General features: G+C 42.5%; 4 protein-coding genes across 5 annotated transcripts; 3 read left to right on the plus strand and 1 right to left on the minus strand.

Annotated features, from left to right (window-relative positions):
* Positions 1 to 5,453: 5,453 nt before the first annotated feature.
* On the plus strand, positions 5,454 to 13,069 carry LOC128468331 (uncharacterized). Its single transcript, XM_053450019.1, has 11 exons — positions 5,454 to 5,562; positions 5,871 to 6,070; positions 7,987 to 8,035; positions 8,353 to 8,417; positions 8,862 to 8,980; positions 9,135 to 9,266; positions 10,105 to 10,168; positions 10,416 to 10,478; positions 11,747 to 11,806; positions 12,340 to 12,417; positions 12,875 to 13,069. Exons 1-11 carry the CDS (start codon positions 5,454 to 5,456, stop codon positions 13,067 to 13,069), a joined length of 1,134 nt encoding a protein of 377 aa, XP_053305994.1.
* A 358-nt stretch (positions 13,070 to 13,427) lies between these two features.
* On the plus strand, positions 13,428 to 18,362 carry LOC128468618 (pleckstrin homology domain-containing family S member 1-like). Its single transcript, XM_053450367.1, has 7 exons — positions 13,428 to 13,525; positions 14,402 to 14,493; positions 15,174 to 15,251; positions 15,623 to 15,721; positions 17,012 to 17,113; positions 17,631 to 17,766; positions 18,283 to 18,362. Exons 2-7 carry the CDS (start codon positions 14,483 to 14,485, stop codon positions 18,355 to 18,357), a joined length of 501 nt encoding a protein of 166 aa, XP_053306342.1. The 5' UTR covers positions 13,428 to 13,525; positions 14,402 to 14,482; the 3' UTR covers positions 18,358 to 18,362.
* A 1,977-nt stretch (positions 18,363 to 20,339) lies between these two features.
* DCLRE1A (DNA cross-link repair 1A) lies at positions 20,340 to 29,056 on the minus strand. 2 transcript variants are annotated; one of them, XM_053451078.1, is made up of 10 exons: positions 28,957 to 29,056; positions 28,054 to 28,489; positions 25,986 to 27,287; positions 24,842 to 24,975; positions 23,909 to 24,027; positions 23,554 to 23,697; positions 23,183 to 23,328; positions 22,708 to 22,850; positions 21,876 to 22,017; positions 20,340 to 20,884 (listed from the first exon to the last, which is right to left on the minus strand). In XM_053451078.1, the coding sequence occupies exons 2-10, from the start codon at positions 28,478 to 28,480 to the stop codon at positions 20,703 to 20,705; spliced, it is 2,739 nt and encodes a 912-aa protein (XP_053307053.1). In that variant the 5' UTR covers positions 28,481 to 28,489; positions 28,957 to 29,056; the 3' UTR covers positions 20,340 to 20,702. The 2 variants fall into 2 exon arrangements, with proteins under 2 accessions (XP_053307053.1, XP_053307052.1); XM_053451077.1 differs by having other exon boundaries at positions 22,696 to 22,850.
* Positions 29,057 to 29,552: 496 nt separating this feature from the next.
* On the plus strand, positions 29,553 to 44,656 carry NHLRC2 (NHL repeat containing 2). Its single transcript, XM_053451163.1, has 11 exons — positions 29,553 to 29,728; positions 31,157 to 31,309; positions 32,191 to 32,646; positions 33,145 to 33,266; positions 33,688 to 33,817; positions 34,710 to 34,803; positions 36,227 to 36,458; positions 38,028 to 38,150; positions 41,311 to 41,520; positions 43,705 to 43,912; positions 44,294 to 44,656. The coding sequence occupies exons 1-11, from the start codon at positions 29,566 to 29,568 to the stop codon at positions 44,548 to 44,550; spliced, it is 2,148 nt and encodes a 715-aa protein (XP_053307138.1). The 5' UTR covers positions 29,553 to 29,565; the 3' UTR covers positions 44,551 to 44,656.
* Positions 44,657 to 71,252: the final 26,596 nt, after the last annotated feature.

Consider the following 71,252-nt stretch of genomic DNA (forward strand, 5'->3'; position numbering starts at 1 on the left):
TGTATACAGCGCTGGGGGGTTATATTACTGTATACAGTGCTGGGGGTTATATTACTGTATACAGTGCTGGGGGTTATTACTGTATACAGCGCTGGGGGTTATATTACTGTATACAGAGCTGGGGGTTATATTACTGTATACAGCACTGGGGGTTATATTACTGTATACAGCGCTGGGGGGGATATATTACTGTATACAACACTGGGGGTTATATTACTGTATATAGCGCTGGGGGTTATATTACTGTATACAGCGCTGGGGGTTATATTACTGTATACAGCGCTGGGGGGTTATATTACTGTATACAGCGCTGGGGGTTATATTACTGTATACAGCGCTGGGGGTTATATTACTGTATACAGCGCTGGGGGTTATATTACTGTATACAGCGCTGGGGGGTTATATTACTGTATACAGCGCTGGGGGTTATATTACTGTATACAGTGCTGGGGGTTATATTACTGTATACAGTGCTGGGGGTTATATTACTGTATACAGCGCTGGGGGTTATATTACTGTATACAGTGCTGGGGGTTATATTACTGTATACAGCGCTGGGGGGTTATATTACTGTATACAGCACTGAGGGTTATATTACTGTACACAGCGCTGGGGGTTATATTACTGTATACAGCGCTGGGGGTTTTATTACTGTATACAGTGCAGGGGGTTATATTACTGTATACAGCGCTGGGGGGTTATATTACTGTATACAGCGCTGGGGGTTATATTACTGTATACAGCGCTGGGGGGGTTATATTACTGTATACAGCGCTGGGGGTTATATTACTGTATACAGCGCTGGGGTTATATCACTGTGTACAGTGCGGGGGGGTTATATTACTGTATACAGCGCGGGGGGTTATATTACTGTATACAGCGCTGGGGGGTTATATTACTGTATACAGTGGTGGGGGTTATATTACTGTATACAGTGCTGGGGGTTATATTACTGTATACAGCGGTGGGGGGTTATATTACTGTATACAGCGCTGGGGGTTATATTACTGTACACAGCGCTGAGGGGGGTTATATTACTGTATACAGCGCTGGGGGTTATATTACTGTATACAGCACTGGGGGTTATATTACTGTATACAGTGCTGGGGGTTATATTACTGTATACAGGGCTGGGGGTTATATTACTGTATACAGCGCTGGGGGTTATATTACTGTATACAGCGCTGGGGGTTATATTACTGTATACAGTGCTGGGGGTTATATTACTGTATACAGGGCTGGGGGTTATATTACTGTATACAGCGCTGGGGTTATATCACTGTGTACAGTGCGGGGGGGTTATATTACTGTATACAGCGCGGGGGGTTATATTACTGTATACAGCGCTGGGGGGTTATATTACTGTATACAGTGGTGGGGGTTATATTACTGTATACAGTGCTGGGGGTTATATTACTGTATACAGCGGTGGGGGGGTTATATTACTGTATACAGCGCTGGGGGTTATATTACTGTACACAGCGCTGAGGGGGGTTATATTACTGTATACAGCGCTGGGGGTTATATTACTGTATACAGCACTGGGGGTTATATTACTGTATACAGTGCTGGGGGTTATATTACTGTATACAGGGCTGGGGGTTATATTACTGTATACAGCGCTGGGGGTTATATTACTGTATACAGCGCTGGGGGTTATATTACTGTATACAGCGCTGGGGGTTATATTACTGTATACAGCGCTGGGGGGTTATATTACTGTATACAGCGCTGGGGGGTTATATTACTGTATACAGCGCTGGGGGTTATTACTTTTGAGTCGTCTCCTTTAAAAAAATATTTTAGGTGCTGGTCTGGCGGGTATAAAACTTAAAGGCTACTACAAGCTTCTACTCCTCACTCTACGGGAAATGAAGGGTAGTCTTGCCGGTCCTTGTATGTAGGAAGGGGTTAAAGTCACACAATGACTAATGACAGAAACAATAAGATGTTTACCTGCCCATAATGTGGGAAGCAGAAGCACCGGCATGGCTTCACCAACACTCTTTTATCCTCAGGAGATGGGTTCCCTGCCGCTCTGTATGGAAATCTCTGTACATCGCACGTGCAAATAAAGCTTTATTCACAAACAGGATATTTACAGCGGCGCAACTTAACCTGCGAGGGGCCTTCACAGAAGTCTGGTTCTATTAACTATACATCATACGGGGCTGACCCCGCAGGCCCCTCCGAGGCCGACACTGCTCAGTCAGTCAAGCTGAAAATATTTAGTAAATAAACTCAGAGATTCAACGATTTACAGACGGACAACAAGAAGAACCAAAAAAATAGGTTACCAACCAGGAAAAACCGAAAGAAAATCTTCCTGACGTCATTTTTTAAACTAATCTCTGAAAAGTGATATCGCGGCTCGGCAGAGAGCTACAGAAAAGAGAGCCGTCAATAACGCGAAACCAGCCGCGCGTTTATTACTTTACTACAAGGGATGAGCTGGCCCTCTATAGCATATATATATATATATCAGTGAGAGGGGCCCTGTATGATGTATTGTTACATAATTGAGATTTTACTGTAAATTACATAAGGCTGGAAAAATATCCTCACAATAACTATACATTATATAGGGGCCGGTCACTGATTTATCTATACATTATACAGGGGGCCGGTCACTGATTTATCTATACATTATATAGGGGCCGGTCACTGATTTATCTATACATTATACAGGGACCGGTCACTGATTTATCTATACATTATATAGGGGCCGGTCACTGATTTATCTATACATTATACAGGGGGCCGGTCACTGATTTATCTATACATTATACAGGGGGCCGGTCACTGATTTATCTATACATTATACAGGGGGCCGGTCACTGATTTATCTATACATTATACAGGGGCCGGTCACTGATTTATCTATACATTATACAGGGGGCCGGTCACTGATTTATCTATACATTATATAAGGTCCGGTCACTGATTTATCTATACATTATACAGGGGGCCGGTCACTGATTTATCTATACATTATACAGGGGCCGGTCACTGATTTATCTATACATTATACAGGGGGCCGGTCACTGATTTATCTATACATTATATAGGGGCCGGTCACTGATTTATCTATACATTATACAGGGGGCCGGTCACTGATTTATCTATACATTATACAGGGGGCCGGTCACTGATTTATCTATACATTATACAGGGGCCGGTCACTGATTTATCTATACATTATACAAGGTCCGGTCACTGATTTATCTATACATTATACAGGGGGGCGGTCACTGATTTATCTATACATTATACAGGGGCCGGTCACTGATTTATCTATACATTATACAGGGGCCGGTCACTGATTTATTTATACATTACACAGGGGGCCGGTCACTGATTTATCTATACATTACACAGGGGGCAGGTCACTGATTTATCTATACATTATACAGGGGGCCGGTCACTGATTTATCTATACATTATACAGGGGGCCGGTCACTGATTTATCTATACATTATACAGGGGGCCGGTCACTGATTTATCTATACATTATACAGGGGGCCGGTCACTGATTTATCTATACATTATACAAGGTCCGGTCACTGATTTATCTATACATTATACAGGGGGCCGGTCACTGATTTATCTATACATTATACAGGGGCCGGTCACTGATTTATCTATACATTATACAGGGGCCGGTCACTGATTTATTTATACATTACACAGGGGGCCGGTCACTGATTTATCTATACATTATACAGGGGCCGGTCACTGATTTATCTATACATTATACAGGGGCCGGTCACTGATTTATCTATACATTATACAGGGGCCGGTCACTGATTTATCTATACATTATACAGGGGCCGGTCACTGATTTATCTATACATTATACAGGGGCCGGCTCGCTGATTTATCTATACATTATACAGGGGCCGGTCACTAATATAACTATACATTATACAGGGGGCCGGTCACTGATTTATCTATACATTATACAGGGGCCGGCTCGCTGATTTATCTATACATTATACAGGGGCCGGTCACTAATATAACTATACATTATACAGGGGGCCGGTCACTGATTTATCGATACATTATACAGGGGGCCGGTCACTGATTTATCTATACGTTATACAGGGGGCCGGTCACTGATTTATCTATACATTATACAGGGGCGGCCCAGCCTTTCCTGCAGGAGCGGTTCCTGGGGTTACTCTGTTATATTACGCTCTGAAGTCCGGGGGTCACAATATTAAAGTCACCAGCAAACTCCCACCTATGTGAATAAACCTCTCCGGACTCCATGAGCAATGATAAAGCATTCAGCAAATTCAGCAGGAATGGAGCCCAAACGTTATATAAGTCGGTAAAGCTGAACGGATACTTTTTACTTTTTGTTTTCCTGGAAGGATTTCCTCGTTAAGAAAGCGAAAAGAAATCTCAGCCGCCTCAGCCTTTCACAGGATCATCGATTCGAAATCCTTATCTTTATTATCAAACGAGAAGATAAGAGATATGAAAATAAACGTTAAAACGTGTTTTTAATCGAACTCATAATCTATTAAAATGCCTCCAATGAATCTTCTCTGATTGTTACGAGCGGTTATTTCTCTTCCATAATAACCCAAAAACAAAGACTGGAAGCCGTCCAAGGTCTGAGTGTCAATAAAATAAAAAGGTTTCTCTAATCTATTATTCCTCCCGTCCCTCGAAGTCGAATCATCTCGTTATTGATGTGAAATTGAGGAATTTAATTAACTTTGCGGAATTAACGAGGAATTTAATTAGCTCTATAGACAGGATTCTACAGGGTGGAGGAGATATTTTTTATATTATATATATTATATATTTGTTTTATTTTGGATCTCGCGGGGGGTTGTTGGGAACAGGAACGTGGGTTATTGTTGCGCAGGTTGAAACCGCAAATAAACTCCGGGAGGCCGAGCTGGAAATGGCCTTAGGAGGTTTTCTCAGCCAAACGTTTATCTGCAAGTGGAGACTTTGCCAAGAAAAACTTGGTGCCGGTTATTAGAGCTCCTCTGCTGCAATAACTGAAGACTTCGGCGGTCAGAACCCCTCCATCTCTTGGTCAGCGTCGTTACCGATCAATTCTCGTTACAATGTAATCTTTGCCCACAAGACAATAATATGAATTATTAGTTGGTAAGCAGAAAACGCCAAACTTTTTGTATCAAACATGGGTTATTAATAAAGAAGTTGCGGTTTTACGTTGAATGACTCTTAGATCTGGTTCAGGGGGGCTTTGAGCATCGGCTCAATGACCCCGTAGTTTGTTGGCAAATCAAACATCGGGCACGCACAGGACTGTGTTAGCAATACTCCCGATTCTACCCCAAAAAATGCTGGAATAGGCTTTGTAGAAAGCCAAAAGAACCAGTCCAGGCAAACACCTGGTGGGCCGCTGGGCGGCAGCCCCACATACACGATCTGCCACTCCGGTGGGAGTAAGGATATGCCCGGTCGCCATGAGCATAAACGCGAGGCGTGGGTCCGCAGGCAATCCAGCCGCCGGCTGCCCTTCCATCAACAGGCGGCAGTCGGCCTTAAAGCGACAGGGTCACTCGGTCGTCGTCAGTCCGGCCCTCAGCAGAACACAAAAATACTCTGCGATATCCACATCGTTGAAACCATAGAAGGGTTACAAAAAAAAACAAAGAAATGCTAATAAAACTGGCAAAAGGTTACTCACCGGGCACGCTTCTATGCTGCATCATTTATGCCAAAGACACAAAAAACGAATAAAACGATTTGTAACACTCGAAACTGAAAGGGTTAAGTTTGTGTCAGTAAACAGCGAGCTACGGCAGGTGGAAGAAACCGGAGCAGATTTTGAGATTCTTCCAAAAACAACATTTTAGACCCGTTCTGTTTTGTCTCCAAAGGTTTTTCCCCTTCTGCCCGCTACCTGCACAAAATTCCCCTGGCCGTGAAAGGTGCGCAGCGCAGGGAAATTCCTGAAAGATCAGATTTCACGAGGCGCTCGCTACAAATAAGCAGCCGGCGCACGCTCAGCGTGTATTCCGCACGGGACTTCGAGCCGCCAGCAGCCTCTCGGAGCGCGTTACAAAACGGCCATTTACTGGTGAGTAACTAAAAAAATAATACAAAAAAAAAGACATTTTATGACGGCGGGTCCCTCGCCAATCGCAAGCAGTCTGAAAATCAAAAGGTGTGCAGCACAATGCATGGATCAAAAGCACCAAAGGGTTAATAAAAAAGAAGAAATAAAATAATTCAGCCAAATTATTGGAGAATGTGCAACAGATGGTGTTTTTTACAATAATACAATGTAGCGGATCTTTTCTTCTTATAATTTAATATTATTGTTCTTATATATATATTATTATTATTATTATTTTTTTTTTATTTTTTTTTGTTATACTGTTGTTATTATTATTCTTATTAATAATATTCTTATTGTTATATATAGTATTCCTGTTGTTGTTATTATTGTTTTTGTTGTTATGATAATAATAATTATTATTATTACTGTTATTATTATTGATAGTAATTATTATTATTATTATGGTTATTATTGTTAATATTATTGTATGTTGGTTGTGTAGTTGTGATCGCGCTGTTGTATTATTGAGGCTGGCAGTGATTTTTTTCGCATGCGTCCCCTTTAGAGGTAGTGGATACAGTGCAGAGAAGCAGCGGCTGCTGGATGCAGTTTCGATGCATTTTGGAGTTTTGAAGCAATGTTTTTTTTCAGTTATTGTTTTATATTTAATTATTTCTATGAATTCTTCCATTTCAGAGGCAGATTGTTTGGAGAAAGCAGTTTATCTTTGATAGGAAAGATGCAAATGATTGTAAATAAATAATAATAACGTAACAAGTTTACCGATCTGATCAGACCGCACCTAGAGTTTTAGAGTTCAGGAGAGAGTGCAGAGGAGGCGACTAAAATGGGAAAAAAATAATCGGGAAAGACGAGGGGTCTCAGTATGTCCGAGAGAGAGGGCATTAAAATACATAAAGGGATTTAACAAAGTACAGGAGGGAAGCTTATTTCCGACATTACACTAACACCAAAAATAAATCTAACACTAGAGGGTCAGAGGCTTAGATGGATGAACATTAGATAAGTGGAACAGACACCCAGCAGAGGTGGTAGAGGGTAATACAGTGAGGGTATTAAACATGCATGGGATAGACATACGGCTCTTGAATCTAAGACGAGACCAACGACTCGGGGGCCGAATGGGGGCCGATCTGCCGGCAGGTTCTGGGTTTTTTGTTTTTTTTGATTCATAGACTGAAATCTTCTTATTTTTATTATTATTTATCTTTTTAGAGGTAAATATAGCAATTCTCTGATACTATAAAGAGATTCCTTCCAGTGAAATCAGTGCGGTTTAGTAAATTCACCCCAATGACTCGAACCCCATCTTTTCATTTTATTCCCCAACGCGTCAGGTAAATATGTGAACCCGGGGCAAGCTCTTAACGCACAAATGACATAAATTACCTAAATGACCAAAAATCACAAAACTCAATTATCTTCGCCTAAAACACTTCGAGAAAGAAACTCGTTAGGCGGCATTCCGGAAAGTCAGGAGAAAACTTCTAATGAAAGAGACATCTGTGCATCGAGACAATAAATCGCGGTTAATAAATACTCTGACACGGAATCGTTCTCTTCCAAAGGTCTCCTTATAATCTCACATAAGATTTCTGCCCTCAAATATTAACCATTTACTGTCTTTACGGAAAACCCTTGAATTAACCCTTTCTCTGCCTGTATCTCGTATGCAGAGGAAAGAATGTCGGGTTTCTTTTATTTACAGACATTTGGAATATTCCTGTTTTGTCTTATTTTTAACTTGCAACTTTGTTTCCTGGTATGACATCATAGCGTAACTCAAATGGATAACATTACTAATCCGCCAATAGAAGGTTTTTTAAACAGCAGGGAATGCGCCTAAATATCTTGTAATAAACATAACGCATCACCGCGCGATATAATAATCGTTTGTATTTCTCATTCCGCAGAAGCCGCTCGGCAGGAAAATGTTTGTAAAGAAACGGAATTCCCTCTCAGGTGCGGATTTATTCAGCTTTGGCTCATTAAAACTTAATTAATAGAATTCATTAATATTACCCTCTACCACTTCTGCTGGGAGGCTGTTCCACTTATCCACCCCCCTCTCAGTATTGTAAAAACATAAGTAGTTTTAGGCCAGCAGGAAGTAGATAGTGCATAGAGATATATATCCAAATCTATAAATATGTTTTACATTTTCAGTTACCTAACATATGTATTTATATCCGCTTTTAACAAATAGTATATTTTAGTAAAGGTTTTAAACACTTTTTTCTCCACTTATTAAAAATGTGTATTTTTTCCCCCATTTTCAGATGCAAATGAAATTAAGAGGGGATCCCTGATTAAGTCTCCTCCGTCCTACATCTTTAACAATCGGGTAATTGAATGAAATTATTTACGTCGTAAATTATCAGTCACCTGATATTCTGAATCTGAGACAATATTATTAAACATTTTTTATTGTTTTTTGTAAAAATATTTCTATACCACGGGAGCAGCCGTCCCCGGGATCTGCAGGATTATTCCTCCCCACGACGTTATCACTCCCTTGTTAAGTTGCTGATTGCTGCTGATTGGTTCTGGCAGAATTTGTAATGATGGGGGAGGGGAGAACTTTAGAAAAGGAAATTGATTAAAAATGCTGGCTCTGCCACAGGCTGCCACCGATCTCAGCTCTCCTGGGGTAAAACAGTCTCTTATTTATCAACAAAATACCTCCAAAACTTTTATACGAATTGACAAAAAAGCACAAGCTTTAAATGCTTTAAAAAAATGTATATTTAACCTAAATTCCTTTTTTTCTATCTGTTTTTCTTTTTAGTCTTCGTGGAAAGTGCGTCTCTTTAAACTTTTTCAAACTAGGGATAATAAGTTCATCCTCTCCTACTACGAGCCCGACGGCGTGTCAGAAAAAATGAAAGGCACCATTAAAATCCGCAAGTATGTACCTCATCAAAGAAGCATTTTTATGTTTCCAAAACATTGAGAGCTCACAATCCATTCTGGGGTAGAACAGCAGATTTTTAGTTGATTTTCTATTCATTTATCACTTTTATCAAACCAGACAGTTTTATTTATTTCTTTTCTCTCTCAGTATCAAAAGCATTAAGAAGGAATACAATTCGGAGAACGTGTCGGCCATCTTGAGAAGTTTTAATATTTCTCATCACAAAGTAATCCACGTCAAAACCGAGGATCGGGACTTTTACCTCTGCGATGAGATAGAGTGAGTTCACAAATATGTTTGAAATAACGGAATTTATGTAAATAGCTTACAACTTCCTGCTCGGGCTGACGGGAGAGAACAGGAAGTGGCTTCCAACTTCCTGCTCAGGCTGATGTACGAAGAGAACAGGAAGGGGCTTCCAACTTCCTGCTCAGGCTGACGGGAGAGAACCGGAAGTGGCTTCCAACTTCCTGCTCAGGCTGATGTAGGGAGGGAACAGGAAGCGACTTACAACTTCCTGCTCGGGCTGATGGAGGGAGAGAACAGGAAGCGACTTACAACTTCCCGCTCAGGCTGATGTAGGGAGAGAACAGGAAGCGGCTTACAACTTCCTGCTCAGGCTGGCGGGAGGATTCCAATGCCGCCTGCACTGAGGGATCATGGGAAACGGAGAGGAATTTGCATAAAATGTCTCAATAAACAAAATATAAAAGTGGATTTCATTTCTGGATTTATTTTTAAAAAAATATAAGTATGTAAAATTAATGATAAAAAGGGAAATCGGGGAAGTTTTAAGGATTTATCTCCAAAAAATGGATAGTTATATTAGCCCAGAAAAAAACGGTGTCAAAATTGATACCTATTTTTTGAGCTGACATAGACAAAAAAATTCACATTACACAAGATTTTGGTTTTTTTTTGGAAAGTACAAAATACATTAAAATCTTGATATTAATTTTAATTATAGCATAATATAATAAATACAAATATTGTAGAAACAGCACCCAAACAATTCGAATTCTGGGACCTCAGAGGTCTCTATTTCTATTCCATCTAAAGAAGAGACCTCTGAGGCCTCGAAAGCTTAAAAAATGTTTTCCTCTTTTTAATTTTGCAGGGAAGAACTTGATGATTGGTACGAGTGCCTCACAAACGCATGGATCAAAGAGAACACAAGCATGGTAAGAGTTATAATAAAATGGGTTAACGCATGATATGGGGGAATATTGCACAAGGCCCTTTATCGTGTGTTATGCCGCGGGGGTCTCATTAAATTATATGAAATATATGATTTATCTCTAACAATGCGCCAGAATCCTGAGGAAGCAGCGTATAATACGCCAGTTACAGGCTGTTTTCTTTAATCCTCCACCGTGGCGTTCAGAGGTTTCCCTCGGCATAAAATTCATCCTTTTTTTTTGTTTATAGGATATAAGCGGACCAAAGATTTTACACCCAAAGCCTCCCAGCGCCTCGTCTGAAACATTAAACGTAAGGAGACAACCAATCGAATTCAGCCTTGTATGAAAATGTGAAAGGGGGTAAAACTGAGGGGTTTTTAAGAGTGAGATCGGGTACCGATTTTTTTTTTTTGGCACCTTGGAGGCTTCTCAGATCCAATCAAATAAAGGCTGGGGTTATATTACTGTATACAGCGCTGGGGGTTATATTACTGTATACAGCGCTGGGGGTTATATTACTGTATACAGCGCTGGGGGTTATATTACTGTATACAGCGCTGGGGGTTATATTACTGTATACAGCGCTGAGGGGTTATATTATTGTATACAGTGCTGGGGGGGTTATATTACTGTATACAGTGCTGGGGGTTATATTACTGTATACAGCACTGGGGTTATATTACTGTATACAGCGCTGGGGGGTTATATTACTGTATACAGTGCTGGGGGTTATATTACTGTATACAGCGCTGGGGGTTATATTACTGTATACAGCGCTGGGGGTTATATTACTGTATACAGCACTGGGGGGTTATATTACTGTATACAGCGCTGGGGGGTTATATTACTGTATACAGCACTGGGGGTTATATTACTGTATACAGCGCTGGGGGTTATATTACTGTATACAGCGCTGGGGGTTATATTACTGTATACAGCGCTGGGGGTTATATTACTGTATACAGCGCTGAGGGGTTATATTATTGTATACAGTGCTGGGGGGGTTATATTACTGTATACAGTGCTGGGGGTTATATTACTGTATACAGCACTGGGGTTATATTACTGTATACAGCGCTGGGGGGTTATATTACTGTATACAGTGCTGGGGGTTATATTACTGTATACAGCGCTGGGGGTTATATTACTGTATACAGCGCTGGGGGTTATATTACTGTATACAGCACTGGGGGGTTATATTACTGTATACAGCGCTGGGGGGTTATATTACTGTATACAGCACTGGGGGTTATATTACTGTATACAGCGCTGGGGGTTATATTACTGTATACAGCGCTGGGGGGTTATATTACTGTATACAGCGCTGGGGGTTATATTACTGTATACAGCGCTGGGGGTTATATTACTGTATACAGCGCTGGGGGTTATATTACTGTATACAGAGCTGGGGGTTATATTACTGTATACAGCGCTGGGGGGTTATATTACTGTATACAGCGCTGGGGGTTATATTACTGTATACAGCGCTGGGGGTTATATTACTGTATACAGTGATGTATTACAGCAGTTTTATTACTTTTTTGTTTTATTTTGTTACTTTTTTTGTTTTATTGTCAGGATGATCGACCCAAATCATATCCTGAAAACTATCCAAAAAGTGGAAATCAATTGGCTGAAGTAAGTGAAACGACATACAGTATATATTATAAGATGAATTATCACGGGACACGCCAAAAAGAACCATATCAGATAATGTCTGCCCCCAACAAGAGGCCAGAATCTAACACTAGAGGGTCAGAAGAACGGTAATACAGTGAGGGTATTTAAACATGCAAAGGATAGACATATGGCTCCTTAATATAGGTAGGGTAGTAGATAAGTGGAGCTGCCTCCCAGCAGAGGTGGTAGAGGGTAATACAGTGAGGGTATTAAACGTGCATGGGATAGACATACGGCTCCTGAATCTAAGACGAGACCAACGACTGATTAAGGTTTGAGTCTTTACAGCAGGAGAAACGGGCGACTAGACGGGGGCCGCCAGGGGCCAATCTGCCGGCAGGTTCTAGAGAGAAACTGATCCCTGTTTTTATGATTCTCACCTTCCATAAATCATTATTATTAATATCATTTATTGATTTATATAGCGCCATCATACTCCGTGGCGCTGTACAATGGGTCCTGATGAATGCCGCACTGCTTTTTTTTTACAGGCAAACGAGAGGGAGAGATCTCACACAGACCCAGGTGTGATCTGTAAACCGTCGCCAACAGCAAGTCAGCAACAAAAGGTGAGGCGGCCTATCCCGGCTCTTCGATCACATTCCGCGTCTTCTAAACGAGGGGAAGCCTCGCGTGCTCTCCACTCGCCTGACACTTCCACGGCTTTATTAAGAAAAGAAAATAATGGATACCATTAAAGGGGATCTAAAATCAAAAACAATGGATATATATTAGAACCCCCCTTATGTATTTCCCATGGAAGCGGCCATCTTAACTTCCTGCAGGATTATTCCTCCCCATTAAGTTATCTCTCCTCTATTAAGCTGCTGATTGTTGCTGATTGGTTCAGGCAGCCTTTGTAAGGGGTGGGGGGTGGGGGGAGTCGAGAAAGAGCGCCAGGACAGGACATTAATCGGATAATGCTGGCTCTGTAGTCCTTTTTTTTACATGCCAGTCCCTGCATGAACTGCTGTTTGTGAAAGATCTCTTTGTGACCTCTCGGGGGCGCTCTGTGTTGATGTACAGATCGAGTGCACAGACCGAAGTACCATTCCACTGCCTGACCACCCCCAACCAGTGAAGCTCAATACAAAGTGTTCAGCCAGACCCCCGCCTCTGCAGGTAAGCGGATATGCCCTGCGTAGGTTGGCATTAAGGGCCTGTAAATCTGGGCGAGTTTATGGTCAGTTCAGCAGGACACCCTCTGAGCTGAAATTATAGAAGCTCTTTGGTTATACCATCTCCCACCGTCTTACTTCCCTGCGAGGGTGGTAGATGAATGGAACAGCCTCCCGGCAGAGATGGTAGAGGCTAATACAGAAATCCAGGTTACTTTCAATATTTGATTAACTTTTTGGGGACACCGGGGTGACCCGGCACAGAAGATTTTATAAAATCCAGATACAAAGTTCCCTCATTCTGACAGACTCCAGAATATAGAATGTTTTCTTTATTTTTAGAATGTTTATTTAACTGGTAGATGTCCCGTAGTTGACGTTTTTGCCCGTGTCACCCCAGACTGTGGAGTTAACCCCTTTATATCTCTTCCTTGGGTTCCAGCAGACGCGCAGAGGTCACAGTAGCCAATCTTTTGAGGAAACGATTCCCGAGGCAGATAACGTAAGCGAGACGGAATCCGAAGAGAATAAATACGACGTTCCGCGCAGACTGTTTCAGGTACAATGTCTCCAGAACATGGGGGGTCTCTGAATTCTTCTCTCTCCCGTTTCCCCCCCCCGCAGTACGGCGCCGGGTTATTGGGTTCTCTCCCCCTCAATGTTAAGCCAAGTTCCTCTCCACCATCCTGATCCCTCCTCTGTTCTTCTCTCTGACTCTCCACCATCCTGATCCCTCCTCTGTTCTTCTCTCTCACTCTCCACCATCCTGATCCCTCCTCTGTTCTTCTCTCTCACTCTCCATCATCCTGATCCCTCCTCTGTTCTTCTCTCTCTCTCCACCATCCTGATCCCTCCTCTGTTCTTCTCTCTGACTCTCCACCATCCTGATCCCTCCTCTGTTCTTCTCTCTCACTCTCCACTATCCTGATCCCTCCTCTGTTCTTCTCTCTCACTCTCCATCATCCTGATTTCTCCTCTGTTCTTCTCTCTCACTCTCCATCATCCTGATTTCTCCTCTGTTCTTCTCTCTCACTCTCCACCATCCTGGTCCCTCCTCTGCTTTTCTCCCTCACTCTCAACCTTCTGCTATTCAGACCCCTCCACTGTGCATTATTTCTCTCACTCTCCACTATTCTTTCTGTGGAACACACAGAGTAATCTCACTCTTGTATTCTAATAAAGGCTTCACAGTAGAATCTCAATTCATAATTTTAATTCACTAAAGAGGGTAGTAGATAAGTGGCACATTCTCCCAGCGGAAGTGGTAGTGGCTAATACAGTGATGGAATTTAAACTTGTGGTATGCATGGGATAGGCATATGGCTGAAAGTCTTCACAGCAGGAGAAACGGGCAGACTAGACGGGCCGAATGGGGGCCGATCTGCCGGCGAGTTCTATGTTAATTCATTATTAATATTAGTATTATTGTTATCAGCGCCGAGATGCCTCTCCGGAGTCCGGGTGCCAAAGCGATGGAGCCGACGATTCCGAAATTGAAGACAATGTCTACGTCGACATGAAATCTGTGTAAGAAATCTAACATTTTCTTATTAATGTTCATTATCGTAATACTGAAAGAGAGACATTTTATCTTCTCAAAGCAGGAAACTTTTAATAAAAATGTTTTAGATTGTGGTAGATCAATGGAACAGCCTTCCATCAGAAGTGGGGTAAATCAGTCTCATGCTTTAACCCCTAGAATGCCAGCTCTGTAGAAGCAAACTGGCCTGAGAAAGCACTATCGCCTCCTATTGTCAGCAGTTGCCAAAATGTCATTTATAGACTGTTATATATACTGAAATTATTATTATTATTTATTGGTTTATATAGCGCCGTCATATTCCATAGCGCTGTACAATAGTGAAATCTTTTTTACCATTATATCATGTGATTTTATGCTAACTTTGCACTTTTTTTAACTTCATTTTCACTTTAGAAAAGAGGCTGATGAGCCTTTGTGGACTCTCAACACCCTAAGCCAGAATATATATCGTTTCTGTAATTATAACACTTAAGCCCTTGTTATGTTAAACATGTTATATATAAAATTATTATTTAATATGGATTTATATAGCACCATCGTATTCCACAGCGCTGTACAATAGTGACATTTTTTTTACCATTATATCATGTAATTTGCTGGTAACTTTGCCTTAAACTATCATTGAAAAAAATATAGGTTTATTTATTTATTTATTTATTTAAAGGTCTCTAAATTCCGGCCTCCCAAGGGGACCCCCATCACTACCACGCAAAGGGTTAAAATCATATGAATTGTTTGACAGGTAATTTTAATAAAAATAATTAGTTATCTTTAAGATCTCTTTAAGGTTCACGTTTTCAGGTTAAAAGAAGGAGAATTGGTTAAATTATTCTGATCACCTCGTATGATCTCAAAGCCTTGGGGGTCTCCTTATTAATGATTTAAGAACCAAATCTATATCACGGAATGTAAATAATGATACTTAGGACTTTTGGGAAAACCTGTTAATTATTTATCTAATAATCCTGCAAAAAAATGCTCTAAAAATTCCAACGTGAGTCGCAGAACCGAAACTTATGGCAAAAAAATTAAAGAACTTTCCTTTTTTTAGGATTTTATGTTTTTAAAACAAGGTTTCTGGAATAACATGTTCTGCACAACGTTTCCTTACAGGGTCATCCAAAATCCAGACAGTTCAAAGAACGCAGGTATCACCCAATCAGCGGAACCCGCAAAGGACTCCTTAACCGAAGAAGAAGAGGAAAAACTGAGGTGCGTATCATCTACGGTGCACCCATATATATATGAGAGTCAAATAATTCCCAGCGAGGGAATTAAAACATGCGCGGGACAGACATATGGCTCCTGAATGTAAATGGAACAGCCTCCCAGCAGAGGTGGTAGAGGCTAATACAGTGAGGGGAGTTAAACATGCGAGGGCTAGACATATGGCTTCTAAATGTAAATGGAACAGCCTCCCAGCAGAAGTGGTAGAGGCTAATACAGTAAGGGGAGTTAAACATGCAAGGGCTAGACATATGGCTCCTGAATGTAAATGGAACAGCCTCCCAGCAGAGGTGGTAGAGGCGACTGATTAAGGTTTGAGTCTCTACAGCAGAGAAAACGGGAGAATACAAAGGGGCCGACGGGGGCCGACGGGGGCCGACCTGCCGGCAGGTTCTAGGTTCTAATCTGTATTGTCAAGTCGACGTTCTATAATATGATAATGAGAAGTCCCTTTAAGGTTGCATGGTGCCCCCCGTCCTGGAGAAACCCCCCCTTTATGTATTTGCTGCCCCCCCATAAACTCTCCTAAGTTAGGAATATAGAAAAACTACTTTTTAAAGTTTTTTTTTTGTTGTTGTTGTTTTAGTTTATACACAAAGGAGGCGTCTGTGCCAAATGAGCAGAAAGAGTCCCCCAAATCTGTAGGCAGCCAATTGAACAAAATCTACCTGATTAGACTAATATAGTAAGTGCGGGCAGATCGGATCCGCTGGAAATGGTGGGTGTGGCTGGGGGCGGGGCTTTACCTGGACTTTTTATGTGACTTTGTGCCCCATCGCTGGGTATTTGTGTCACTGAGTGGGGCATTTAGAAGAATAATGGGGTTTATTTACCCCGTTTAATTTATAAAGCCGTTCCCTGCTGTTTCTATACACATTATCGGGGCTTTTAGGGCTGTAGAACCCTGCGATCCCCTCATACCCAGCAAACATTCTGACCTCCTAGAAAACGAGAGGTGCGAGAGGGGCGAATAGCTTAATTTTAAGGTATATAAAATAAATTGTATTAAAAAATAAAACTTAAAAAAAAGTGACTGTTTCCCCTTAAAAGTGTTCCTTTCAGCTAATAAATCATCACTAAAATGTACTAAAAATAATATATTAAAGATTTCTCTAATTATCAATAAAAATGCTTAATAAACAGTCTACAGAATATAACAGAAAAAAACTGAAGAGAGAATTGTGGGGCCCCTGAGACCTTAGACCCGAAATCGAGAAAATCATATTTTTAAAAGAGGATTTCTGTAATAATAATAAATATGATGTTTCCTTCCAGCGAGAAGCAAAATCAAGATGATTTGGTGGAAGTAGAAATTTCCATGCTGAAGGAACACTTGAAAAACTTTCTGACTGTACTAGAAGTCGGGGAATATTTATGGTAAGTATGGATTATCTATGGGTTACCGCGGTGTAAGAATTCATTGATTTGGAATTTTATTTATCTCGAAATGGAATTTGAAATCAGAAAAGTATCAGGAAAGATGAGGAATCTAATGATGGAGGGAGAGAGAGATTTAAATCCAATTCAAAGGAGGAGAAATCTTACACTAAAGCATTGGAGGCTGAGATGGAATGGAGGGAAGTTTTACTTTACTGAGAGGGTGGTAGATAAGTGGAACAGCCTCCCAGCAGAGATGGTAGAGGGTAATACAGTGAGGGGATTAAACATGCATGGGATAGACATACGGCTCCTGAATCTAAGACGAGACCAACGACTGATTAAGGTTTGAGTCGTTACAGCAGGAGAAACGGCGACTAGACGGGGGCCGGATGGGGCCGATCTGCTGGCAGGTTCTGGGATTCCATGAAAGTTGATAGAATTTGGGAGATAAGCAGAGATCCTTTGCTGAGTTTAGATTGTGACAACTCCTTTGTGTTCTTTTTCCGTTGTAAAGCGTCTCCAAGTGGAACGGCCCCAAAGAAATCGGATGCAGATTTTATCACGGCGACCACATCAAAGCTGTTAACGACATCAGACTCAAAACGAACGACTTGTATACGGAATTGCTGGAGAATTCTCTATCGGATCAGGTGAGTTCTGAACCTTCATTTATTTCCAACAATTGGTTTGATCCCAAAGCTAACGTTTCGGTCTACTCAGCACTTTACATGTTGGGCAGACGTTTCATATCACAGACGGCAAGAGGGGCTTCATGGAATAAAACTGACAAAGAATCCTAAGTCACCTTTTGGTTACGCCAAAGAACTTTCTGGAACCTTTTAACGAACCAACATTCATTAACCCCTTAATGACAAAGCCCGTACATGTACGAGCTCAAAATGCATTGTTTTCAATGGATTTTGGGGCCACCCATTGTCCTTAAGGGGTTAAGCAAGCCCATACAAACCTTCAGGCCTTCAGAGGTCCGTTCTTGAAGAAGGAACTTTTCGATGACTTGAAAGCTGAAGCGATCCTGAATGTTGGTCGCTAGAAGACATCATAAAGTTCTTTGGGTTATCATCTCCGTGATCAATAAGACAATGTTGGTTGGAGGGGGGTAAACATCCTTCGCTCTATCCGCGCTCACAGACGTTCATCGTTCACAGGTGAGACTGACCGTCGTCCGTAACCCAAAAGCCGAGGTTTTCCACACCGAAGGATGCAGATGCAAAAATTCATAAAAAAATGTTCATGAAAGGTAAAGAAAAACCTCCAGTTTTTAGGAACATTAATGGTCAGAAGAAGCAGCTGGAAGACGAGATGTCCCCCCCACCATAGGTGAAGAATGATGTCACAAAGCTGATTTCAGACAGAATGAAGATGAATTCATGTCCTCACCTCAAATGGTATAAATGATACAGAATTGTGACTTTTAAGAGGACGATGGACAGCGTTCGGTCTAATCCATTGGCGAAAGCACCAATGGCCCCCGTAACGATGGCCGTGCCTTTGTGTTGCGCTTTATGACGTGGAACACGAGTATCGTACAGGGTTTCCCTGTTTTCTGTGTACATACGTACGTATGCGTTGTATATATACGCCCGATGTAAGTGTTTCTATGTTTTGTAACAGTTGTTTATTATATATGTTTAGTTATCGGCGTGGAATCTTTTCCTTTTGTGCCAAAAATGTAAAGGCACAAATGTCACATTTCTTGTCATTCCGAACAAAGTTCCTTGTAGAACATTTTCTCCCTCCTTTGGAATTCACATGGAATAAAAAAAGTTAAAGTTTGTGGCCATTGCATTGGATTAAATCCGTAATATCATTTATTCGTGGATTTCGGGGCTTCCTCGAACGCTGGGATTTTTGGGGGGTTACTGTTCTATTCTAGAAAATCCTGTAATCAGTCTCGTGACGGGTCTTCTAAAAGATTTTGGGACACAGGACCAACGATCATTACAAGATGCCCCGTTAATTTAAAAGCAAGTACCAGGGGAGACAATATTTTGGGTTTTTATTTGGAATATAAAATGCGATTATATACCCAAGAAGGGAGAAAAACAAAAATAAAAAAAAAATAAAAAAATAAAAGCATTTCATGTTCTATAATTTCAAGCACTTGCCTAAAACAAACCCTAAAGCTACCCAATTTGTGGCTACAAGTCACTTAAAAGATCTACAGAGATACATATTTTTACTGCCCAAAAATATTTCTGTTACGGGAGGGTTTTCATGGAGTTTAATACACATCCTGACACCTGTGCATGCGCAGTTCTGCCCGAACTGCACATGTATATCTGCTACTGAAGACTGGGGTATGTAGGAGGGCTGAATCTATATCACCCATCCAGGGTTTTTTTACGCTTTTATCCCCATTTACTCAGTTTTTTAAATGTTTTCACTTTTGGGGGTTAACGCGCTGTATATATTTACGCCGCTCGCAATAAAATCTAAATCGTGAAGTTACCGAAAGAATCATTTAAAGCGAAATGACTGCCCAATAACCGCCCTTCAATTAATTTAAATTCAATCGCCGTAAGCTTCTGGGCACTCTCTGTATTTTTATTACAATGCACTTTATATGTTTAGCGAGATACGAATGACTATGTATATTTCAGATTCTGTATAATGTATATTTATGGATGAATCGCGTGTCATTTATCCTAATAAAACAAGATAAATACCAAAACGCGTCTAAGATGTTACATTACGCGGGCGGAAACGTTACGAATCCCAGTAACTCGTGTCCTGCGGAGCTGTGAAAAGTTTAGTTTGGCTCAAAACAGAATGATATAATATATGATGCTTAGGCAACACATCAGACATAAAAGTGACATTACTGGCCGCTATGCTAGCATTGATACAAAGGATTTAACAGCAGATCGGCCCCATCCGGCCCCCGTCTAGTCATCTATTCCTCCTACTGTAACGACTCAAACCTTAATCAGTCGTTGGTCTCGTCTTAGATTCAGGAGCCGTATGTCTATCCCATGCATGTTTAATCCCCTCACTGTATTACCCTCTACCACCTCTGCTGGGAGGCTGCTCCACTTATCTAGCAGAGTGAATTTGAGGCACTATGAAATAGGAAAGACTAAACAGTAACGTTGAAAATCAGAAAGGACCTTTTTCAGCATCACAAACCCTAAAAAAATTAAACACAAAGAAAGGGGAAAATTACTCAGAACGCAAGCGACTACAAGGAGCAGCCCTGAAGAATTTTTATTTTAGATGAAATTTGTTTTTTTTTTTTTTAAATGTACAAGTTTAAAAAAAATCAATGAATTGTAAAAACATTTATAACGACGAGCACATGGAGACATTATACAGGCCGCACATAATTTCACAAAACAATCCATCAAAGTTTGGATAAAAATTATTGCACCGAAGTGGATTTCAAGTCTTCGATTATAAAAGTTTCGGTACAGAAGGGGTGCAAGTCCCTCTGCTAACGAAACCGAGAACGTCGCTGTAAACCGTGTCGGCAGACGTTTAAAGCTTCGCCCCGGCAGATTCTTGTGCCGTCACATTATAGCGTGATAGTCGTGTGTTATTATCCCGGCCACAGAGGGGCAGCACAGATTCAGGGCTTCTTACCCGACGGTTTACAGGCAGCTTCCGACAGCCATTCGCTGAAGTACTTCTCCATCGTGTTGCGGGATTTCCAGTTCCCGACGTTAACCGTGGGAATTATTTTCTGAGGCTTTAACCACTGAACAAAGCGTTTCATTTCCAAGTAGCTGCTGTGTTCGCTGTAAGGAATACCTGAGACCGGAGGTGGGATAAAAAAGGGGAAAAAAATATATATTATACACAAGCAGGTAACATTAAGGGGGATTTTCTTTACATAGTTACATAGGCTGAAAAAAAAGACATGCGTCCATCAAGTTCAGCCTCTCATGTCTGTTAATTGCCGTTGATCCAAAAAAAGGAAAAAAATACATTTTGCAACAAACGATGGAAAAAAACTCCAGATTTTAAATTCATTTATTTTTAAACCGCGGTCTACACCTGAAATGCTCATGGCCGTCTTAAAAGGACAGTTTAATGCCCTGACAGCACCCCTATAGACGAACGCATATTAAACTACTTGCAAGGACTTTAATATTCATGCTTCAGAAACAAGTGGGGGGGCACGCTATGGTGCGATTCTTGCCACTGACTGGCTTCTTAAAGGTGTTAATTCGCGTCAGGAAACCCCCCCCCCCACAGAATGTAATTGTTCTACATATGTTGCCGAGGGGGGTAATTATATAAAGCGCATGGAGAAAGGGTTCGGCCGTCCACCTCCTGCATGGGAAATCGGTGGAGGGCAGGTGGGTGGATTCTGCAGGACCTTGGGAATGGGACACATGCATTAAAGTGCATCTGATGGCTGGAATGTCTCTTTAAAGAGATGGCGTGAAATGTAAAACGTTTACAGTCTAGTGATATTATTTGTAATGTAAATTGATTTATTTTTAATCTTTTCTCTCACCCTGGTAGGCAGGGACGTTCGATTGGTTGCTACGGAGAGAAGACTTTTTAAAGGATTATCATGAGATTCAGTTTATTACTCTGTTTGTACCGGGCTTGGCTATACAATCAGGAACACCGTATATACTCCAATGTCCCATCATTCCTTAATCTATCTCCACATCAAAATGTATTTTTTTTTAGCATATTAATTTAAAAGATTGCAAAGAAAACATCGCTGGATTGGTTAAATATAAGAAAGCAGACATTTCTGCTATTGGTGCAAATAATATATCCATACCATAAATAGTGACTTTCCCTCGGGTCTCGGGCTTGATATACTCCACGGAGCTGCACTGATCAGAATACGTCCATCCCGTGGGTTTGAATGCCAAAACCCGATCAAATTTTCCTGCAAACTTGTTCAGGTGACTGTACAAACCCTGAAGGAAAAAACAAAAATGATCCACGACTTATAGGTAGGGAAAAAAAAAAAAAAAAAAAACTGGGGTGTGGGTTTCTAGTACCAGTATATTGCATTCTTTTACCCACCAAAAACGGACCGTAAAATGCAGGATTATTGAAAAAGCGGCAGATCTGCTTTAAGGCACCAAAGGAAATGAAAGCCTCAAATAGACAGCAATAGGACGTCCCTGGGTTACACTGGTTTCCCATAAAAACCCAATAATTGCAATAAGGCGTACCCTGACAAAAGCTCAAAACTAGAGGATAAGAAGCTTATATGGAAAGTAAGGAAGTTTTACTTTACTGAGAGGGTGGTAGATAAGTGGAACAGCCTCCCAGCAGAAGTGGTAGAGGGTAATACAGTGAGGGTATTAAACATGCATGGGATAGACATACGGCTCCTGAATCTAAGACGAGACCAACGACTGATTAAGGTTTGAGTCTTTACAGCAGGAGAAACGGGCGACTAGACGGGGGCCGGATGGGGCCAATCTGCTGGCAAGTTCTGGGTTTCTAATATATGACATTTTGTACATCTGCGAACCTAATACTAGAATGGAAATGATATAAAATTCTCTTTAAGACTTGGAGTTAAGTTCATATCTACTATTCTTTAGACGTAGAAAGCTTTCTGCTATAACAGGACACGCGCTCACCTTAAAATTCACCTGCATCATTGGGAGGACATGCAGTCCGGTGCTGTGCCAGTCCGTAGTGACGAGAGAACGGATGTCTTCAGACTCCAGACACAGCATGGTCTTGTATTTGTCCTGAGACATACTGACTTTACAGCCCAGTACATCGGCGATAGCTACACGTTCAAAAAGGAAAACCACAAATTATCCGGAAGGGGGGTGCATGAGCTGAAAGGCAGACATAAGCCTTATCTGCATGGTATTTTATTAATGGGTTAATGTTGGCACAGACCATGGATGGAAAAGTTAGAGACTCTGGTGTCCCCAGGGGATATCATCTTAGTTTAAAAAAGGACCTATTAGCTATCGTATGCATTAAAGACATACTCAATAATCCCGCTGACTGCCACCGACATGAACCAAGGCAGGTCTCTATACCAGAACCGGCTGCTTTCATCACTTTACACACTGGCTCTAATTGGAGTTTGGGGTGACTTCTGCTCCTTACCTAGGAACACCTTCTCCTTTCCAACAGAATAAGTGCCACAAACAATAAGCGTGCGCGGATACAGAGTAACCATTTCGAACGCAGTGTTTGCGGCAAACTGGATGGTGTCCTGCTGTGGCGGGAAGGAGTACTCTGGGCTGCAGTACCTGCAGAAGTATAGAAACAGTCAAACAGCTATAGGAGGTTTGCATTAGATTTAACGTAGCATTCTAGATAAATAGATATAATATTAAATGCGCATTGGAGTCTCTTTTCCTTGGACTCCAATGCATTTTAGTGCCAACGACAACTCAATATAAAATAATTAAAATTAAATGAAATTAAAAAATAGAAAAAAAACGTTAAATTCCCAACTGCAACAAGGGCCTTACGTGGTATCCAGATAGAGAGAATAGATCCTCCGACCAATCAGAGCTGGATACTCCTCCATGGAAGGATCGGCGCGGAAATCTCCGGTGTGCAATACAGCAGTCCCGTTTGGAAGGACGAAAAGAAGCAGAACAGCACCGGGGCAACTGGAAAAGGGAGATTAAGAGAAGGGTTAAAAACCGGCTAAAAGCTCCAAACCGAATGAAAAAGTCACAATGCAATGGAATCTGAAGAAAAAAAATATATCAAAAGGTTATATAAAAGTGGAGGAAGTTAATTCAAGAATATTAAGTCCAATTATCCAGCTCTGGGTAACGGCCACGGCGTACGTGGATTTTAATGCATTGACGGACGTACTGGTTGGCATCCAGCAGAACCACTTTGACGTTGTCTACGATGCACTCCGTGTTCATGGGCAGGACATTTATAAACTCCTTCTCCACGCGCAGCTTGTTCTGCACCAAATTCCCCGTAATCTGGCAGAAGAAAAAGATCTGGCGTGAGGGGCAGAGTAATACCGACAGGCTTTTATTAGAGGTTTCATTTAATGTGTAAATGATTTAAAGGACCTCTTATATTAAACATAAAAAGTCCCCTGAAATCCCAAGGTGCGCTGTTAGGTCTTTTTGCCCTCTTTACTGCATTTTTACCGGCCCCTAAATAAGGGTAAAAGGTTGGTGAGAATAATAGAGTTAATCCTTATTACTGTAACAGATCTGCACGCTGAAAGCAAATATATTTTTTAAAGGGGAAGTCTCCTCAAGCATGTACCCCAGCGCTGTGTACGGCAATGTAGGTCCGCGTTGACAAAAATCCAGTTTTATCTCATTTTGTTCGAATAAATCCCCTTTATCTGCAGACCTGGAGGCGCCGTCGCTGTCAGTCATGTGATATTTTGGGCGACTTTCCCGACTCAAACAACACACTGAGCTGATGCTTTATGGCGATGTTAATGAAGTCTGTTCCTCCATAGACTTTTATTAGTCAGAGAGTCCAGCTGGGTAATTAAGACTGAGCCATTCTATTGTTCCCCACAGGCAGTATGATAAGGAGTCAGGGCGTTTAGTAGATCAGGGCTCAGATAAGAGAGAGAACTCAAATGGCTGAAAACATTTTGGGGCAAAAACTAAAATTGGCTTTTAAAATGGAAAACAGCACAAAAAAAATCTGATACTAGAAGAAAGAAAGAAAAACAAAAACCAGGGTGGGGATTTCCCCTCAAACTATACATTTCCTTAAACAGCGTATGGATAAAATAACATTTCAACCACCGCCCTGACAACTGCTTACCTTACTACAGTATATAGGGAAGCGGAATTTCTTTGTAAGTCCTCCATAGTGGTCGGAGTGAAAATGAGTGAGAAAATACGCCGTGCAGCCTTCAATCTGTCCGTACTGGAAAGCATCGACGGCAAAACCTGTACCTAGAAAGGGAGGAAAAGCAGAATAAGTTGATATGTTTTGCAACAATTTTAAAACCCTTAAGAGACGGAGCCCATTACTCCATGAAACTGACTGTATAAAGCGTCAGCAGCAGCTCCCCTCAGCGGTTACCAAACGAGTCGAAAAATCCCTAAACCCCAGCCTCTGGGGCCACGGTTACCTTCTGCCCTGTAACTACGCATATTAATGCACGTGTTGCATCAAACGTGTTGCCTCCGCTGGAGCCGATGGTAAATAATACATGGAGACGCATTCAATACACCTCCTGCTCGGAAAATAGCTGGAGTGCAGAAGGGGGGCAAATGCAGAAGAGGTCCTAGATTAATGAGCATATGATGTCTGGATTGTCCTTTTAATGTAGATCCAGAAACCACAAGTGAAATTTGCCCATCAACCCCGTTAACGCTCAAAACAAATGTCAGATCAATAATCAGAAACGCCCTCCCGCACCCACTTTAATACGAATTGTATTGGAAGATATGGAAGATCCCCGGAAATAACTGATAAAATATTCCAGTTAAAGTTAATTTAAAAAACCCTTTTGTGATTATGTTACAGCCACAAATTTCTTGTTTCTCACGTAAACAGCTGAGTGACCCCAAACTTTTGAATGGTAGTTTAAATTGCATTAAAATCATCTCTGCACCCATTTCAGAAAAATCAAGCAAGACTTAAGTTTTGGGTTTGGGAGGCAACAGGTTGTAAGACAGCGGCAGGGTATCACAGCCCAGCTGAATCTTTGCGACCCCATAAGCCGTTTTGTTCCAGGAAACACCAGTTTCCAATGATACTGAGGGTACATGTAAAGTGCTGCCCCCTGCAGTATGTAGGCTGTATAACCAATGCATCCCACATACTGTTGGGGGGGGGATGGGTACTTGCTGGTCAGGAACATGTAAAACATATATGTGTCCTGGAAAAAAAACCCAGCAGGTATGGCAAGCTTACTGATTTGAGAATCTCTGTATATACCAGGCAGATCGTCTCTTACCAGGTATTTTCTTGTAGAAGGGACATTCTTTCTTTGCTTTTCCTTCCTCTCCAGTGGAGTTCTGCCTGAATTTCTTCCCCCACTTTCTCTGGTTGCTGTTTGCCGCAGGATTAGGGTTATCATTCAGAGATTCTGCTTCCCCTAAAGAGCCGCCTGCCTTCCTCTTCGTCTGACCCGGCCTTTTACCTACAGGCTCCACGAGTCCGTTTGCACTCTTCAACGGCAACACGGCTTCTTTTTCTACTTTGGCTTTAGGTTTTAACCCAAAGAATACGCCAATATCCATCTGTTTCATTCCCTTTGTAGATACGCTGTTTGCCCTCGACGGCATCGCTGCGCTCCTTTGGGAAGCTACTAAAATGTCTTTTTCTCCTTCAGTCGCGGGCTGCGAATCACTGATCCTCACCAGATCCTGCAACTGCCGAGGTGTTTGGGAACTAGAGGGATATTCACTCTCTAGCAAACTTACACAGCCTACTACCCCTCCACGAAGATCCTCGTCTTCACAAACTCGGGCAGGAGGAATGCTTAGTGTGTTATCACAATCCTCCGTGCACCAGCTTTCAAGATCAAGGTAACGTGAATGAAACTCATCAGAGGCAGGTGAGCTGTGCTCAGACCTATTAACATCTCCGGTGATTGCTCCAGACGCAAGCTGATTAGCAGCACATGGTACGGCCTGGACAATACCATTCTCTCTCCCCTGAACCAGGCGGCCATTTAATTTGGCATTTACATTGAACGCGTTTGAATTGTCTCTGTGGATCTGAGAGTTCGCAGCATCCTCATGACTCTCGTCTAAGTTCTCTTCATTAGCGAAAGGACTCTTTACTGAACTTGTGACGCTTTCCTTATCTTCGTCACTATTCAGTGGCGAATAGGAAATTTCACAATCGCTAAACACGGCTGATTTCTGCGGCTGAAGATGAGAAGTAGCAGCTTCTGAAAACTCAGAAATGTTTTTAAGGCTTTCTTGGGACAAAGATCCCTGAGCAGCAACGCTTTTGGCAGGAGAAGCGTCTAAAGTCCTCTTCACCGAGCCCTGAGAGCTTGTGGGGGACTGAGATTTGGGGGACTTTGGGCTTTTTGCACCGTTTCTGTATTGTGTCTTATCGGAAGACTCTCCTATTTCACAAAGAATTCTCCCTGAGTAATTTGATTTGGTGGATTCGGGAAACGGCTGGGAAGGTGTGAAGGCCCAAGGACAGGCGTCCAGCGCTCTGCTCTGTGCCAGCTGGAAGTGCGTGAACCGCCTGTAGTGAGACGGAATGGTCGAAGTGCAATTCGCACCATCCAGGCATTCTGGAAAAGATATAAAATGTTAGTAAACAAAAAATCAAATGTTTCTCAACCAACAAACATCCGCCATCCGACCGTCCCCGTGACTGCAGAGCGTCTGTAAAACAAATAGCCTGAAAAGTTGTTTTTGTATTTAGTGTAAAAACACGGATATGACTGATTCTTACAGAAACGCTTCAAGTAGCCAACGGCGCTCGTCAATTTATGCAAAATAAGATTTTAATGATAGACATAGATGGATACGCTAATGTCTTGTATCAATAAAGACACTTCAGCCGTTACATGACAGCTGAGGTCTCTTTAGATACAGGCAGCGTCCCCGGGTATTTTCTGTGCGGGAGACGCGTTTGGCTGAAGCAGCCAATCAGAGGCAAACATTGCCAGACCCCAGAGACTGAGAACAGCCCCCCCATTTTTGGAGAATGCATATTAAGGTATTTACAGAGCGTTAGGGCTGCTTATAGAGTACGTTAATATGCATTCTTCTTTAGCGGGGGGCGTCAGTAAAGTTCCTTTAAAAGCCTCCATCCCAACCCCAAAAGTATCCGGACCTTTCATGTAATCGCTAGAAGCCCCTTTTACCTCTTCTGAAATCTCTTGCACCTAATGGAACAATTATCGTTGGTCGTGAACTCGACATTTTAACTGCCCTCACAATGTAAAACAAAAGAGAAACCTCTTAAATCTAAAGAAAAATCTCCATTTACTCTGGAAATGCATTTGCTGCAGTAAATAATACTGAAGAAGCTTCTAGAAGCCGGTAACGTACCCTTTTCTGTAGCAGCTGGTGAGTCCAGGCATTCGCTCACGTGCCAGCGCGGCGTCTGCACCAGAAGTATGGCGAAGGGCATCTGGCAGCTGGGGCAGTACCCCGAGTGTCTTGGGGTCGGGGTCCTTGGACTCTGCTTGTTATCGGACCCTTTCATTTTCGGGGTAGACGGCTCCGCCTGAGGGTTCTGTTTACTTCCATGGTGCTCCGCGGTGGTACTCGGCACCTCTGTCGGACTCCGCGGAGTTGTGTTTCCTGCAGATGGCGGTTTTCTCTTCTTGCTTTTTGCGTTCGCTGGAGAATGGGTTTTCCTCGCTCTTCGCTGCGTCTCTCGCTGACCCGACATTCTCCCGGGACTTGTGTTTGACTGCTTGGCCTTCCTTATGGATTTATAATCCCATACGTCCTCTTCTGGTATCTCTGACATTTTAAAGAGCTACGAAATAGAAAAAGACTGCGTTATTAATTTACCAAAATGTGCTTCTGGGGCTCCCATGATGTCCGGCTGGGGGATGTGGGCCGAAGCTTAATAACAGCTGCTGTTGGTTACCTGTGTCAGCTTTAACTTGTACCAAAGAACTTGAGATGGTACAGATGTTCTCGCCTCATTATATTATATACTATACAGTAAACAGGGCTGGCTCACTGATTTACCTATACACTATACAGGGGACGGGTCACTGATTTATCTATACATTACACAGGGGCCGGCTCACTGATTTATCTATACATTATACAGGGGGCCGACTCGCTGATTTAATTATACATCATACGGGGGCCGGCTCGGCAGTTAATATATAGGTCAGGACTGCTGGAGGTGAATGGCGCTTTAGACCCCATACAGGCAGAATGAGAGAGTTCCTTCTCCATTTCATTGCCCAGATGCTAATCCTGCAGACTTACCCGCCATTCACTGACAGGTCAGCTCTGCTCCGACTGCTCCATGTTGGGCGCCTCTTTCTCCTCTAGTTCCATGTTGTTTGGCGCATTTTCCAAGCCCAGGTCCCCAAAAACTAAAATAAAATCACACCATTGCATAGTACAAAGTGATGACGTTTCACTCTATTGTTTCTTCTTGTGTGGTTTCTCTGCTTTTTGTTTTTTTATACTTGTTGTTTATATTTTATCGAATCTGCTTAGCATGTTCGCTGAAAGGGAGATTCAGTGTCCGCACTTTCACCACAGAAGAGATTAATAGATTTTAAATTATTTTTACTCAAACATGTTACATAATATATTATCATAATATTTGAATGCCTTCACAGGCGCCTGATACATACAGCCTGCTGACTTCAAACATTTAACTCGTGTCACGCAAAATTAACTTTGTGACAGTCAGAAGATACAAAATATACACTTGATTTGTTTGTTCTAATTTTTTCGATGTTTAATGTTTAATAAAATACAATTAAGGGGAGTGGCAGGAGCGAATGTGCGGATTTATATGTGCGGACAGATAAACAGAAGTAGTTGCCTGGTAACACTGGCACGTCCGGCTCTGAGCGGAGCAACATGGCGACAGCCAGCCTGTCTTCCCTGCATGTGGTGCAAGCAGACCTGGAGAGCGCCCTGCAAGAGGCTGGAGACCAGGGGGCAAAAGAGCAGCTGGTACTCGGGTACCTGGGGAAGTTGGCTGATCGAGCAGGAGATCTGCGAGCCCCCGAGTTTGCGGCAGGTAAAACAGGGAATGTGTCGGGTCTGTGCTGACAGGTGCCTCAGACCCCCAACTGGGGCAAAGAGGGCATTTTTATGTATTTAGAAGAAGAAGAATGTTGCTTCTATACATATTATTTGGGGCATTTAGGGCTGTAGAACCTTGAGATACCCTCATACCCAGCAAACATTCTGACCTCCTAGAAAAGAGGGGCATCAGGGGGAGGAGATGGGGGTATCAGAGGGGTGGGGGCACAAGATTTTAGGGCCCAGAGATGGACTGGCCTAACTAGGTTAATATAGAAGAATACCACTGGGTTGTACGCTCTGGGTGGGAGAGACGCTGACAAATTGTGTGTCATTAGATAATACTCTATTTTTATTTAAATAATGCCCACAGCTTACCCAGCACTGTACAAAGTGAAGTATATTATTAAAATTATCATGTTTTATTAATATAGCACCAACAATCTCCGCAGCGCTCCTTACAGTCCCCACGAACTAGAACTGACAGACTGAGATGAACCCGACGCGTTCGATAACGAGGTCCCGGACACTTTTATTTTAGGGTGTGTAGTTAGGGGCAAGAAACTATGTTGTACCTAACTAATGCCCCATATTTATGAAGGATAGCCCCTCTTTTGGGCTCAAATCCCTGTGGACCCCTAACATCTAAATGAATTATTCTTCCAAATGCCTCGCTTAGTTACAAGAAAAGCTAGGAATCGATCACAAAGTCACAAAAGAAGTCTTGGTGAGGGTCGGCCACTTGCCAAGAAAGTACGGCTCTGGCTACTTCAAACTTTGGGAGGTATAATGTATTCAGTATACAGGGTTTCTTGGTACGAATTTAAAGCTACGTTGACATCTACTGCCAATGACTTGTCTGTAAGCAAGGAGTCCTCTAAAAAGTGTACAGCGAAGGGACATACGGATTTTAATGCAGCCCTGCAGTATGCATTGTCAATCAATTACTACAGTTAAAGGAGCCGTATAATAACGCTTAATCTGGTTTTTCTCTCTACTGTAACTACATATAATTGAGAACTGATGTTACCCTAAATATGGCTATTTAGACCTTAAACAAGATACGTACACTGAGTAGGACCCCATCAGCACAGCTTGTAGGGGCCCAAGATTTTTTGTTGCGCCACCAATATCAATAGCTGCATTTGTAATTGAGTTGGGCATTTAGGTGTTTAATACAATTTACCCTTTTTTCTTTCTTTCAACTAAATAAAAAATCCTTTCTTATATACCATGTTTGCAACTCTGCTTATTATACGCCAGTCCTTAATTTTTATGGTAATGTGGTAATGTGTTTTATTTATACAATTTAAATTATAAACACATTTACGCTATAACCCTGGTGTGATTTTGAATGTTGCTGAGTAATAGCAATAGCTTAATTTTTTTCTGTTTTGCTAAACTGTTGTTTTTGAACTCGCAGGACTAGAATGGCTGAACACGGAGTGCCCGCTCTCGTTGCACGAAGATCTGCAGGGAAAAGTGGTGGTGCTGGATTTTTTTACATACTGCTGTATCAACTGTATGCACGTCCTCCCGGACCTGCACGCCTTGCACCATCAGTATTCTGACAAAGGTAATATGTATTCGAGAAAGTAGACTTATGTGCATGGACCAAAAACAATTCGGGCACTTTTTTTTTTTTTTTTTATCCATTCATTTTCAGACAACAAATTTTGTTCCCTGCCCTTTCAGTTCTGATGAAATTTGTTGAGCTTCTTCCATTGGGAAACTAAATTTTTTGTCACATTCTCACAATCTCATTCACATTCTTTCACGCTCTCATTCACGCTCTCAGCATCTCCCTACCCTTTTCATGGACCACTTCCGTGTCCCCATCTCTTGTCCCGCAGCTCTGCTTCTTCACTTAATGGAGGGGGTAGGAGGGAAAAGTGGCCGAATTAAGAGGAGGCAAGAGAATAAGTGGGGCTGTAGGAAAGTAGACAAGGTCAGGGAAGTGCTCTGTGGAGAATGTAGGGAGACATTGTGAGAGCGTGTGACAGAGCAAGAATGAGAGTAAGTGAGAGTGAAAAAGCAAACTAAATTAAAATTCAGCGCTCTGCTTAGTTTTTGTTTGTTTTGTTGGTGGTCTCTCCTCTTTTTCCGCAAATTAAAATCAAACTAAAATTCTTATGAAATGCACAAGTCTACAAGAAAGAAGCTGCAATAACTCCCATAACCCTAAGCTGACCTTGGATGACTTTCTATTAGAAGCAGAAATTCAGTTAGTAGCACACACTCGACTTTTTTTTCCCTGTGTTTTATCTCTTGTTGCAGAATGGGTTCTTTAAGTGTCAAATCAGTTGATTAAAAAAAAAAAAACATGGATTTTAAGTTATAAAAATACATAAATTATTTCCCAAGCCTTGAAATCTGGACTAGGGAACAAAGTAGTATTTTTTGTTTTTCCTAGTTGTTTACTGGTGAATAAATATCTATTTATTTGTACTTTTTCAGATGGCCTTGTCATTATTGGAGTGCACTCTGCCAAATTTCCAAACGAAAAAGTTCTAGATAACATCAAAAGTGCGGTCCTTCGTTACGGCATCACTCACCCTGTGGTGAACGATGCCGAGGCTACTCTCTGGCATGACCTGGAGGTGTCCTGTTGGCCCACCCTGGTTATCATAAGTCCTCAAGGAAACCTTTTATTTTCTCTGGTCGGAGAAGGCCACAGGGAGAAACTCTTTCTGTTCGCCTCCACAGCGTTAAAGTTTTATAAACAGCGAGATGAAATAAGTGACGGTGAAATTCCCATTAAGTTATACAAGGATTCCCTGCCTCCCTCACCTTTGCTTTTTCCTGGAAAAGTGGCAGTTGATGTTTCAAATGATAATTTGATTGTAGCCGACACTGGACACAATCGGATTCTGGTTGTAACGAAAGACGGACAAGTCGTGCACACCATTGGAGGTAAAACACCACTAATAATGTCTATAAAAAGTAAAATTCCATCTGGGTAAGCTGTTTTTTTCTCTTCTTCTATGAAGTGGTAGAATGCCCAGAATGTGCTTTGCAGGAAAGGGAGTTCTTTTGTTTGACGTGTAGTAATTTATAAAAATATTAGGTGTAGATCATTCTTTTTTTAAATATAAAATTCTATCGTTCACGTGAGATATGATCCAAGGAACAACTACGTAAAAAATTATGTAATTCAATAAATAGCACTTTCTTTCTAATAAAGTAATTTATAATGGACTAGAACCACTTTCTTTCCTTTTTTCCTCTCTCCATTGTGTTTTATAGAAGTCAGTGCTCAGGTAATTCAGTAGAAACATGCATATCTTGACAGTGGAGTCAAAATAAAACACTAGTGTTTTGGCGCGACCAAGCTGCTTTATCAAGGTGTTCAGCACAAAAAATAGTAAATAAAGTTTAAGTTTAACCCTTCCCTTTCTCTGTCTGTTTTAGGGCCTGAAAGTGGCTGGAAGGACGGAAGTTTTATGGAATCAGCCTTTAATTGTCCCCAGGGAGTTGCCGTCAAAGACAATGTCATCTATGTGGCAGATACTGAAAACCATTTAATCAGAAAGGTAATAAGCATGCACAAGTTTGTATGTAGATACAGGCTTATAGAAGCAGACGCAGGCTTATATATTGTAGTTTTGACCTCTTGTAGGAACGCATTAAATAAGTTATCCCCTTAGACTCCCTGTACCCAAGGAAGGGGCTGTAGGACTAATAACCATCTTTCCAGCATTGAACCTGGCACTTCAGCCTGTGTATCATCCCACAGCTAGAGCGCCTTTGGGTTCATAACTGACTGACTTACACCGTGAGGAGAATACATTGGTAACCTATACACACGGGCTTATAATGCCTGCAACTATGTACAGATTTATATAAAGCAGGGCATCTTATACTGTGCTGCTATGGCTGATGTATACCTTCTGCTAATTTAACAAACTTTGTTTATAGTTGTAACTAAGTTTTAAATTGTCTTTTTACATTTAGATTGATCTGGAGACTCAGAAAGTGAGCAGCGTGGCCGGTACTGGAATTCAGGGGACCGACAAAACTGGGGGAGCTCAAGGATTACAGCAGCCAATTAGTTCCCCCTGGGATGTTGCATTTGGGGTTCCAGGTAACATTTGTATTTTTTTCTCACAATACAAAAAAAAATAGTTTATATAATTAAAGCTCTTCTGCTACAGGGGATACAACAACCCTTCAGACTGAACAAAAATGGTTCTAGTAGTTATGTGCTTCCAAAAATTGTCTCTGCGGACCTACCTGGAAAGTCCCCCCTGTGTTATTACTGTCCAACCCATCATCCAGGCAAATTCCCATAAGCCGCTGGCCATCAATACCCCATGACCTGAGGTCAAGGCCACCCCATCATTGCAAGTCTGGTCCTGAGTACTGTGAATTATATTATTAATATTTTCAGGACAGCATTAGTCGTGCTTGCAATAGATGTTCTTTAATTCCTGTATGGTTAAATTAGAATACAAATTGTTCAGTTCTATATTATTATCTTGTGTGAGCGCTGTCAGTAACCATGGTAATTACCATTTATAGGAAAGTTAAGATAGTCACGAATCCTATTAGGAAAGAAGCATGCCAGGTGTGGACTAAGAAGAAAAAGGAAATTTCACATCGTGCATAAATGGGTATTGCGCTAGTAAAAGCTACACTACCGGTGAAAAGTTTGGAGTAAATGAGTTTTCATGGAAAACAAGGACATTTCTGGCTGTAACATAATTGCAAAAGGTTTTCTAACCATCAATTAGCCTTTTAGACTTAAACTTGGACCAGTGAACGCAACGTGCCATTGGAACCCAGGAGTGATGGGAGTGATAAAGGGCCATTGGACCTATGTCTGGACCTATATACAAATATATATATATTTATATATATAGCCTTTAAAGTAACAAAATGTTCTACTGCAAAAAGATCAAACAAAAAAAAAGTTTCAGACAATTTCATTGCCCGGTTTTCAATGACTTCAGTTTATTCTCTTCAATCTTTTGCAGGTGGCAGTGAGCACCCGGTTTTGTGGATCGCTATGGCTGGCATACACCAAGTCTGGGCTCTGATGCTTGAGGAAGGAGCGCTCCCAAAAGGGAGGTAGGCAATGAGGCATTGGAACCACCATCAAGTTCCTATATTATACATTTATTTTTATTGACAGTTCTTTGTCTGTATAAAAACATAGAATCGGCACATCAGCCCCATTCTTCCATAATGTCCATAATTGGTCCCTTTAATGAAGTCGGTGCATGCAGTTCATGCAGCGGCCTCTAGAGGATGCTGTGGTAACAGGAGACTGGAGCTGGAAATACTGAGCCTTCTGCTATCCAACCAGAAAAGAATGAAAACTCCTGGAACCTTAACTAAAAGTCAAATGATTTAGCCAAAAAAATCTAATGTTTAAAGGGCCTTACTCTATACATGTATTTGGGCCTCAGTATATTTCTTAGCGTTGGGGTCCTGGGAAAAACCAGCTAATATGCAAGCCTGTGATGCAATAACATATACAAGAGGGAGTAGCAGTCTTTATGGTAAATTCTCTAAAAAAAAAAAAAAAAAAAAAAAAAAAAAAAACATGAATATTTAGTTAAATGAAGCTTCCATGCGCCTGTTAAAAATACAATTATTTGTAAAAATTACAAATTGCTAAAAACCCTATGACCGCACCCCCCCACACACCCGACTTCACCAAGCAGCAGATCTCACAGTGACAGCTTTGCCACAAAACAGTTTGTCGGTGCCATCTTAGCCCCACGTGCTGCTTGCCTGTGTCTCCCTCCCCGTAGAATGACCCAGCATGCAGGGAATGGATGTGATGTCACTTCCTGCATGCTGGGATGAGCTCTGCCCTCTCCATGCCGCTAGCCGTCGGCTTTTAAAGGGGTAGTCACGCAGGACCCCTAGGGTGGCGGGCCTGGATGTAGTTGAACCTCCCTGCGGCCATGATTGTTATGCCCCTGTACGCAGATCCCTTACCCCAGAGCGATCATGTTACTGAACTACACGCGGTACATTTAATTTCCTTGTATATAGTGTTTTGTGTGTGTGTGTGTGTGTGTGTTTTTTTTTTTTGTTTTTGTTTTTTAAAACCCTAAATGGTGTTGCTTGCATAAGTATTCTACCCACACCTCCGGTTTGATGGGACATGACTTGTGCAGTCCTCTAAATAAGCAGCCCCCCCCATTCTTTGGGTCGCTTTAGCTTATCTTTAACCTATCACTATGCAGTTATTCTGAAATTGTCCAATTCCCCCTCCTCGGAGAAGCAGATGCCCCAAATCCACCCCATCATTTTGTTTTACGGAGACTGTTTTTCCCTTTGTCATCCTGTGACCTTGTTGGAACACGTCGGGTCACCCGAAGGCGCTCAGCCATAAATCTCTGTTCTCCGTCTCTATATACATGGGGTAAATATTTTGGTGACGCGTATCCACCTGCATCGACACAATTAACGCGACTCTATCAAACGTTCTGTGCGGTTTTGACGTCCCGTCTGATGTTGTGAAATTGTTTCTTTGTAGTCGTCTCCCCAAAGGATTGTGCCTTCGCTTCGCTGGGACCGGCAACGAGGAGAACAGAAACAATTCCTATCCACACAAGGCCGGGTTTGCTCAGCCTTCTGGGCTGTCCGTGTGTCCAGGAGAGCCGTGGCACTGTCTGTTTGTGGCCGATAGCGAAGCCAGCGCCGTTCGGAGCGTCTCCCTCAAAGACGGGGCGGTGAAACACGTAGCGGGGGGAGAGCGCGATCCAATGGTAATCATTATGCCGCAGTATGTATAATGCGCGTTTTACCTTTAAAGAGATGCGCAAAATAAAACGGTCAAAGACGCATTTGAATCAGCTGCATTCTGATTGGCTGTATGATTTTTTTTTTTCACCAATCAGGATGCAGCTAAACATCAAATATTAGTCAATGGCCGCAACCAGAACCGATTAACCCGTTTAATATCATATCTTTAACTCACTTTCAGAAGGCAGCCCCTTAACAAGAAATTTGTAATCTGTTTTATTCTTCTTTAATTTGTTAAATAATGCTTTTTTCATCATACTAGTCCTTTCAAATAACAAGTGTTTGAACTCAAGGAACATTTGTGCACACACACAGTTACTCAGTTACTTTACCGGTTGGTGCCAACTGCGACGGGGCAAATATGTTGGTTTACAGTTGCCCAATTTATCTATTGAAGTCATCAGATTCATAAAACTAGCTACGAAGCACGAGAGCAGACATATTCCCTCTGACTTTACTATACTGAGAATTAAAGGGACAGTTTATTGCCCCTGACAGCCCCGCTTTAGAAGAATGCATATTAAATGACTCTGTGAGTAACCCTGAGTACTTTAATATGCAGTCTTGCCACACATGCACATGGGGGTCTCCATGTGTAGCTTTTCTCCAATCCAGCGCTGGAGCCGACTGGCGGTAAGTAAATGACACGCAGGGAGAAGTGTTCTGAATACGGCTCCTATGCGGCCTTTGGAAAAAGGCGAATGCATGAAAAAATTCTACCAAATCCCCCCCACATGAAGGGACCACACGACTATCATGTGCATTTGATGGCTGGAGTGTCCCTTTAAGTATAGCAGACCTGGTGCCTTGGTTGTTGTCTTGTCCAGGGCCCCGTGAATCCTTAATCCGGCTTTGGTTAATTTGTTCCCAAAGGCCATCGGCGCAAAGTAAGATCCATAACAGCACGTGCGCGGCTCGGGAAGGTAACCTATGGAACGCTTAGGGTCTACGCATTTCAGGTGTCCTAGCGTTTATATACCTGCCGGACATCTACACAGTTCTGGCCCAGTAACATTTATGTATTTTTGTTAACGTAAAACATGCGTGTATTTTGCCGTTTTTATACGTATGAAAACAGTAGCAGTTAAATTTGTGATTCATTTGTTTAGCGTCCGAGCTTTGACCTCAAAGGGACTCCGGTATCTTCTCTTTCAACACGTTACCTGCCCGCTTTATGTAAATGATTATGTTGCCTAAGCACTCATTAGTGGCTCTGTAATTACTTTGATACGTAGGATACGTATAATTAGAGATGTGAGCGTAGTGTGGAAACCGTAAACAGATACAATAAACAGCGCGGTTACCTCTCTTATTTTATGACTTTGCTAAAAATAAAATGCCAGCGCTCGTCAACACGTGGAGAAGGGGCAGACTCGCTCCCATTATGGAGTGCGCTCACTCACTTGGTATGTTGTTGATTGATGTATATAGCACCAGCATATTCCGTAGCGCTGTACAATGGTTAATGCACACAATTGGAGTGTAACATTTTGGGCCAAATTGGTAATAGTATTTCATTTTCTCGTTCCCAGAATTTATTTGCCTTCGGCGATGTAGACGGAATTGGTATCAATGCCAAGATGCAGCATCCGTTGGGGGTGGCGTGGGACCAACAGAGGAACCTGGTGTACGTGGCAGATTCATATAACCACAAGGTGAGGGCATTTCTTTGGACTCGTTCCCCCAGGCTCAGAAAGGGGCAAATGCAAAGCGGGTTCTGGCTCATCCCTTGTCCAGGCTTGCCATCCCCTCTTCATTTTCAGGTTGGAATGGAGGCATCGGAATGGGAATCTTCTCTGCTTTATCCATAAGGATTGTCCTCCTCGACAAACGACCTTTACTTGGGCGTCACAGCAGGACCCCCTGGTAAAAAAAAAAAAAATTTGTAAAATGTCCCTATTATCCGCCTTGTTCCACGGCAGCCCCTTACCTCTGTACAAGTTCTCTTTCATACGGTATCCTCTTTTGGACACCGAGAGATAACAGATGTGTGAATAACACCTTTGCCTCCGTGTGCATTTTTCCTGCATTGTAGCTTTTTTTTTTTTTTTTTTTTTTTTCATTACATTTATTTATATGGCGCCAGCAGATTCCGTAGCGCTGTTACAATCTGTGGAATAATTTACTGGTACTAAAGCAGGAGAGGGCAGTGGTCTTGTGAGCTTACAATCTACTCTATAGAGGGTATTAGATCTTCAACCAACGTTAGATAAAAAGGAGCCCGAGTGAAGAAGCGCATAATTATGACACATTATTTATTAAAGACACTCATGTTGCTTGTTCCAGATCGTTGTCTTACGGTTTGGATTCAGATGATGGAACGCATGTTGTCTGCATCTGTCTGTCCGATGCATGCAGATCGAACAGCTATAGGTGCTCAGCGTAATGTAATTATGCAGCTCTTACTTACATGCAGGGGGGCCGTCCGTGAGTCGGAGGCATTTAGGGCTATAAAATGTATGTAAAATTAATATTAAGAAATTGCAGCTATCTTATGTCCACCTCTCGTTCAAACGCCTAGATTAGTGAACACACCCTTTAATTACCCAACTGCAAATAGTACAGCAGACAGCTCCCTCATCAGAGAATGGAACATTTTAGCCCCGTTTCGAACTGGAGCTTTATTTAGATCACCCGGTATTAGAAATAATTGTTTGCTTCATCCCTGATACTCAGATAATTGCGTTCGGGTTGTAACTTTGCTGTACGCATAGTGAGCGTGTAATCTGTGGCCGCATCGCATTGCACTGAAGGGGTTAATTAACACCTATTGACACTCCAGCAGTCTTATGCACTTTAATGTATATAACAGCTGAGAAGTCCCTTTAAATTCACTTGATGTCCTCATTGCAACTGCATGGGGGTATTCTGCAGATTACCCCCCCCCCTCCATATGCATGTCCCCCTTTCTTTGTGCCCCGGCTATTCTATCTCATGACACAGAGTTTGTTTCCGGCCAATCAGCTCCAGTGCTGGCTCGGCAAACATTGGGGGTCTAATGAGAACCCTCTACCTGTGTGCATGCACAGAAAGCACTCCCTTTTATTGCAGTGGGAGAGCATTCCTGCTACTGCTCCAAACAGCCAATCAGTGGGCAGATTGGGAAGTGGCAGTTCTGAAGCTGCAGCATTTCTCTAAGGCAGGTACTTTTTAATATGCGTCCTGCTTGGTGAGGCTGCCGGGGGCATTACTTGTCCCTTTAACCCCGAGCGTCCATTAAAACTAAAACCTTTTTTACCGGGAAAACCGTTTCTATAACTCGAAAGACGATGAGAATGAATTTCATGTTTATTTTCTGTATTTTTGGACATTTGCAATCCTCTATTTTGAAAACTAGAATAACGCAGAAATAATATTTTGCCAGCGGCGCGGTGACCTCAGCGAGGATCGGCGAGCGTCACTCGGGGCAAAAAAAAAAAAAAGAGCGAAGCACTATTCGGCTCGCTGTTCGGACGCAGTTAAGAATCACCCGGATTATAATTAATGGTTTCCTTTACTTCATGGGATCTGGCAGACGGCCCGAGTCCTGGGGGTTATTTTTACTGATCCCATCTCTTTCTGCTGGGTACAGATATTATACGTCGCGGCGGATACAAGTAATGTGCGCAGCACAGAGGGTCTGATCGTTTATTTCATGACGTGGGATACCGATCTGTCTCTTTCAATCCATTTAACTCTTTCCAGGCCACACGCAGGAGATTCCAGTACCCATCCCGGCAACATAGAGGAAGGCGTGTTAATGTAGTCGTTATAAACTCTTTGTTGAATATTTTCTCGGTCCCTTATTGTAAGAGCGTTTTATGGCGCTTTGTAAATAAAAGTAGCGCTTGCCCTTTAAAGAGCTGCCAAGACTTTTAATCCCGAGTGGTTGTGAACGCATCACCTCTTACATCATCGCGTAGTTAACAAAAGTGTGAAAAATGACAAAAGTCCATAAAGTCCGACCTTTCCCCATTCCGTGTTTTTATTTACCGTTTTGCCTCCAAGGTTAAATAAATAAATCTCTTGGCTCTGGTAGATTGGGGTTTTTCCCTTCATCTTGACTTTGTTACCTCTTTTAACCTCCTTTCGCTGTCCCTATTGTTACTGAGGTATGAATTAACTATTAAAGGGGCAGTTTAACCCTCTGTGCGGACTTTAATGTGTATTCCTCCACAATGCAGCACCAGCACCCCTTCTCCTCCGTGCTCTCGCTACTCTTGCCACTGATTGGCTGCCTGAAGCAGCGAATCGGTTGCAGGAAAGGTGCTCCCGTTGAGAATAATACGCACACCTCCCGCAAGGCGTTTGTGCAAAGGCGTAAAGCCCCCCAAATACTGCAGAATCCCCCCCCCCGTGCAATCCTAAACAGACAACATGAAAAATGTAAAGGGACCACGAAGAGTTAAAGTGAATACGATGGCCGGAGCGTCCCTTTAACTTCCAGTTTATTGGTTTGAAGACAAAAAAAGCATGAATTAATTGAGCACAAACTGTATATTGCCGCAGATCCTGAGATTTTGTCCTTCCCTACTGACTCTGTTGCCGATACTCTGCCCGCACGGTGCTGCCAAGCCGAGGGGCAATTATCCGCAGCCATTGGCATAATCTTCCAGCCTCCCTGGGCTGACTTCTGTTCTCGGTACCCCTGGGGGCTTTAAATAACCGCGTGTTTAATGCGGATGGAAATGAAAAAGATTTCCCCGCAGATTAGCAGCGATTGAGTCTTGCTCTGCAGCGGCATTTTCCAATCTCTTTGCATCTCTGACATCATACCTTCCCTCGTTATGCTTTCTCTAACTGTGTGTTTTTTTGTCCCCCCCCCTTTTATATCAGATCAAAGTCGTGGATCCAAAAACCAAGTCGTGCAGCACCCTGGCTGGCACCGGAGAGGCCGGTAACGTCTCCGGCGTGGACTTCACGCAGGCGGCTTTCAATGAACCGGGAGGTCTGTGCGTCGCCCCCGACGGGCGCCTGCTGTACGTCGCAGACACGAATAATCATCGCATCAAAGTGTTGGATCTGGAAGCCAGAACGGTTTCTGTGGTGGGTGAATTCATGTTACCGAATACTTTCCTAAATTCCCAAAAGGGTAGCAGGCCGTAGCTCTACTGCATCGTGTACGAAGCACAACGACCCTAAAGACCCTTAAGAAGTATTAAAACCGGGCTTTAAGGAGGTATTAAAGTTTGTTTGTTTTTATTTAAAAGTTGTTTTAAAAGTAAGGTTTGTAAGGTCATGATCCTAAAAAAACAACAACTTATCTTTAGGAGAAGCTGCAGCTCCAGGGTTGCAGGATCTGGTTTTCGCTCCTCTTCTGGTTGCAGCTGCTCAGTGGCAGTAAAGTGATCCCATTGAAACCAGCGGAGCCCTTTGTACACTTTGTAGACCCCCTGGAATTCTTCCGCTCACTCTCTGTGAAAGCTGTTATGTAAGAAATGTCCGCTGCCGGCCGGCCCACCATTTACTGTTTTCTTAGGGTTATTCCCCAAATCCCTGTTGAGTCGGAACGCGGAGGGACGTAAATAATCGTTTTTAAGATGTTTTGTTTGAGTCGCGGAGCTGCAGAGAAGGTGAAGAGACTGCTGGGTTTTGGCCAGAAAGCACTCTCGGCCCCATTTATCATATTCTTTGATCCGAACCCGGAGCCGCGCGTAGAGCAAACATTCCCATACGGTTAAGGTTTGAGTCTTTACAGCAGGAGAAACAGGCAACTGGACGGGGGCCGAATGGGGCTGATCTGCCGGCGGGTTCTGTGTTTGTGCAGCCATATGACTGTTATATAAATTCCCTCACCGTGTAAACACGTACCACTTCTGCTTGGAAGCTGTTCCACTTATCCACCACCCTCTCAGTAAAGAAATACTTCCTAACCTCTTGCTCTCTGTACAGCCCCTTAATGTGTTTGAATATAGCGTCTGTTTTATGATTGCTTTGCGGCGGACGGGGGGTTTGTTTGATTTCCTTGCTTAGTTTTTTCTTCCTATGCAAACTTTTAAAAGGAGAAAAAAAGAGTGTTATATTTCATTTATAAAGTGGGCGTCTGTACATCAATCCGCCTGACAGCCGAGAATGCCGAGGTTAGTTTATATTGAAGGACCTGCCAGTTTAACGAGACCAATCAGTCATACAGTAAAGCAGTCCACCCCCCGCTATTATGAGCCCACACAGCGCATTGTACCATGCGATCGCAACATTAGCATTTTAAACAGCAGCTTCGCAGCCAAGTAAAATATAAATGGATTCAGCCTATAATTTTCTTTTTTTCTGTTTATTTTTTTTTTTTTCTTTTTATCTTTACCACAATAAGTTTTTTTTTCCCTGCACCTGCGTGGCCCTGTATAATGTATAGTTATATTAGTGACCGGCCCCTGTATAATGTATAGTTATATTAGTGACCCGGCCCCTGTATAATGTATAGATAAATCAGTGACTGGCCCCTGTATAATGTATAGATAAATCAGTGACCGGCCCCCTGTATAATGTATAGATAAATCAGTGACCGGCCCCCTGTATAATGTATAGATAAATCAGCGAGCCGGCCCCCTGTATAATGTATAGATAAATCAGTGACCGGCCCCCTGTATAATGTATAGGTAAATCAGTGACCGGCCCCCTGTATAATGTATAGGTAAATAAGCGGGCTGGCCCCCTGTATGCTATATTTATGTAATGAATATTCTAATCCAACAGCCAATAGTAGCAGCCGGGTCACCAGCAATTAAAACGGCTTAACTCTAAAAATTATAAAATCAAAACCCAGTGTGTATAAATATATATATATATATGCTGTACGCAGTACCAATGGGGTCACTCTTGGATCAGCGAAAACAACGTGCCATTGGAACCCAGGAGTGATGGGAGTGATAAAGGGCCATTGGAACCCAGGAGTGATGGGAGTGATAAAGGGCCATTTAAAAACAAGGAAATATCTAAATTACCTCAAACTTTTGTATATGTGTGTATGTATGTGTATGTATACTGTGCGTGTGTATGTATGTGTATGTATACTGTGCGTGTGTATGTATGTGTGTGTGTATGTATACTGTGTGTGTGTGTGTGTGTGTATGTATGTGTATGTATACTGTGCGTGTGTATGTATGTGTATGTATACTGTGCGTGTGTATGTATATATATATATATATATGTATATATATGTATATATGCAGGGCTGTGACCTATGAACCATGTATCCCAAGCTATACTAACCATCCCATTCTTGTCTTGCAGCTTCCGATCCTGCTGAGCGACGTGGTGGACTGTTCATTGCCTTCAAAATTCCAACTGCCCAGCTTGCCCAAATCAGCTCCTAAAATCCAACTTGCTCCCATCACGCTCTCGCCCAGCGCCCGCTTGCGGTATATATTAACCCTCCAGCTTCCTGCGGGGTCCAAATTAACAGAAGGGGCTCCGAGCTTCTGGTTCCTTTCTGCCAAAGGTACGGTTTCTGCCTTGGACTTTTCTTGTATTATTTGGCTGAGGTTTCTACCCAATCTCTGCAGATAGAATTCAAATTATTAAACTACGTTTGGTCTAAATATCATGTGACACAAAAGCAGGCGCTGATAGGTTGTTGCTAAAAAAAAAAAAAAAAAATTCTTAATGTTTCTCTTTTTAAAACTTTAGAGACGAAAGGGAAATGTCTAATATTCTGGGGTTAATTTGTTTAACGGGCTGGGGAGAGAAATCAATTTTTTTTGAGCGGATCCTAAATGTTCTGGAATTACATGGATTAAGAAGCGTTCGCCGTCCTCCTCTGTCTGGTCATTCATCGGAGGTTCCCGGCAGCGTTTTAAACGATGTTTGCTTTTCTTTCCAGGGCATGAGTGGCTTCTTGAAGGGCAGACGGCGCACGGTGAGATCCTGAGTCTGTCGAAGCCCGTGGAGATAGACCTGACGATCCCTCGCGAGTCTCCCGCTCCCGAAGCCGAGCTGCACATCGGGGCTTTTCTCTATTACTGCAGCGAGGACAGCAGCGTCTGCTTGATGAAGGCCGTGTCGTTCACTCAGCCCCTGCTGGTGTCTCGCGGAGACACGGCGGTCTCACGCTCGGTGGATCTCGCGCATACGTTTTAGATCAGGGCTACAAGGTGCTAAACACCACGGTTTGCCTGCTTACACCCCTCCGCTTTATATACAGCCCACGGTTTCCACTTCTGCGCTTTCCGCTCACCGCACAAAAGTTATTTATCGAGAAATTAGAATTTTATTTATTAACCTATTGAAAAAGCAATTCTTCTTGGAGGACCCCAGACTAAAGACCCCCAAAGTGAGCCGATCCAGAGTTAATCATTGTCTTCCAGAATGACCCAAGCACTTGTACATTTGGGGCAGGAGCCCCACGATTGATGAGCCGGACAATCAGAGTTAATAAAACAGGTTATCTAGGATCTGAGGGACCCTCGGGGTCTTCATCACGGAGACCTTAAGAATTAAAGAAAGAATCTTCTCGTGAGGGATAACACTGAAGAAATTCCGCGCAGAAAACCATCGCGTTTGTTGTTTTTATCTAATGATCCATTTTTAAGTCATTAAGATTTTAAACAGCCCGTCTCTGGCATCCACCCCAAGCACAGGTGGGGCTTTTTGTGCAAATGCTAATTTCCCAGGAAGTTGGAAGCCGCTTCCTGTTCTCTCCCCGCGTTGTTTTAGCGGACGGCGCAGGAGTCTCTAGCGCTAGAGATTGTTTCCAGCCGCGCGGTTAATCTTTTTTTTCCTTCAGAAATGTCACCAAAATATTTTCCTCTGATTAAAACTGCCTCTGTTTTGGTGACGTCGGCGCCTCCTGGTTACGCCTTATATATAATATATACCACGCGTTTTAATTTATTATATATTTTTGCTTTCTCTGGTTATTAGCGCTTACAGCCAGATGTGCCTTAAAAAGCTGCTTCCAATTCCACGGACCCCGAAGTGTAAGCGCGACGATCCGCACAACGACGCCGGCGCCTTTTATCCTTCCGCAAAGAATAAAATGCTGATTACTCTGAGGATGTTTGTCTTCACAATGAGTATCCGTGCGTTTTATTGGCTCTTTATTTTATTTTGTTAATGTGATTATTTATATGGCGCCAGCAGATTCCGTAGCGATGTTACAATAGGGGGCGGTGAAAATATTAAACAGACCATTTAAAATGGCAATAGCGTTAACGCATGTACATAACGTACTGGGACATGGAGATGAGGGTCCTGCTCTGGGGGGCTTATATTTTATTGGGTGGGACAGTAGGGAAGGACCGCTGGGGCGAGTTGATTGTAGTGAGGGCAGTATGCACAGCGCTGTTGATCTTGCGGGTGGGTATGGCAGATGGTGGGTTTTACAGAAAGATGGAGAGATTCTGACGGAATGGGGGGTTAATAATGATTTAAGTTTAGGGTTTTTTTTGGTATTAAGTGGAAGAACGCTTATTCCTCAGCACTCAAACCAGGAAAAAAAAAAAGGTAAAAATAAAATTCTATATATAATGTGTATCTTCTTAAGTCTAATGATGGAAGCTCGGCAGGCGTTCTCGTCGTTTTGCTGAATTCGAGTGGTTTTTGCCGCACGTTATTATGTAGCGAGCCGGGTGATGAGATTTACCGATCCGCTAATTGCTGTCGGCCTCGGCGGTGGCAGAACGCGTCGGGGTTTGGGCTCCGCGCTTCTTAGCGATTCCATCAAATAAAAGCAGCAAATTATTTATCCAGGGAACGTTTTTCGTGCAAATCAGCCGTTTGTTGCCCGCAGCGGCTCGTTAATAACAACTTATAGGAGAAATGTATTAACTACCAGCAGAGCATCGTTAACCCCGGAGCCGCCGCTTAATATCATCAAGAAACCTTAATTTTCTTAATTCTCTCTTTATGACGTTAATTGTTCAATATTTCCCGTTCTATAATACTTTCCAGCGGGCCCCGACCTGCCTTTTTCTGGATTTGTTTTAGATTTAGGAATTGTCCCGAGTAGAGGAAGTTTAAGAAATAACAGAATTAATAGAGTTTCCGTCTGCCGGGGAGGTGAGTTCTAAGATATTAAATATTAGTAATAAAAAGGGGGGGGGTCGCTGGTCAGATGTACGACGGTAAAAATTATAAAATGACTGATAGTAACAACAGCAGGATTTATGCGCTGAGACCACTGGCGACCGTGCATGCGCAATCTGGTAACACTGTATAAAGAGAATGCTGAGCGAGTGGTAGATAAGTGGAACAGCCTCCCAGCAGAAAAAATGGGGGGACTAGTTGGGTTGAAGGGGGAAGTATTTATCAAATATATAATTTACAGCCTACCTGGGAACCTCCCAGCATATTCCACCTGCAGTGTTCCCTCTTCTGGGGCAATGGCGTTGTGAGGGGCTAGCAATGCATTGGAGGGGGCTAGTCCCAAACGATTCTAAATAGGCAGGGAATAGGTCGGGGTTGCCAAATGCTGCCCCCCTAACCAGAGAAAGAAAAAAAGTGACCCCTCGGCAGCAGAGCTTCACTCAAAGACTCCGTGTCAAACCTGGAGAGTTCCCAGGCATGACCGTAACGCCACGATGCCCCACGACGTGCCATTAAGTCACGAGGATGAGGGTTCTGAGGAAGAACCCTGTAAAGTTTGTAAGTGTTGTTGCGTGGAAATGTATTATTATTTGTCTTTTTATGTAACATCACGTTGTACGATGTTGGTGGTCTTACCACCGCAACAAATTATGTGTTCCTGCCGATTTGACCATTTTACTGGTTTCTATGGTGATAAGACCACTTTTCAAACATTGCACCAGAATCCCATTTATACATCGGTCCCACAACTCATACGTTAAGCAAATAAACCTCTCAGATCTTCCCTGTCATAAAAAATCCTTTAATAAGGTTTCTGCAGTAAAATCCGTTTGTGCTGCTGTGTCACACGACAATAGGGTATCGGGGGTAGTAGTCTTTCTAAGACTTGGTGGAACAGCAGCTTTAGGAGCCAGAATCTGTCTTTATGCAGGGTCTCGGAGGTTCGGCGGATACCTACAGAAAAAAAATGCCGTTCAGACGCAGATAATCGCGGAACGCTGAAAAAATAGTGGTCTGAGGTTGAGAAGGAATTTTCTTTTTAGCCTTTTTAGGAAAAAGTCAGAAATGAGGTCAGCAAATCCCTTTTAGAATCTTTCTTCACTTATTTCTGATTGTTACAAACAAATATGGCAATTTTGTTAAACTAGGAAAGTTTTGTAACTTGTCTGCGTCACTTTGCTGTTGGTAAATGGTCTGCTGCTGAGGCTTCTGTTATCAGCTCTTCAAACGCACTATTGTTTATTGTTTTATATATCGCCGTCATACTCCGCAGGGCTGTACAATGTGTGTTATTATTATTTATATATCGCCGTCATACTCCGCAGCGCTGTACAATGTGTGTTATTATTATTTATATATCGCCGTCATACTCCGCAGCGCTGTACAATGTGTGTTATTATTATTTATATATCGCCGTCATACTCCGCAGCGCTGTACAATGTGTGTTATTATTATTATTTATATATCGCCGTCATACTCCGCAGCGCTGTACAATGTGTTATTATTATTTATATATCGCCGTCATACTCCGCAGCGCTGTACAATGTGTGTTATTATTATTATTTATATATCGCCGTCATACTCCGCAGCGCTGTACAATGTGTGTTATTATTATTTATATATCGCCGTCATACTCCGCAGGGCTGTACAATGTGTTATTATTATTATTTATATATCGCCGTCATACTCCGCAGCGCTGTACAATGTGTTATTATTATTTATATATCGCCGTCATACTCCGCAGCGCTGTACAATGTGTTATTATTATTTATATATCGCCGTCATACTCCGCAGCGCTGTACAATGTGTGTTATTATTATTATTTATATATCGCTGTCATACTCCGCAGCGCTGTACAATGTGTGTTATTATTATTATTTATATATCGCCGTCATACTCCGCAGCGCTGTACAATGTGTGTTATTATTATTATTTATATATCGCCGTCATACTCCGCAGCGCTGTACAATGTGTTATTATTATTATTTATATATCGCCGTCATACTCCGCAGCGCTGTACAATGTGTTATTATTATTATTTATATATCGCCGTCATACTCCGCAGCGCTGTACAATGTGTGTTATTATTATTATTTATATATCGCCGTCATACTCCGCAGCGCTGTACAATGTGTTATTATTATTATTTATATATCGCCATCATATTCTGTAGCGCTGTACAATGTGTGTTATTATTATTATTTATATATCGCCGTCATACTCCGCAGCACTGTACAATGTGTTATTATTATTATTTATATATCGCCGTCATACTCCGCAGCGCTGTACAATGTGTTATTATTATTTATATATCGCCGTCATACTCCGCAGCGCTGTACAATGTGTGTTATTATTATTATTTATATATCGCCGTCTTACTCCGCAGCGCTGTACAATGTGTTATTATTATTATTTATATATCGCCGTCTTACTCCGCAGCGCTGTACAATGTGTTATTATTATTATTTATATATCGCCATCATATTCTGTAGCGCTGTACAATGTGTGTTATTATTATTATTTATATATCGCCGTCATACTCCGCAGCGCTGTACAATGTGTGTTATTATTATTATTTATATATCGCCGTCTTACTCCGCAGCGCTGTACAATGTGTTATTATTATTATTTATATATCGCCGTCATACTCCACAGCGCTGTACAATGTGTGTTATTATTATTATTTATATATCGCCGTCTTACTCCGCAGCGCTGTACAATGTGTTATTATTATTATTTATATATCGCCGTCATACTCCGCAGCGCTGTACAATGTGTGTTATTATTATTTATATATCGCCGTCATACTCCGCAGCGCTGTACAATGTGTTATTATTATTTATATATCGCCGTCATACTCCGCAGCGCTGTACAATGTGTGTTATTATTATTATTTATATATCGCCGTCATACTCCGCAGCGCTGTACAATGTGTTATTATTATTATTTATATATCGCCATCATACTCCGCAGCGCTGTACAATGTGTTATTATTATTATTTATATATCGCCGTCATACTCCGCAGCGCTGTACAATGTGTGTTATTATTATTATTTATATATCGCCGTCATACTCCGCAGCGCTGTACAATGTGTTATTATTATTATTTATATATCGCCATCATATTCTGTAGCGCTGTACAATGTGTGTTATTATTATTATTTATATATCGCCGTCATACTCCGCAGCACTGTACAATGTGTGTTATTATTATTATTTATATATCGCCGTCTTACTCCGCAGCGCTGTACAATGTGTGTTATTATTATTATTTATATATCGCCGTCATACTCCGCAGCACTGTACAATGTGTGTTATTATTATTATTTATATATCGCCGTCTTACTCCGCAGCGCTGTACAATGTGTTATTATTATTATTTATATATCGCCATCATATTCTGTAGCGCTGTACAATGTGTGTTATTATTATTATTTATATATCGCCGTCATACTCCGCAGCGCTGTACAATGTGTGTTATTATTATTATTTATATATCGCCGTCTTACTCCGCAGCGCTGTACAATGTGTTATTATTATTATTTATATATCGCCGTCATACTCCACAGCGCTGTACAATGTGTGTTATTATTATTATTTATATATCGCCGTCTTACTCCGCAGCGCTGTACAATGTGTGTTATTATTATTATTTATATATCGCCGTCATACTCCGCAGCGCTGTACAATGTGTTATTATTATTATTTATATATCGCCGTCATACTCCGCAGCGCTGTACAATGTGTGTTATTATTATTTATATATCGCCGTCATACTCCGCAGCGCTGTACAATGTGTTATTATTATTTATATATCGCCGTCATACTCCGCAGCGCTGTACAATGTGTGTTATTATTATTATTTATATATCGCCGTCATACTCCGCAGCGCTGTACAATGTGTGTTATTATTATTTATATATCGCCGTCATACTCCGCAGCGCTGTACAATGTGTTATTATTATTTATATATCGCCGTCATACTCCGCAGCGCTGTACAATGTGTTATTATTATTTATATATCGCCGTCATACTCCGCAGCGCTGTACAATGTGTGTTATTATTATTTATATATCGCCGTCATACTCCGCAGCGATGTACAATGTGTGTTATTATTATTATTTATATATCGCCGTCATACTCCGCAGCGCTGTACAATGTGTGTTATTATTATTTATATATCGCCGTCATACTCCGCAGCGCTGTACAATGTGTTATTATTATTTATATATCGCCGTCATACTCCGCAGCGCTGTACAATGTGTGTTATTATTATTTATATATCGCCGTCATACTCCGCAGCGATGTACAATGTGTGTTATTATTATTATTTATATATCGCCGTCATACTCCACAGCGTATGGTCCGTATTGTAAACGTGCGGCGCTCGGTGCGTCGTAAGCCGTGATCGTTCATAAATTAGACGAGGAGAGTCACAAACCCTACATGAAGGTGAGCAGAAACCGGAAGCCCTCGGTGAGCAGAATCATTTATTAGCGTGAAGTAGGTGAAGGGTAACGTAAGGTAATCAGCGAGGTTCTGCTGCCTTTTATTGCGAGACAACAAGCAACGAACTTCCTTTCTTGACCTTGACTGTCAAAACCCCATAAAATGTAACAATCCGGAAAGAATAAGGAAATTGCGCAGATTCGGCATCTTCTGCGGACCCCTCTGTCGTAGGAAGGGCTCTTATCAGTGGGCTTTGTGGAGGCTTCTGACGTAGATCATCGTTGGTGACCCTGGCTGTTGATTCGAAATATTATGTAATTAAAAGAGAAACATTCCAGATTATGCCTTCCATACAAAAATTTACTTTTTTCCTTAAAATATAAATATAAAATTCCCGTCCTGTGTTTTCTGCTGTGTTGAGCCTTTCATCTCTTTCCGTCTCCTCGCCACCCCATCCCAGCGCCTTTTGCCCAGCTCCTAAATTCACAAATAATCGGCTGCTTAAATACATGCCCCTGCAGCGCTGCCCCCTCGCGGGGTATAAATCTCCCCGTCGCCCTGAGATATCTGTGATAATAACGTTACGGAGGGACCTGCGCGGCCGGAAACAATCTCTAGCGCTAGAGGCTCATGCGCCGTCCGCTAAAACAACGCGGGGAGAGAACAGGAAGCGGCTTCCAACTTCCTGCTCGGGCTGACGGGAGAGAACAGGAAGCGGCTTCCAACTTCCTGCTCGGGCTGACGGGAGAGAACAGGACCAATGGGATTCCGACGCCGCCTGCACTGAGGGATTGTGGGAGACGGAGGGGAATTTGCATGAATGGCAGTGGCTGTGCGTTTTGGGGATGTCAGAGCTGGAAATTAAATAAAATAAGGATAACAGAAGGCTTTTTTGTGTTGGATTAAATTCGGGTTTTATCCGGAATGAGACGTTTCCCGACAGATCTGCACTTCGATATTTATCATCAAGAAAAAAAAAACAGTTGAAGGAAAAATGCTGCATTTGATTGGAAATCAATGGAATGTAAAAAATTCTGAATTTAATAAACACTGAATATATTTTGTAGATTTTTAATTTTTTATCGTCTCATTTTTTGGAGAAAGTTGCTCCTCTCCTAACGGCCCCTGAAGGAGATGAAAATGAGTCAGAATTCACACTTTGCGCTGATTAATGTCATCGCTAATTATCATGTCACATTTTAGATAAAGGACTCGATTTTTCCATTTTGTTAAGTGCCGGGGATGAGAACTCCCTGCCAACCTCCCATCATTCAACGTAAGAAGATACACATTTTTTATATATATTTTTTTACTTTTTTGATTGCTGTGGAATAACCGTTCTTCCATTTAATTAAAAAAAAAATGATTGCACTAATAAAAAAAAAAAGATCCGATGAGAATGAGTGGCGTTTGATAGCAAACAGTCGGGTTTCGGTCCGTCGGTCCGAGCTGCGGGAAGAAGTTGCTTCATTTATTTTGAAATCGCTGGTCGGGGTTTGCAACCAACAACCGGCTATCAAAAATAATCAAGCCGGTCGAATACCGGCCGCTTGGGACCCCTCGTTACAGTAAACCCACCAAAAGAGCCCAATGGTAACAGCTTAACACCAGACCCAAGGGTGATATTGATCAGAATCCTGTTTTTTGACCCAATAATCGTATATATTGTATCCCTTACAGGTTCTATATACCGAGTTACTGCCATTCTATGCAGGGTCTGGCAAATATTTGAGGGTCCCTAACAGGCCGCCCGGGGGCCACAGACTGCAGATGACGAGGTGAGGGTGTAAGTACGACTGACGGCTGGTTATGTGGGTTACCTTTTTATGCTCTGGTAGCGCATGGCCAGGCATAGGGCCGCGGAGTAAACGTGTGGCGCTGTCAACTAGCGGCCCAGCGGCCATTTGCCTAGTGTGGCAGGTAGCCAGTCTGGGCCTGATGCCAGCCTTCTTTGGGCCCTACAGTTCTTCAGCCATAGGTTTCCAGGGGCAATTCCCTGCCTCTATACCCCCCCCCCCGGGGTAATTGGGCCGTGTCAGAGATCAGAGGTTTCTCAGAATATTCCGGCGGCCGCAACAAACTCTGAAACCAGCGGCATGCGCGGCATTTAAACACAAAACCGTTACGGAAATGCTCTCCGGGACGGGAGTTTTAATCAGACGTCTTTAAGAATTCAGTTAGATTTAAATGTTTTTGGGGGATTATTTTGCCAAAAGCCGATGAAAAAATATAAAATTCATTAAAGTTACAGCTGCTGTTAGCCGAGGCCGTCGGCCGCTTAGAGTCAGGAGAGAAACGGACCGAGAATTCTATAAAATGATTCATCCCGAAGGCTCAATTTCCAGATCCTCGTATATATAGCGGGAACGCTCTAATTCCATTGGTCTCCGCCGCACGGAACAAAACGCCTGAAGGAGAGACTGTGAAATAAATCATTTTCCCGACCGGCTGCTGCGCCGGTGCCGAGGAATCAGCTCGTGTTGCTGCAAATGTGTTGTGTTGCGGAGGGACTTTTCCTCGTCGCCCCCCCCCGGCCAAGGAGCAGAAAATTATGGAGCGAGAATCCAATATAAGCCTTTCTATAAACTCCGGCGGGGGTCCGACTGGGGTCTACACATTCCATTATTGATAGAAGCAATATACGTTACACGGCGCGTCCTCGCATTCCAAGCTATAAATAGAAATACCAGAAAAAAAACATTTAATAATAGCAGAAATGCCGCTAAGATGTTTTTTTTTATATCAAAAGACCATTTATGGCGCCTAAGGCAACGCTCCGGCCATCGCGTGAACTTTAATGCATCGCATAGCTTTGTGGCTGCTTTACATTTATATGCGGTCAACTTTTTCCTCCCCTGATGCCCCTCTCTCCTCCCCTGATGCCCCTGAAGTTTCTCTTCTCCGATTAAACGCCCAATAAAAGAGACAACGGTTTAAAAATAGACGTTAATGGATGACGGCATCGCTATCGCCCGTAAATGGATTTTACCCCTGGTCTCGGGGTGATGGGGCAGATACTCAGGGCTTTTACCCCTGTCTCGGGGTGATGGGGCAGATACTCAGGGCTTTTACCCCTGGTCTCGGGGTGATGGGGCAGATTCTGGGGTCACACAGTCCTATTCTCCTCCTCTGAGCCTCCCAAGATTTTATATTAAAATTCACAGAAGTTTGGGTAACGGGGGTTCAGTAGACTTTAATTCATTCCACGAGCCTTGGCAGGAGGCCGCTGACTTCTCCCGCACTGTGAGTGTGAGTATGAGTATGAGTATGAGTGTGAGTGTTGTATCCGTGACGTCTGGTACCTGTATTCTGAGTGCCGCGTCCTAGTGAATAACATTGTGTTATCGGCCAATTCTCTCGCTACAGAGACGCCGGAACCGGAAAAAAATAGGTCAGAATTCCAATAAAATCCCAAAACTAAGGAGTTTGGGTTTTTATTCCGTCCATAAATCAGAATCGGCCGGAATTCCAAAAACATCTGGATTTCTTCCGTAGCCGAAGCAGTAAACGGCCTGGGGGGGGCACTGAACGAGCCGCGCGGCCCCCGCGAACAGAACGACGGCTCCAGCGATGGATAATAATAAGACGATGCATAATTCTGCAGGAAAAAAGAGAAAAAAACAAACAACGCCTCTCATTTTCTGACACTTTCCGGGTTTATTATAAACACAAAAAACAACGAGATATAAAATGCTTCATGCGCCAAAAATATTGGCATGGAATTTTTTTTTTTTTTTAAATAGTATTTTTGGAGCTGTTTTGCTCCCAGTAAAGGGGGATTTAAGGAGGAGGAGGAGCAGACGGATCGTTCATCATGAAAGTGTCAGCGGTGTTAGGAGGAACGCGTGGGGTGAAATGGGAAGGTGCGGGAAGGGCAACAGCCCTGGGGGGGTCAAAGAGATGGGGTTCAAGCGGCAGGAGTGAAGATATCCCTGTGCTCCCCCTTTACCCCACTGCTAGTCCATCCATGATCCTGGGGGGGGCACACAATGGAGACCCTTAATCACCCGATCTGCCGCTCCGGGGGTGTTACAGGGCGAGGCTAGTGGCTGGATATGGCCGGCCCCCGGGCCGCCTCACCAGCAAGAGCCGTTCCTTACAGCGAAATGCGTTGGATTTTTTTTATTATATTTTTTTCTTTTTTTTTTAATCTTAAAAACACTCCATATTTCATAAAATGCGCCACCGAAGCACTGAGAACGAGACAAGACTGCAACGCCCATCATCCTCAGGCAGCCGCTGGGGCTTAAATCTAAACCCACAGAAAAGATTTAAAACCCACAAGCTTCTTAAGATCCAAACTTAAGCTACTTTAGTGAAGTCGGAGCCGTCGTTATTTATCGTTTTCGCGCATCGATCGGGATTCGTGTTTAGGAAGATTTGGGTGTCCGCGACGCAAAGTGACGCATCATCAACGGTAACCACGGAGACGCTGGATTACGCATTCCGAATTGATGGCATTAACCTGTAAGATCAATAATCATATTAGTTTCCAGACGCGGCGTCGATGAATAATGAATTGCGATATTTATTAGTAATTTATATGATAATAGAGATTTGGGGGATAATTGTAAAAAGCGACATATTTAATAAAGGGTTTCCCGCGTTTAATGTGCGATGAAGTAATAAGGTCCACGTATGACATCACAGAGGCAAAGAGCAATGGCCAGGAAACCCTCGGCAGCAAAGATGAGTTCTTTTTTCATCTAAAGTGACACCTTTTTGGTTGCATCGGCTTTTGAGGGCTCAGCAGTCTCTTCTTCCAGGGCTGGCTACAGAGACGAGACCCCCGGGGGTCCTGAAAAGCTGATGTGACTCAACCCAATAAACCGCATGGCCTTCGACATAACGCTCCACGTTCTCTTTAACCCTTTCAGTTCCGTCCATTTCGCTAGTTAATTTTCATTGCGAGTCCCTGAGGGTTAAAGTCCAACTTATTGAGTCCTTTCATGGATCGTCTTCTGTTCATGAAAATATTCCCTGGGGACAGGGTTGTGACTTCCATTCGGGCTACTGATGATGCCGCGCATGGGGACATTCGTCAATACGAATGCTTAAGATGGAAAATAAGTGGAACAGCCTCCCAGCAGAAGTGATGGAGGGTAATAGAGCAATACAGCCCCTGGCGGCCCCCGTCTAGTCGCCCAGTTCTCCTCCTGTAAAGACTCAAACCTTAATCAGTCGTTGGTCTCGTCTTAGATTCAGGAGCCGTATGTCTATCCCATGCATGTTTAATACCCTCACTGTATTACCCTCTACCACTTCTGCTGGGAGGCCATTCCACTTATCTACTACCTTCTAAGTAGAATGCTCTTGGGGTGGGGGTCTTTATAACTGAGGAGGTCCTTCTGTCCAGCTGCACATTTATCGTCTGGCGGGGAATCTCATTCGTTCTGCGAGTTAATTATTGAAATCTTTTTTGTGCCTCTTTATTGAAAATGTTACAAAGTTTATTTATCTGGGAAACATTAAACATTCCGGATATTAAAGGGCCGCCCCCGCCAGCTTTAATGAGATGATGGCTCAGAGGTCCCCCCTACATGTCTGGGGGGGTAGGGGGTATTCAGCAGAATCCCCTCATATTTGCCCCTTTCTCTGACCCCCCCCCCACGTTAGGCTCCAGACAGAAAAGGAAATCTCATCAGATTAATTGAAATAATCGGGTTAGTGATTCCTGTCAGTCGTCGCGTTCGTAGAATGAAGCGTTAAGTGAGCATTCAAGCCTCAGTGGTCTCTTCTTCGGCTGTTAAGACTATCATGAACCAGCTGGACTTGCCAAGCAGCACAACCAGGTCAGGGAACCGTTAACGCGGTGAGGTCTTCGCGTGTTCTTTGGCACACGGATGATTCAATTCTTCAAGCTTGTTAAAGAAATGAAGCTCTCTGGTGGTTTTAAAGACACCGCTCTGTCTCAGCATTTTCCAAAAGTCCCTCCCGACTGGGAAAGTATTGTGCAGAGAGTGATAGGAGTTTACTGTCTACTGGGATGGATCATACCAACACCATGGAAAAAACGCTACACCCCCACAACACAGCATGTGGTACAATCCGGACTGCTAATAACTGAGAATATTTCTCCTTTTAATCCCTAAAAATGCAACTTTTAACAAATGTGTTTTTTTCCGTTTTCTATCAAAAAGGATCCTTTCTTTAATCCCAGCGGATAATTTTCTCTCCCCACAGCTTCCAAAATCACATAAAAAACAAAATGTAACAACGACGACAATGCTTAACCTTTCGTGTTATTCACTAAAGTCACCGACGTGAGCTGCTGTGTGCAGCAAATATGTCATTTTAACAATTTAACCCCAATTTACACATGCATACCTCCCAAGTTTCCCGGTTTCCCCCGGACAGTCCTGATTTTCCCAATTCTGCACCGGACCCCATGGCCATACCACCCAACACAGGTGGGACACCTGAAACGTTAGGGGGGTAAGTCTCGTGGTCTCACCTGGGACGCTTCCCCAATACTGGATCATATTAACAGTTTCATGTCCGCTGTACAGTTTAATGAACAAACCTAAAGGGTTAATCAACGAAGTGATCTGTACTCTTTACGTGCTGTATCTATAGGCGTCTCCATAATCACTTATATATAAAACGCTCGCTGATGATCATTAACCCCGCGTGACAAGACCTTTGTCTGCAAACAATGTGTCTTCCCTGCGCTGACAGCATAAACGCTTCGCCCTCCCCTCCTCTCCTCTTCCTTCCGGATCTTTCTCTCCTTTTTGAGTTTTTTCTTTCTTTCCTTTTTTTTCTGTAACGCTTGCGGCTCTTATCTGCCGTCAGCTTCGGTTACTTTGTAAAAATAATGTATTTCTATAATAAATGTAAATGAGAAGCAGTGACATCATTCTCTGCGTTTATAAGCTTGTTGTTGGATGTTCTTGTAGATTGTAAGCGCCTTTGAGTCATCCCCACCTCTTGTTACTATACCTATTGTACAGCGCTGCGGAATCTGATGGCGCTATATTAATCAATAAAAAAATAATAATAAACGATGCATTTAATAGCAAATAAATAGAATGAAAAACGAGGAGAGAGACGAGGAAATCGCAGAAAGAAAGTACAAAGAGGCCGTATATAGTATTAATGCGGGGGCCGGATTCTGAGGTTTTGATAATTATAATAATCATTGATAATATTTTTGAAACTTTGTGGGTTGTCGTTTGGGAATGCGGGCACAGGAGAGAAAATTACCCTCCAGGAATTAATAATTAACTTTTAATGACAGAAATCTAATAATCTTAAAAAAATCTTAAACAGCTTTAACGGTATTCACAGAGAAAAGATAGATGATGGGGGGGGCACTCGCATCGCTGCTGTCATTTATGTTAAAAGTTAGGATTTTTCCCAATGAGAAGGTCAAAAGCTGTGAGTGCAATCAGTGGATGTGATTATTCTCCGCCCACTCAGTCAGGAAGCAGCTCCGCCCACTCAGTCAGGAAGCAGCTCCGCCCACTCAGTCAGGAAGCATAGTTACATAGTTACATATAGTTACATAGTTACATGGTTACATAGTTACATAGGCTGATAAAAGACCGGCGTCCATAAAGTTCAGCCTTTCCTATATCGGTTAATTTGTTGCTGTTGATCCAAAAGAAGGCAAAAAACCCCGGCTTCGCTCTTTCCAATTTTGCACTAACCAGGGAAAAAAATTCCTTCTTGACCCCAAAATGGCAGTCAGATTTCTCCTTGGATCAATAAGCTGTTTCCCCATAATTAAAGATTATATCCCCGAATATTATGTTTTTCCAGGTATCCATCCAGTTGCAGTTTAAACGTCTGTACCGACTCCGATAAAACTACCTCTGCAGGCAGAGAATTCCACATCCTTACTGCCCTTACTGTAAAAAACCCTTTCCTCTGCTTTAGTCTAAATCTCCTTTCTTCCAGTCTGAACGCCTGACCACGTGTCCTATGCATAGTCCTGTTTATGAACAGATTTCCACACAATGGTTTGTATTGGCCCCGAATATATTTATATAATGTATATCGGCCCCCCGAATATATTTATATAATGTATAGCGGCCCCCCGAATATATTTATAAAACGTTATCATATCCCCTCTGAGGCGACGTTTTTCTAAACTAAACAGATTTAAATTAGTTAACCTTTCTTCATAACTATAGCGCTCCATTCCTTTTATTAATTTTGTAGCCGCCTCTGCACCCTTTCTAGTGCTATGATATCCTTCTTTAGAAAAGGTGCCCAAAATTGCACAGCATACTCAAGGTGCGGCCTTACCATTGATTTATACAGAGGCAAAATTATATCTTTATTCCACGACTTGATGCCCCTTTTTATACACGACAGACAATACCTTACTGGCCTTAGCGGCCGCAGACTGACATCGCACATTGTTGCCTAGTTTGTCGTCTATAACAATTCCCAAATCCTTCTCATTTGTCATTACCCCTAATTCACTACCGTTTAGGGTGTAGGTTGCTTGTGCATTCGCTACCCCGAAGTGCATAACTTTACATTTATCTACATTGAATTTCATCTGCCATTTGAGTGCCCGGCCCCCCGGTCTATCTAGATCCCTCTGCAGCACAGTAATATCCCGCTCGCCCTGTATAACTTTACCTAGTTTAGTGTCATCTACAAACACAGAAACATGACTTTCAATGCCTCCTGCCAGGTCATTTATAAATATGTGGAGTAAAATTGGTCCCAGAACAGAACCCTGAGGGACACCACTTACCACTTTTGACCAGTAAAACAGCTCCGCCCACTTTCATTTGTGATGTCGTAATAAAGCTGCCCCGCCCAGTTTTGTCATCATAAGGCTGTCCTGCCTAACCACTGGGAAACCTGCTCCGTCCGGTTTTGTTTGTGATGTCATAAAGCTGCCCCGTCCAGTTTTGTTTGTGATGTCATCAGTGGCCAAGGGCATAAATACAAGCAAACACTGTTAAACCACTCATTGCTCAGCAGAGCAGGCGAAGATAAGATGATAGATATGGATCTCCTCAGTCTTATCATTTTTGGATGCCTCGGCACCAATATTGTGCTTTTTATTATAATTTTGCTGGGAGCTCAAAGATCTAAACGTTCTCCCAGAAAGGATCACGAAGCCCTTCTCTCCATGAACATTTTACGTGTTGTTGGCAACATCAGTCATTCGTTGCTGAAGATGGAGGAGGCCCACAGACGCTCCCTGTCCCATATAACAGAGCGAGTCTCCGCTCTAGAAGAGCAGATAAGGGCAGGGAACCGAGAGGACAAGAGACGGCACAGAAAAGAGTCACCGAGACGCCTTAACAGAGGCCAAGAGACCAGCAATGGACGCTCTCGGATGTCATCAGAGAGAACATCTCGAGTGGACTCGCACCGTCATGAAGAAAATGGCCACGGCGCGTCTCCGGAAATCAGAAGGCTGCAGGCAATTATGAACCAGCTTCTCAAGGAGAATGTGGAGTTGTCTCGGCGCCTGGATGAGAGGACTCGGAAAGCGTCCAGTCTTGAAGAACGTTTGGGCTTCAAGAAAAGGGACGCAGGAGCCGTGATGGAAACCCCTTCTGACTTTGAATCCTCGGGCAGAAGCAGCAGTTCAGATACACTTGTTGAGTTTTCTTAACTCCGAGTTCCTCGTGAACTGAGATCCATCATACAGATCCGAGTCTCTCCGTGACAGCCTGGCTCAGGCAAAGGAACAACGTCTGGAATATGAGCGCCATCCTTAGACCGCCTCACGAGACGTTCCTTCTGCCGCTTCCCGTCACCAACTGAAGCGCGTCAGCAGTATCCAACTATGCGGCGCTTAACATCTAAACAGCTTCCATCGATCAAAACCACCGACCTTCCATCAAAGAGCTTCTGGATCCAAGGAGAAATCCGATTGCCGTTTGGAGTCAAGAAGGAATTTTTTCCCCTGATGGCAGAATTGGAAGCAGCTTAATCAGGGGTTTTTTGCCTTCTTTTGGATCAGGAGTAGAAAGGTTGAACTTGATGGACCTCGGTCTTTTCTTCAACCTTATGTACTATGTGGCCAATAAAGTTTGGTTATAAATAGAATGTACGGATCCTGAGATTTCTTTGAAAATAATTATTTTGTGTATAGATAACGTGATACGCGTCGAAATACTTCATATTTTATGCCGAAATGAGATTGATTTCAAGGTTTTTAAAGCAGGGGAAAAAATCTGCAAACCGGAGGGCCGAGCGGGTCTTATCTGCCGCCAGATTCTGTTACCTTTGTATAAATGGTTTATTTGTATTTTTACCATAAATTTAAATAAGAAGCAGCGATATCATTCTCTACGGTTATATTTTTATTATTTTCTTCTGTACAGTTTGTGTTGTTGGATTGTTTGTTAAAGATTGTTCTTCTAGATTGTAAGCTCCTTTGTAAGAGGGACCGGCTCACCTTCTCGTCTCTGTGATGCGCTACTTGTTAAGTCCTGATTACTCATTGCACAGCGCTGCGGAATATGATGGCGCTTTATAGACCGATAAAAATAATAATAAACGATGCATTTAATAGCAAATAAATAGAATGAAAAACGAGGAGAGAGACGAGGAAATCGCAGAAAGAAAGTACAAAGAGGCCGTATATAGTATTAATGCGGGGGCCGGATTCTGAGGTTTTTGAGAATTATATTCAGTGATACATATAATATTTTAGGTTGGAATTCTGTGGATTGGCTGCCGGGTACAGAAAGCATTATTTTTCTCGAATTAATAAAATCTTTGAAATTATATTAATTAAAATATGTAAAAAGAAAAGATTGAGAGATAATCAGATTGTGACAAAAAGACTGAGCAATGGTTCTTATCAGCTAATTCGCTCAATATTATTCCTGGTAGTCCCAGAATATTCTAGAACCCGTCCCTGTGCGTCCAACGTATTTCGCTCAGTTATTCTATTATTTATGTTTAACGTTTAAATCCTAATTAGAATGTTTAGAAAGATTAAAAATAAAAGTCCTGAATTTCAAGTGCGTTCACTTCTGAGCTCATAAAGCTGCCCCGCCCACTCATGCAAAAAGTTGCCCCGTCCAGTTTAGCTTGTGATGTCATAAAGCTGCCCCGCCCAGTTTTGTCATAAGGTTGTCCTGCCTAATCACTGGGAAACCAGCCCCGCCTAGTTTAGTTTGTGATGTCATAAAGCGGCCCCGCCCACTTTTGCTTGTGATGTCATAAAGCTGCCACGCCCAGTTTTGTCATAAGGTTGTCCTGCCTAATCACTGGGAAACCAGCCCCGTCTAGTTTAGTTTGTGATGTCATAAAGCGGCCCCGCCCACTTTTGCTTGTGATGTCATAAAGTTGCCCCGCCCACTTTTGTTTGTGATGTCATCCGTAGCCAAGGCTATAAATACAAGCAACTACTCTTAAACCACTCATTGTTCAGGGGAGCAGGCGAAGACAACATCACAGATGTGGAGCTCCTCAGTACTATTTTTGGATGCCTCGGCACCATTATAAATTATTTTTTTATAAATTATTTTTTTATAAATTATTTTTTTACAAATTATTTTTTATAAATTTGCTGGGAGCTCAAACCTCTAAACGCCCTCCCTGAAGAACTTGAACTTGAGAGACGGCACAGAAAAGAGTCACCGAGACGCCCTAACAGGGGCCAAGAGACCGGTAACGGACAGAACATCTCGAGTGCACTCGTGCCGAAGAAAATGGCCACGGCTCGTCTCTGGAAATGAGAAGACTGCAGGCAAATATGAGCCGGCTTCTCTAGGAGAACGTAGAGCTGTCCCGGCGCCGGAACAGAGGACTCAGAGAGTCTTTAGGATGGATGTGGCGGTCGCACCTAAGGGTGATGATAGTGAGGGTCATCTCCAATATAACCAGGGGACGGAGATGTGAAAAATGAAGACAACAAAAAATAGTGCAGTGTGTCTTATGGAACCAACGCGAGTAATTATAAGAAGAAAGAGAAGAGGAAGAAGAAGAAGAAGGAGAAGAGGAGGAAGAAGGAGAAGGAGAAGAAGAAGGAGAAGAATATAAGATAAATATAAGATAAATACAGCTGTGTTGTAGCGGCGTGGGCAGAGTAACCCCTGCCTGTGGGCGCTCTTGCGGGTGAGGCTTCTTCTGATTGAATGCTTGGGACACAGGTTTCATAGTCAATAATGTCAGAGATATAATAAGCTAATAATGGTTGCTCAGTTCTCATCAGCATGGGTGGTATTTTCAAGATAAGTGACATAATTATTAATTATTATGATTATTATTGTTTTATATTCCGTAGCGCTTACGAGCTTACAGTCTACATTTGTTGTATTGCATGCGTTGAAATGTTTTATTTATTCTCTTTATTTCGTTGATTTAAATCTTTCTACTTTATTAGTGGTTTTGTCGGTGGTTTTGCACGCAATGTAACTTTATCTGTTTGTTAGGAAACGTTTGTATTGGAGGATCTCGTTGTCTAGTATCATTTACTTGGCATAATCTTTTTTATTGTTTCATAAGATATCCCGATGTTTTTGTATTCGTTTTTTAACGGCTTTGCTTTTGTTGTTGTAGTTGGTATCTTTTTTGTAGGGTTTGTTTCTTCTTTATGAGATCTTCTCTATTTCAGCGTTCGATCGGCTTTATTGTAGGATCTCTATTATTCTCAGTATATTTTTCCAGTCATTTTAAGACAGTTTGCTTGTTGGTTATAGACAGTGGTATCTGTACGATTCCTCCTCAGTCTGGTTAATTGGTTTTTCGGTATACTATCGTTTTTTAAAACGTGTTTTCAATGTTTTCTTCGATGTAAATTTCTAAATCTAAAAATGGAACCCGAGGAATGGCGGTGGATTAGGATCGGCCGTAACTGGGATGTAATTGGGTTTCCAGACACGATTGGCCGGCCTGGTTGTGATTTGTTGTTTTTGTGTATTTGGGGTAGGAAAGATATCACTGGGATGGATGGATAGTTAATGTCTATTTAGGTCTCTTCTTTTTTATTCAAACTCTGGCTGTTTTTCTTCTCTCTAAAAATGCGGTTAGGTTAATTAATGTATATTTTGGTCTCTTGAAGTTGTTCTTCATTCTTATCTTCACTTTTATCCTCTTTTTTTCTCTCTGTAGCTATTTTCTCTTTTATCCTCTTTTTTCTCTCTTTAGCTATTTTCTTGGTGTGGAAAATACCACCCATGCTGCTGAGGATTTAGCGACCTTTATATAATTATTTAATAGCAGACAGTTTTTGTTTTTTGTAATTATTTAATAAAATACACTTCAGTAGAATACCGGGACCTGGGACCTGGGTATACGATCAGAAGGAGCCTCATCCACGAGAGCGCTCACCGGCGGGGGTCACACTGCCCTCGCTGTTACAGCAGAGCTTTATTTATCTTATATTCTTCTTCTTATAATTATTCACCTTGGTTCCATAAGACACACTGCGCTATTATTCATTTTTTCTGCGTTTTACACATCTCCGTCCCCTGGTTTATTGGAAGACCCTTTCAGTCATGATATCCATCCTAAATCTGTGGCGCTTAACACCTAAACAGCTTGAATCGATCAAAACCACCAACTTCTGCATCAAAGAGCTTCTGGACCCAAGGAGAAATCCGATTGCCGTTTGGAGTCAAGAAGGAATTTTTTCCCCTGATGGCAGAATTAGAAGCTGCTTAATCAGGGGTTTTTTTCGCCTTCTTTTGGTAGGAAGGTAGGGCAGAAAGGTTGAGCCTTATGTACTATGTGGCCAATAAAGCTCTCTTATAAATAAAATGTACGGATCCTGACATTTCTTTTCAAATAATTATTCTGTGTATAGATAACGTGATACGCGTCGAAATACTTCAATCTCATCGCGGCAGACTCTGGGGTGATTTTCAGTGTAATGGGGCAAATTCTTAAGGTCTCTTAAGGGGGAAAGAAGAAGAAATCGCAGAAAGAAAGTACAAAGAGGCCGTATATAGTATTAATGCGGGGGCCGGATTCTGAGATTTTGAGAATTATAATAATCAGTGATAATATTTTTGAAACTTTGTGGGTTGTCGTTTGGGAATGCGGGTACAGGAGAGAAAATTACCCTCCAGGAATTCATAATTAACTTTTAATGACAGAAATCTAATAATCTTAAAAAAATTAAACAGCTTTAACGGTATTCACAGAGAAAAGATAGATGATGGGGGGGGCACTCGCATCGCTGCTGTCATTTATGTTAAAAGTTAGGATTTTTCCCAATGAGAAGGTCAAAAGCTGTGAGTGCAATCAGTGGATGTGATTATTCTCCGCCCACTCAGTCAGGAAGCAGCTCCGCCCACTTTCATTTGTGATGTCATAATAAAGCTGCCCCGCCCAGTTTTGTCATCATAAGGCTGTCCTGCCTAACCACTGGGAAACCTGCTCCGTCCGGTTTTGTTTGTGATGTCATAAAGCTGCCCCGCCCTGTCTTGTTTACAATGTCATCAAAAAGCTGCCCCGCCCAGTTTTGTTTGTGATGTTATCATGAAGCTGCTCAGCCCAGTTGTTTGTGATGTCATAAAGCTGCCCCGCCCAGTTTTGTTGTCATCAGTGGCCAAGGGCATAAATACAAGCAAACACTGTTAAACCACTCATTGCTCAGCAAAGCAGGCGAAGATAAGATGATAGATATGGATCTCCTCAGTCTTATCATTTTTGGATGCCTCGGCATCAATATTGTGCTTTTTATTATAATTTTGCTGGGAGCTCAAAGATCTAAACGTTCTCCCAGAAAGGATCACGAAGCCCTTCTCTCCATGAACATTTTACGTGTTGTTGGCAACATCAGTCATTCGTTGCTGAAGATGGAGGAGGCCCACAGACGCTCCCTGTCCCATATAACAGAGCGAGTCTCCGCTCTAGAAGAGCAGATAAGGGCAGGGAACAGAGAGGACAAGAGACAGCACAGAAAAGAGTCACCGAGACGCCTTAACAGAGGCCAAGAGACCAGCAATGGACGCTCTCGGATGTCATCAGAGAGAACATCTCGAGTGGACTCGCACCGTCACGAAGAAAATGGCCACGGCTCGTCTCCGGAAATCAGAAGGCTGCAGGCAATTATGAACCAGCTTCTCAAGGAGAATGTGGAGTTGTCTCGGCGCCTGGATGAGAGGACTCGGAAAGCGTCCAGTCTTGAAGAACGTTTGGGCTTCAAGAAAAGGGACACAGGAGCTGTGATGGAAAACCCTTCTGACTTTGAATCCTCGGGCAGAAGCAGCAGTTCAGATACACTTGTTGAGTTTTCTTAACTCCGAGTTCCTCGTGAACTGAGATCCATCATACAGATCCGAGTCTCTCCGTGACAGCCTGGCTCAGGCAAAGGAAACAATGTCTGGAATATGAGCGCCATCCTTAGACCGCCTCACGAGACGTTCCTTCTGCCGCTTCCCGTCACCAACTGAAGCGCGTCAGCAGTATCCAACTATGCGGCGCTTAACATCTAAACAGCTTCCATCGATCAAAACCACCAACCTTCCATCAAAGAGCTTCTGGATCCAAGGAGAAATCCGATTGCCTTTTGGAGTCAAGAAGGAATTTTTTCCCCTGATGCAGAATTGGAAGCAGCTTAATCAGGGGTTTTTTGCCTTCTTTTGGATCAGGAGTAGAAAGGTTGAACTTGATGGACCTCGGTCTTTTCTTCAACCTTATGTACTATGTGGCCAATAAAGTTCGGTTATAAATAGAATGTACGGATCCTGAGATTTCTTTGCAAATAATTATTCTGCGCAAATATTGGGTTTCTGCGTATAGATAACGTGAAACGCGTCAAAATACTTCAATCTCATCGCGGCATAAAATATGATTTCAAGGTTTTTAAAGCAGGAAAAAAATCTGCAAACCGGACGGCCGAGCGGGTCTTATCTGCCGCCAGATTCTGTTACTTTGTATAAATAGTTTATTTGTATTTTTACCATAAATTTAAATAAGAAGCAGCGATATCATTCTCTACGGTTATATTTTTATTATTTTGTTCTGTACAGTTTGTGTTGTTGGATTGTTTGTTAAAGATTGTTCTTCTAGATTGTAAGCTCCTTTGTGCGAGGGACCGGCTCACCTTTTCGTCTCTGTGATGCGCTACTTGTTAAGTCCTGATTACTCATTGTACAGCGCTGCGGAATATGATGGCGCTTTATAGACCAATAAAAATAATAATAAACGATGCATTTAATAGTAAATAAATAGAATGAAAAACGAGGAGAGAGACGAGGAAATCACAGAAAGAAAGTACAAAGAGGCCGTATATAGTATTAATGCGGGGGCCGGATTCTGAGGTTTTTGAGAATTATTTTCACTGATATATAATATTTTAGGTTGGAATTCTGTGGATTGGCTGCCGGGTACAGAAAGTAATATCGTTCTCCGATGAATTAAATCTTTTTTGAATGACACATTTTTTAAATAAAAAAATAAAAAATGCTAAAAAAGTCTTAAAATATGTAAAAAGAAAAGATTGAGAGATAATCAGATTGTGACAAAAAGACTGAGCAATGGTTCTTATCAGCTAATTCGCTCAATATTATTCCTGGTAGTCCCAGAATATTCTAGAACCCGTCCCTGTGCGTCCAACGTATTTCGCTCAGTTATTGTACATTTGGCAGCTCTGTGGTGCTTCCAGGGCAGATGGGGCATCTTCCGGGGCTGATGGGGCAGCTTCCGGGGCTGATGGGGCAGCTTCCGGGGCACATGGGGCAGCTTCCAGGGCAGATGGGGCAGGTTCTTGCAGTCTCAGGATGAATTCTCGGGGTAAATTGGAAGGTTTTAGGGTATCGTAGTGATTGGGGAGGTCGATACTTTGTCCACCTGATATAGGAATCCACAAGTCATACAATTACATTATAAAAAGATATTCAAAGCCGATATACAGGCGCATTCTAGGGGCGCATTCTAGGGGTAAATAATCATTCTAGGGGCGCATTTTTGTCATTAAGGGGCAGCTACTCACTCTGTTGACACCTTGGTGGGCAATATTCTCTTCTATGCCCTTACTTTAGGGAGTTTTGCCCTCCTCTATACTAACCAGGACCCCAAGAAGGAGAGCCCGCCATCCATTCCTGCTGGGCGCACAGGTAGGCCGATATAGGAGCTTTGGGCCCCGGGGCCTTTAGGAAGCTTTCTTTATCTATTCATTATACAGGGGCCGGCTCGCTGATTTATCTATACATAATACAGGGGCCGGTCACTGATTTATCTATACAGTATACAGGGGCCGGTCACTGATTTATCGATACATTATACAGGGGCCGGTCACTGATTTATCGATACATTATACAGGGACCGGTCACTGATTTAGCTATACATTATACAGGGGCCGGTCACTGATTTATCGATACATTATACAGGGGGCCGGTCGCTGATTTATCTATACATTATACAGGGGCCGGTCACTGATTTATCGATACATTATACAGGGACCGGTCACTGATTTAGCTATACATTATACAGGGGCCGGTCACTGATTTCTCTATACATTATACAGGGGGGCGGTCACTGATTTATCTATACATTATACAGGGCCGGCTCGCTGAATTATCTATACATTATACAGGGGGCCGGCTCGCTGAATTATCTATACATTATACAGGGCCGGCTCGCTGAATTATCGATACATTATACAGGGGCCGGCTCGCTGAATTATCTATACATTATACAGGGCCGGCTCGCTGAATTATCTATACATTATACAGGGGCCGGCTCGCTGAATTATCTATACATTATACAGGGGCCGGCTCGCTGATTTATCTATACATTATACAGGGGGCGGCTCGCTGAATTATCTATACATTATACAGGGCCGGCTCGCTGAATTATCTATACATTATACAGGGGGGCGGCTCGCTGATATATCTATACATTATACAGGGGCCGGTCACTGATTTAGCTATACATTATACAGGGGGCTGGCTCACTGATTTATCTATACATTATACAGGGGGCCGGTCACTGATTTCTCTATACATTATACAGGGTCAGCTCGCTGAATTATCTATACATTATACAGAGGCAGGGGCGTAACTAGAAGCTTCAGGGCCCCGGTGGGAGAATCTGTTAAGGGCCCCCCAACCCAATCTACCCTCCTCTCACACCATCTACCCCCTCTCCCCCCTTCTCAGGCTATCTACCCTATCCCTACCCCCTTCTATCTACATTTTTTTTTTGTTTCGCCAACCTGACCCCCCCGAGTTATGCACATCTGCCCCAGGCTTGCCACTCTGCCCCCTGATGTGCCTTTTAACCCCCTATATGCCTCTCTGCCTTCAGAAATGCCTTATACCCCTATACGCCACTCTGGTTAAAAGGCATATAATGGGACAGAGTGCCATATAAGGGGGTATAAGGCATTTCTGGAGGCAGAGTGGCATATAGGGGGTTAAAAGGCATTTATAGAGACAGAGTGGTATATAGGGGTTAAAAGGCATTTATAGAGGCAGAGTGGTATATAGGTGTTAAAAGGCATTTCTGGAGGCAGAGTGGCATATAGGGGGTTAAAAGGCATTTATAGAGACAGAGTGGTATATAGGGGTTAAAAGGCATTTATAGAGGCAGAGTGGTATATAGGTGTTAAAAGGCATTTCTGGAGACAGAGTGGCATAAAGGGGGTTAAAAGGCATATCATGGGGCATTCTGCCTCCAGAAAAGCCTTTTGACCCCCTATATGCCACTCTGCCTCCAGATATGCCTTATACCCCTATATGCCACTCTGGCATATAGGGGGTTAAAAGGCATATCATGGGACAGAGTGGCATATAGGGGGGTATAAGGCATTTCTGGAGGCAGAGTGGCATATAGGGGGGCACACTCACATACACACACATGCTGATTATTTTGTTTTTAACAAATACAAAAAAATATTATACAGTTTGTACAAAAAATACATTATTTTACTCACCTTCTACTTCTCTTCACTTCCGTCCTCTGGTAGCTGCACGCTGTTCTCTTCTCTATCCTAACAGGAAGTCACTGACACGACATCCGGTGCTCCAGCGAGGGGGCGGAGCTTTCACCCCTCACGCTGCTCCCATCACTCTGCGGCCATCAGATTGCTGGGAATGTAATCTAAATGGCCGGTGCGTGCTGATGGCGCCGGCCGGAGCTACTTTAATACTTTTTTTTAATGTAATATGGCAGGTTTATTCTTGCCTTAGTGAATAAACCCCTAGGTATTCTGTGTGGTGAGTGGCCCCGGCATATCCACCCCGCAGTTGTAGTTCTGATTGGCTGATTATGTCTGCTGCAGACTGTACGATATAATTCAATCAATGCTGTGATAATGGATGATAGGAGTTGCAGTTCCCCGTAGAAAGTCTGACAAGTTGCCAAACTATCCCCTGATTTATTATCGCGCGGTAATTGTTAAATTCTTGGGCTATTAGTCACGGTTATTATCCTAATGATCGGTTATTTTTGATTATATAGAAGACTCCTTCACCCAGAATGCATCCCATTGTCTGCGTGTTGCGCATGTTTCTATTTGAAAACATTGCGTTTCCATGGAGACTCCTGTGATTTACATACATGCTGGTAACACGTCGCGATGGACAGCTTCACGGCCTTTTCATGATGTGCCAGAAATCTCTAAAGCAGGAATCGCGCGGTCTCCTGGAAACCGAGTGACCTCACAATTATGTCACTTTAATGTAAACTTAAGAAACAAAGTGGGTGTTTTAGTAAATTCTCCCGTTTAACCTGCGTGTAACCGACGGCAACCGACTTTCCGCAAGAATTTCCTTTATATAAGATTAGAAAGTTGGCAAAATTTACTCTGGAAGTAATTCCAGAAGAGTCTTTGTTTTTGTGTATTTAATATATGAACCCAGAACCTGCCGGCAGATCGGCCCTCGCCGGCCCCCATCTAGTCGCCCATTTCTCCTGCTGTAACGACTCAAACCTTAATCAGTCGTTGGTCTCGTCTTAGATTCAGGAGCCGTATGTCTATCCCATGCATGTTTAATCCCCTCACTGTATTACCCTCTACCACTTCTGCTGGGAGGATGTTCCATTTATCTACCACCCTCTCAGTAATGTGAAACTTACTTACATGACATTTAAAAAAAAAATTTCTAAGAATTTTTTTTTTTAAATGTCACATTTGGTGAAAATGTCTAAAATCTGCCATTTTTGAATTTCCTGTTTATACAAAAACAAATAAACCCGCCAAACCTTTTAAAGACAAAAAAAAAGATTTGGTTTCATGGGGGGAAAAAAATAATTGGCTGATTTTTGCCAGCAAAAAAATACGACCTTGGAATGAAATGAATGCTGCGGATTTTAATGAATTAACCCTTGCAGTCTGAGAAGGTAAATCCTCGCTGTAAATTCAGATTTTTAGTCCAATTTACTTACTTTCTTGTATAATTGGCTTTCTTGTTTATACATA

The sequence above is a fragment of the Spea bombifrons genome, chromosome 11 (assembly GCF_027358695.1).
Source record: "Spea bombifrons isolate aSpeBom1 chromosome 11, aSpeBom1.2.pri, whole genome shotgun sequence".
NCBI classification, from domain to species: Eukaryota; Metazoa; Chordata; class Amphibia; order Anura; family Pelobatidae; genus Spea; species Spea bombifrons.

What these genes read in the sequence shown, in the direction of transcription:
- DCLRE1A (XM_053451077.1), bottom strand. Translation starts at nt 28,480, where the DNA reads ATGTCAGAGATACCAGAAGAGGACGTATGGGATTATAAATCCATAAGG. An exon ending in CTTCTACAAGAAAATACCTG is followed by an intron (nt 24,976 to 25,985) that starts GTAAGAGACGAT and finishes CTCCCTTTCTAG; the next exon opens with GTACAGGTTTTGCCGTCGAT. An exon ending in AGGGAAAGTCACTATTTATG is followed by an intron (nt 20,885 to 21,875) that starts GTATGGATATAT and finishes CTCCGGTCTCAG; the next exon opens with GTATTCCTTACAGCGAACAC.
- LOC128468618 (XM_053450367.1), top strand. An exon ending in GAAGTCGGGGAATATTTATG is followed by an intron (nt 17,114 to 17,630) that starts GTAAGTATGGAT and finishes TCCGTTGTAAAG; the next exon opens with CGTCTCCAAGTGGAACGGCC. An exon ending in AGAATTCTCTATCGGATCAG is followed by an intron (nt 17,767 to 18,282) that starts GTGAGTTCTGAA and finishes CATCGTTCACAG; the next exon opens with GTGAGACTGACCGTCGTCCG.
- LOC128468331 (XM_053450019.1), top strand. Translation starts at nt 5,454, where the DNA reads ATGAGCATAAACGCGAGGCGTGGGTCCGCAGGCAATCCAGCCGCCGGC. An exon ending in GAAACGGAATTCCCTCTCAG is followed by an intron (nt 8,036 to 8,352) that starts GTGCGGATTTAT and finishes CCCCATTTTCAG; the next exon opens with ATGCAAATGAAATTAAGAGG. An exon ending in CAGCAAGTCAGCAACAAAAG is followed by an intron (nt 12,418 to 12,874) that starts GTGAGGCGGCCT and finishes GTTGATGTACAG; the next exon opens with ATCGAGTGCACAGACCGAAG.
- NHLRC2 (XM_053451163.1), top strand. Translation starts at nt 29,566, where the DNA reads ATGGCGACAGCCAGCCTGTCTTCCCTGCATGTGGTGCAAGCAGACCTG. An exon ending in CCATCAGTATTCTGACAAAG is followed by an intron (nt 31,310 to 32,190) that starts GTAATATGTATT and finishes GTACTTTTTCAG; the next exon opens with ATGGCCTTGTCATTATTGGA. An exon ending in CAGATTCATATAACCACAAG is followed by an intron (nt 38,151 to 41,310) that starts GTGAGGGCATTT and finishes CTTTTATATCAG; the next exon opens with ATCAAAGTCGTGGATCCAAA.